Consider the following 72,089-nt stretch of genomic DNA (forward strand, 5'->3'; position numbering starts at 1 on the left):
TGGTTGGGGAAGTGTGGTAGGAGGGAATTCCGGAGGAGGAACTTCCTCTTGGGTTCCGGGGAGCCGGGAGAACTCCGCGTGTGTGGATCGGCAATCTTCCTGGGCGCCTATGGGGTATTGGCGGCAGTTTCAAAAAATAAAGTTTGTTCCTGCTTGAGTGGCTCGTGATTTTGTGACCAGCCAGACTGCGGCAAAAATATATATGGATTAGGAAAGTATGTTTTAGAGAAAGTAAGATATAAAAGATATAAGATCTAGAATCACATTTCAAATGACATTTATCTGCAGAGTTCATGCCCATTATTCATGGTCAAAGTTAATTTTTAATAAGAAGGAATAAATTGAATTAAGCGATAAATGAAAGCTATGATGTCTGTGGTGTTATTTTTGGCATTATCAGGGATGATACCAGGTAGTGTAGAAATTGCTTACTTCATTTATTTCCCAAACCTTTTATCTAGAAAGCAAGTCAATTTGGCTAACATTTTGTGAAAGTGGGCATTCATAACAGATGAAGTTGGTACTATTATTTTGGCAACTAAATATGAAAAACTTGAATTAAAATGTTATTTCATATAAACCTCCTCAGGCTCCTAGCTGGCAGTAATGTAGTATTGTGTTTTCACCCTAAATAATCTTCCTAGTTGAGGTACTCTGTGTTTGAGCTACATAGATAACTCAGCTTCAGGAATTATCTTAAGCTAAACAAAGCTGATTCACCCTCTCTTTGGGCAACCCACACTCAGACTTTGTAGGTGCATAAAGATCTAGCCTTCCTGCTTTAATTTTGATGGAGAGGACTTATCTCCAGAATGCTATGTTGAATCACCGGGAGCCTCAGTTACAAATGCATTATAGTCCAATTTAATGGTTTACTGGAGCCTGATGTAATTTGGAAACTAGAGAAAAAAATTGTTGGATATTTCAGGGAAAGTATTTTATCATTTTGCTTTATCAGTTTCATTGAATTTGAGGCAGACAATAAATATCAACGTTCCTGTTCTTACATTTTTGCATGACCTTGTGGCAGAATAGTTGTGAGAAATTAAAGTGCACAAATGGTATTTTATCAACTTTTTCCTCTTAAAATTTTGTCTTGAGATAGAGTTCCAAAGTTCATGTTTCCTGACATCTCAGCTGTTTTAAGATTGAACATAGCTCTCTAATGCAAAAGATTAAATTGGCTTTAACACAGAGAATAGGACTTGGTTTTCGTTCACAAATTGCCATGGGAACATGAGTGTTGCAAAGGTATTATACCTCTCATCAGAAACATATCACCTAATTTGGGATATCTCAAACAATGATATTCAAAACCTCCCAAGCATGATCATCCAGAGTGTTGAGGTCAGAAGACCAGTCATTTTCATAATTCAACACTATTCCAAGTATTACAGTGGTACCAATTTAATAAATTGTAACTTCATTTGGTATAGCATTAGAATCAGTAGAATTTTCTAACAGGCTAATTAGCTTAAACATGTATAGGTAAAATTAACAAGTCCAAATAGAAGACAACAAAAATTATAGGGAGATGGAAATGCTAACATTATAACAGGTAAAATGAACCCTGTAGTTTTTATTATGGTCACAACTTGTTTTACAAAAGAATCCCATTGAAAATAAGACATGATATTAATTTAAATGTGAAATATTAATCTTTGACATTTTGCTAATTTCTTGTGCTATCTACTTTACCAAAAAAACAAAAGAAAATTGTTTTCCTTTTTTCAGTAGATGTATGAAATTTGCATTTTATCCAGGCAGGTATGTTTATATTTATTTTTAAGTTTACTTCAATGTTGCTGAGAGCAATTTAATTTAAGATGTGTAGAAAGACAACTTTTCTATTCAGTTCCTTAGCCCATTTGTTGATTGGGTTATTATTATTTTTTTGTGTGTGTGTTAAGTTTTTTGAGTTCTTTATATATTCTGGAAATTAGTGCTCTATCTGATGTGCAGTAAAGATGTTCTCCCACTGTGTAGGTTCTCTGTTCATGGTTTTGATCGTTTCCTTTGCTGAGAAGAAACTTTTTAGTTTGAATCTATCCCATTTATTGATTCTTGATTTTATTTCTTCACTTTAGGAGTCTGTTTAAGGAAGGCAGGACCTAATCCAACTTTTTCTTCTATTAGGCACAGGGTCTCTGATCTAATTTCTAGGTCTTTGATCCACTTTGAGTTGAGTTTTGTGCATGGTGAGAGATAGTGATTTAACTTTATTTTGATGCATATGGATTTCCAGTTTTCCCAGCTTCATTTGTTAAAGAGGCTATCTTTTCTCCAATGTATGCTTTCAGTGCCTTTGTCTAGTATGAGATAACTAGAGATAAATAATTAATTAGCAAATATATGAGAAAATGTTCAACATCTCTAGTAATTAGAGAAATGCAAATTAAAACTACTCTAAGATTTCATCTCATTCCAATCAGAATGGTAATTATCAAGTATAAAAGCAACAACAAATGTTGGTGAGGATGTGGGGGAAAAGGCACACTCATATATTGCTGGTAGCACTACAAATTGGTGCAACCACTATGGAAAGCAGTATGGAGATTCCTTAGAAAACTTGGGATGGAACCACCATTTGATCCAGCTATCCAAATCCTCAGTCTATACCCAAAGAACTTAAAATCAGCATAGTATAGTGACACAGCCACATCAATGTTTATAGCAGGTCAATTCACAATAGCTAAACTGTGGACCCAAACTAGATGCCCTTCAATAGATGAATGGATAAATAAACTGTGGCATATATACACAATGGGATATTATTGAACATTAATTGAGAATAAAATTATAGCATATGCAGATATATAGATGGAGTTGGAGAATATCATGCTAAGAAAAATAAGCCAATCCCCCAAAATCAAAGTCCAAATGTTTTCACTGATAAGTGGATGCTGATTTATAATAGGGTTGGGGGGCATGGAAGGAGTGGAGGAACTTTAGATTGGCCAAAGGGAGAGGAGAGAGAATTGTGCGTATGGGGGTAGAAAAGATGGTGGAATGATATGGACATCATTACTCTAGAGCATGTATGATTGCACAAACGGTATAACTCTGTGTACAGAGAAATAAAAATTTTGTTCTATTTGTGTACAATGAAAGAGAATGTATTCTGCTGTCATGTATAACTAATTAGAACAGATTTTTAAAATTTAAATAAAAAAGACATCTTTTCTAACCAAAAAGAAAAAAAAAAGCTTTGCTCCTTTTATCCCTTACATTTAAACAAAAGGTTGCTCCTATATTGAATGTTTGTATTGCTCCAAAATTCATATGCTGAAACCCTACCTCGTAAAAGAATGGCATTACCAGGTGGAGTCTGTAGAAGACATTTAGGCTTATATGAGGTCCAAGAGAACTCCTTTGCCTCTCTTTGCTATTTGAGGGCATGGTAAAGACATCTCTTCCTCCCCAGGCACCACATATGCCAACTTGATCTTGGACTTTCCACCTCTAGACCTTTGCAGAAGCAACTTCTGTTGTTGAGGAGTCAGTTTTTTGTTACAGCAACCCAAACAGATTAAGGCAATGGCAATCTGAATATAACTCCATTTTCATGAGACAAATTATTCTTTCATGCAAACTTCATTTTTCTAATCATTAACCAATTAGTATTATTTTTTCTTCCCTCATTATTTTGTGAGCAATTGAAATTACCTTATTTCTAATGACTTAGTATAGACAAGTACATAGGTAACCTGTTTTCCTACACAACTATTACAAAATACATTGTTTTTCTAATGATTTTTTAAATGCTCTGATTTATCAAAGAAAACTATAGTTTCTCAGAAAATGTGAGTTAGCTATTTATTTTCCTTTTTTGAAAAATAAATATACATTTTTATTTGCTTGTATAAGACAAATATTTTGTTTTCATGAAAGAATTTCAGTTAAATTCCTTTTTACAATGATCTCTTTAATATTTTACATTCTCTATCTTACACATTAAGAAAATACATTTGAATTCTTAGTTGTTTATTCTTACTGTGCTGTTCTTAAACGTTCCTCATTATAGTATATATTTCTGAGAGAGACTAACTGAAACTATTTATAATATTGTAGATAGATTATAACTAACTGTTGAAAGAAAATCAGTGAGGAATAGAATGATAGAAAATACAATAGCATAGATTTATTTTATTCTGTTCCTAAACAGAAAATAAGTAAGTGAAGGTAATTTCAGTTTCAGCAATTAAGCAACAACAACAAAAAGGTTACATGAAAATAATTTTCACTTAATGGGAAATGCTTCAGAATAGATTTTCCATTTGATAGCATGACCCATTTCTGAGCTTCTTATCATAATCTAATTAATGTTAAAGAGAAAGTTGAAAATATTTTTATTATTTTTCTTCCTTCAATACCTAGAACAAAAAAATATGACTATAATTCTATTGCTACTGAGTCTTTCCTAAAAACAAACTGGCAGATGTTATTTGTAGGTTAATTGATTTAATAATGTTCCTTTGAATAAACTAGCATTTCTGATTTGAAATGCTTTCTCAATTGATTAGCACTCTATAATAGAATTCTATAAAGTGTATAGAAAGAACAAAAAGGAATTCGGTTCTAAATTTTTTAGCTAATTCGTTAACATTTAGAGGTCTAAGAAATTATTGCATTTTCAATTTGTTAAATACATGGCATTTGTTAGTAATAATTAGCTGCATGCATTGCTTTTTAAAAGGCTCTTTAAAGTACTTACAGTCTTTTAAAAAATGACAATAGAAAAAAGAAAGTGTGTTAATAGTCTAGAAGTGTGTGTGTTTTTTTTTTTTTAACTGCCAGCAAGTAGCCCCTTCCAGGGATTTCCTAAATGGAAGAAATCCAGATTACTTAAAATAGCTTTTAGAGCAGCCTCAGTCTTAGGAAAAGAGGGAGAAAATGGACTGCTATAGATAACCAGAAAGGCAGATATGACCAGTTAATCTAGAGATGTGAGGAGGACCATTGTGGCTCTAATTTTTTTTCCTGAAAAAACTAATGCTGAAGTTCTGTGGGAAAAAAACCTGCTATTTCTTTTAGAGAAGTATTGCATTCAATTCTGGTCAATTTGGTCAAAGGCCAAATGGTTCCATGTTGAAATCATTATCTGGTCAAAGTTCAACCAAAAACAAGGTTCAACATTACAGAAGAATTTCTGGTAGTCAGGGATTGATATAAAGTTTATCATAATACTTCATTATTATTAAAGTTACATTAAATATTTAAGAGAACTTGTAAAAATTTTTTGACATTGTTGCACAAAACTGGTAATTTCTCAGCTTTTCAACTTCTGTTGCAAAAAAACGATTGCATTTGTTTCTCTAACTTTCCTATAAATCTTTAAGCATTTTTCTACTTTTTATAATTTTATGTTATGTCTAAATGAATTATAGCATTATAATATTTTTCTGATTTTGAAGCATTCATTTCAGAAACTTTTGAGGGATGAAATTAAATGGCAATATTTCTTAAAAAATAATCATTACCTAAATAGAATTATACACACCAAATTATATAAAGCTAAAAATATTTATTTAGATTATTATAGAAGGGGAAGGTGGTGGATTAGAGTAAGGGAACATTTTTCAGTTACTTCATGTCTTGAGATTAAAGCATATAGATACTAGACATTTATGTTAGGGCCATATATTGGTTGTTACCATTATTGAAATTCTTTGCCCTCCTTTTTCAAGAGAGTCTGGAAAATTAGTACTCTATATGCTCAAACTCAAAGGGTTGGGATCCTGCTGCACACAACTCCATCAAAAGTGACAGTGAATTTCACACCATGCACAAATTAATCCCACTTGAACTCCAATAACACTTCAACACCTAGAAAAGGGGATATATAATCCCCAAATGAAGGTCAGACCCTAAGTAGGATCACTAGATGGAAACCACAGGACCCACTCCTGGATATCTACTCATACAACAAAATCAGAGAGAAGTGCCAAGACAATAGCTCAGAAAAACTCATAGTATTGCAGCAGTTGTCTAAGAGTGAATTAAATTAAAGAATAAAGTTCTACAATTGCAGACCGAGTAGAATTTGATATTGAAAGTAGCACATGGATTACATTGAGCCCAGATGATGAAACTAAAATACAGCAACACAGAACTCACTAAATAAAATAAAATAAAACATGCACACATTTAAAAAAAAAGGAAGTGTGAAGTGTAATTCACCTAAATGGATGTGCAAGTCCAAGACATCTGAAAAGTTGAGAAAAGAGGCAAATGAGTCTTCCGCTAAATTTACAGTTCCTCAAAAAACAGGAACTCATGGATACAGAAGTGGATGAAATTCCAGGAAAATACTATAAAAAAAACTAATTATAAAATGTTTGATTAGCTAAAAGAAGATCTCATGAATGAATTAAGTAAGCAAATACAGGAGATAAAAAATGATTCATTAAAGGAGAGAAACTGAAAAAAATCAGAACCCCTGAAAATTAAAGACACACTGAATCAATTTAAATATTCACTTGAAAGTATCATCAACAGATTATATTATACAGAAAGTATAATTTAAGGCCTCAAACACAGAACCTCAGGTGTTGAAGATGTGGTATATGATCTTGAATACCCAGTATTCAATAAAAAAATACAATAAAAGAAATGGATCAGAATATACAAGAACACTGAAACAACATCAAGAGATCAAATTTGAGAGTCATTGCTTAGAAGAGACCATGGAGATGCAGGATAATGTCACTGAAATACTTTCAGTGAAATAATAGCATACTATTTCCCTAACCTTAGAAATGAGATGGACATACCCATACAGAAGTCATATAGAACCTGAATTGGGCAAGAACAAAAAGGAATCTCAAGGAATTAAAAAATAAATCATGCAGGGCTGGGGATGTGGCTCAAGCCGTAGCGCTCTCGCCTGGCATGCGTGAGGCCCGGGTTCAATCCTCAGCACCACATACAAAAAAAGATGTTGTGTCCGCCAAATACTAAAAAATAAATATTAAAATTCTCTCTCTCTCTACCTCTCTCTCACTCTCTTTCACTCTCTCTAAAAAAAAATCATGCAAAGATAAGCTGGCTCAACTATGATAAATGCTTAAATACAGCATCTTTGATGGTATCCTTTAAGACTATAGTTGAGTCTAAGTGTCAGTACTTCTGGGATTGTCTTATGTCTGTCTCCTGGGGGCTCAGGTAATTACTGCAATCAGATCTCACCTTTCAGTGGAGGAGTTCACATCTTGTGTGCTCTTTTCCTTTTGTATAGTTAGGAATTATCTAAATTTATCTATTTTTGCCATTGTCATTGAGTGGACCTGGAGAATAAGGGCCAAAGGAATAATAGAGTTGTTATGGAGTCACCTGCATAACCTTTTGCCTCAATGTTGCTTTGTCCTGGCAATTATCCACATGTAGCAGGCAAAGGGACCCCAGTCCACCCCTTCCTCCCCCAAAATCTGAAGTTCTAGTTCTATGGCTGCCAGTTGCTTATAGAACCTGGCCTTTCTTGCCCCTTGAGGTGATATCATTCTGTTATTGAGTAGGAACACAGATCCTGTGCAGAGGTGACAGCAAGGTTATTTTAGTTTTATGTGAAATAATTTGAAAGTAGAAATAACCCAAATCTCTATTAAAGGGTGTGAAAAACATTCTGGTGCATCCATATTATGGAATTCTAGTGAGAATTAAAGTTACTGATATAAGAAATCACATGGATACATTTTTTAAATATTTATTTTTTGCAATTGTAGTTGGACACAATACCTTTATTTTATTTATTTACTTATTTATTTATTTTTTATGTGGTGTTGAGGATCGAACCCAGGGCCTTGCATGTGCAAGGCGAGCGCTCTACCCCTGAGCCATAACCCAGCCCCAACATGGAAGAATTTTAAAAGCATTAAGAAAATGAAGAAACCAGGTTCAAAAATTGAAATGCTTTAACATACTTATTGTATGAAATCCAGTGCAGACAGTGCCACAATGATAGGAAACTTAGGTTGAGTCCACAGGAGGAGACTGATGGCCCAAGAACGTGATGAAACATTTTGCAATGTTTATATAGTTTTGTAAATGGATTTTTGGTTGTGGTTTCTGAAATTCATTGAATTACTCAGTTAAAATTGGTGAATTTTGTTATATATGTATTATAATTGAATAAAATAATTCTTTTTAAAATGAAAAAAGAGGTGTATTGATAAAATACAAAAAAAAAAAAATTGTCCTTAGATGCCACATAAGTAAAATTGCCATGCACTATCTTGTCTTCAGTGTATATTTATGAAGCTAAAGTATATATTAATTCAAAAGCTTGAATAAATGTAAGGCTGTTACAAACAAAAATTTTCTTACATGATGAGAGAATAAATTTTGCATAAAATTTCCATTTTACCTATCAAGTATTTAAATAGAAATAAAAATATATAATTAGACCTTAAACAATGAGTGACTAGAATATATATTTCAGTTGAGGATGAGGGTATATCACTGAGAGAGAGGAAATAATATCACCCCCAAAATCCAAATTTCTTCAAAATTTTGCAATAGTTCCTACTTTATCTAGGATTCTGTGTACATACTGTCATTTAAATAAATTTAGAATTTAAAAGTTATTATTCTAGCCAAACAAAAATGTTTTTGCACTATAACTAACAAATTCTTCTCTTTCAACAGTCAACAAAAGCTATCTATTAATTATATAAAACACAATTTCTAATAAAAATGAATTATCAACCTTGCAAAGTATGTCACCTGTTCAATTTATGTTACTGTTTCATTTTTAATCAGAGCTTCCACTTAAATGGTTCTTTTTTTTTTCTTTTTCATGGTTACAGAATGAAGGAATTGTTAGTAATTGACCTTTGTAATTAGATTTCAAAGATTAAAAATTTTAGTCATGACAGGATGACAGACCTGAGTGATTAACAAAGGAAAAGCAAAGTTTCTATGAACTTAACACACTTGAAATGTTCTCATTTATAAGCATGTCAGTTTACTACTAAATAAGAGTTATTGTTGAGGAAAACAGAATGCTCTATGATTTTTTTTCTTCCTGTTAAACTGTGCATAATTGTATTTCCTGAAAATAGGGAATATTCGTGCATTTAAAACTGGGTCAAGGAGAAAGCAAACAGTGGTGATGCCAATAAGGAGAAAGATACAGATAAAAATTGTTACAAACACATAAAACAAGCAAAAATGGAAAAGACACATTTGCATATCAATTTAACTGAATATTATTTATTAAATATTTGGAATTTGTCATGTTTTGAAGAACACAGCAGATAAATTTAGTTACAATTTACAATCTATTACTCAAAATATGTATAATACCTTAAGACAAGTACTCCAGGCTGGTCTTGAGGATGAGCCATATGACATCATGCAGATTGACATTTTAGCCAACTATGATATCACAGGAATCCGAGTTTAACTCCAACTTTCCTGGAATGAAATAGTTGTCTTTACTTTCTCCAAGGAACCATTTCGATCTCTGCAGTCCTCACTGAGAAACATATACCTTTCTCTGTAGACTAAAAAGCCTAAGCTAGACTAAGCCCATCATGTGGTTGTGTGGATGAGTAGGTATTTTCTTGTTCAGTTTGTGTGATTGTCCATGTAGGAGGAAAAAGCAAAATTGGTAGATTAAAGGTGGACCACAGACTCTCTAGAAAAAGAGTTCCCCCTCAGAGCAAGAATCCTTCTTATCAGACCTGTTTTAGGTGTGAGGGTGGACCCACTGAGAATGACTTGGAACCTGAGTGGTACATAGAGAGAGAAAACCAAGCTGCTCTTTGAAAATGGGAAAAAGAACTTTGGGGACTGGAATGAGGATTACTAAGGGGATAAATGTAAGTAGGTTTGTAGAGAAATAGGGTCTACAAGAGTGTAAGAGACTAAAGTATGTGTGAAAGAAGATTCTGTGACAATTTCATATGGCAAGAATACCTAAAACACTATTAATAGCAGGGTATGTAGCAATAGTGCAAAACTCATTTATACCATCTTAGTCTCTGACATAAATGATAAAAGTGGACAGATAATGAGACTGAGGAATTTATGAAACTTAAATGCAACTCTTTATGTCTTTTCTCAATAGTTAGCTCCTACTTATGCTTCATCTTTTATTGAATGTTTAAATTCAGTAAACCAAACATACCAATTACTAGTAAAGGAATAGAGAAATGGAAATTCTCATTCATTGCTGGTGAGAATGCACAATAGAACCACCACTGTGAGGAAGATAGTTCAGCAGTTTTTTAAATAGTTATAAACAACTCTACTGTATGATATAACAATTACCCTCCTTGGTATTTGCTCAATATACTTCAGAATTTATGTTTGCACTTAATTTGATAAACTAATGATTATAAAATATTTTCCATAATTATCCTAATCCGGGGTCAATCAAGTTACCATTAGATAGGTGATGTATGAGTAAACTGTAATCCATCAAATAATGGACTGTTATGCAACTTTAAAAACAATAGATAACAATCCATGAGAAGACTTAAATGAATCTTAAATACACATTATTAAATAAAATAAGCCAGTATAAAAATGTTAAACTATATGATTCTGTTATGACATACTGGGAAGAAAAAGTGAATATATCAAGGAATGTATTTTAGAGATTTAGACTGGGGAAGGATTATGCAGGGGAAACACAGTAGAATTTTAGGGGGGTGAAAATATTCACAGCATGATAGTTGTGAATACATACCACTATTCAAGGATTTGTGTATACATAGAATTTGAGAGAGCATAGGGAATCCTAAAGTATGAAAATCTTTCAGAGGAGGTCGTGGAAGTTTAGGACATAATATCAAGATAAAAAAATTCCAAACGTAATTACAGATGTAAGAAACAAAGACACACTGTGCATTTGGGATGGGTGGAAGTGGCTGACCTAAGCAATTTTGGAAATTAATAGAATTTTAAGACCAAAAGCAACATGTTCGTAATACTGTACTTTTTGATAAACTTGTTTCACATGCAGTACAGGTGAAAAATTCTGAAACCAGTGTACATGTACCAGAAATTTAAGAATTAAGTTTGGATGGCAAATGATGGGAGCCATAAGAAACAAGGTTCCACTGCACCCTGTTACCCTTCCTCTTCAAGATTATACCAGAAATCTTAACTAATGCCATGAGAAGAGAAACAAAAATAAAAGGTATAGTGAAAGGAAGAAGTTAAACTATTTTTTTTTTGCAAGTGACATGTTTTTCTATGTAGAACACTCAAAAGAATCAATGAAAAGCAAGAACAGCAACAACAAAAACTCATGGAAACAAAAGCAATTATGTTTGATTTCCAAAATAAAAGGTTAATACAAAAGTCAATCACTTTTCCACATACCAAAAATGATAAATAACTGGACTTTAAAATTGATAACACATCCTCACCAACATTTATTGATTGCTTGGTCTGCAAATTTGTGCAACCACTGTGGAAAGCAGTAGGGAGACTCCTCAAAAAGCTAGAAATGGACTCACCATTTGACCCAGTTATACCACTCCTGGGTATCTCTCCAAGGAAGTTAAAATTACCATACTACAGAGACACAGTCACATCAATGTTTATAGCAGCTCAATTCACAGTAACTAAGCTGTGGAACTAACCTAGATGCCCTTCAACAGATAAAGAAAATGTGATATATATATATATATATATATATATTCACAATGGAATGAGTTTATGAACTTGGCTGTAAATAGATGGTTCTGGAGACTATTGTGTGAGTGAAATAATCCAATCTCCGAAAACCAAAGGTCAAATGTTCTTTATGATATGTGGATACTAACACACAACAAGGGTTCAGAGGATTTAGAGAAAAGGAAACGGAAGATAAGGGAGGGGTAAGAAAAGGAAAGTCAGTGAATTGAATTGGACATAACTTTTCTATGTTCATATATGAATATACCACAGTTAATCTCCACAACCATAAGAATGGGTCCTAATTAGAAAAAGATACACTGCATGTATGTATACTAAGTCAAAATATACTCTATTATCATGTTTATCTAAAAAGAACAAATAAAATAAGAAAGAACAATATAATTTACATTAGAACCCCCCCAATAAAATATTTTGGTCTACATAAGAAAAAAACCTATAGAAAAAAATATAAAACTCTTTTGAAAAAAAAAAAACTAAATTGAAGGTTAAAAATCCAGGTTCATGGAGAGACAGGCTTGATATTTTCAAAATGTAAGTTCTTTACAATTTGATCTGTCGATTCAAAGAAATTCCAATAAAAATACTAGGAAATAATTTTGTAGAGATAAATCAACCGATTCTAAATTTTAAATATAGAGAATCAAAAAGGTAGGTTAGCTAACACGATATTAAAAGAGAGAACTGAAACTGCCAGATTTCAAGACCTAGATAGTTGGTAATTACTCAAATGAGTGAAAGCTTTCTATTTTCATATGAATGCTTTGTAAATAATTAACAAAACTTGGACACAATTAAGATGTCCTCAGGTGATTGAAAGGATAAATCAGTGGCAGTATATCCTGACAACTGAATATTCTTAAGAGATAAAATGAAATGAGCAATCAAGCTATGGAAAGACATGGAGAAAACTATTAAGTGACAGAGGTCTAATATGAAAAGACGACATAATGAATGACTCCAGGTATATGCCATTTTGAAAGAAGAAAGTCTATGGAGCTTATATGTAGTCAAGTAAAATATCAAGGGTTTAGGTGGGAGAAAGAGATGATTAGGTGAGATGCTGTGAGCTTGCAGAGCTTTGAAATGACTTTCTATTAGGCTATAATGAGAGATACATGGTATTATACACTTTTCCAAACTCGAAGAAGGCACAACACTAAATGCAAATCCTAATGGTAATTATGAATGTAGGTTAATCAGCTATAACAAATAAACAACCCTGGTTGGGTCAGGCTATGCATTTGTTGGGGCAGGTGGTATGTGCGATTTCTCTGTACCTTTCTCTCAATGTTTCGTTAGTTTAAAACTCTGAAAAACAAAACCTTAAAAGAGAGCACATAAGCAATGATCATGACACGCTAAAGGGACACAGGCACCAAATGAAAGCTTTTCATTTGCAAAATCTGGAACATTTTACAACAAAGGAGAATTGGCTCATAACCGGAAGTACAGAAAATCTATCTATGAATTCATATTGATATGAATAAGTGAATGAAGAAACAAATAAATGGTAATAAATAAGCAAATCCCCCAGACAAAAAAACCCCAAATAATTCATGAACAACTTATGAAGACAATTGTACCCTCCAGGAGGGTAATTCTCATGCCTTAAGTCTCATGCACACTTTACCTGTGCATAATGACTACCTTCCAAATCACAGCGTCCCATACTTTACAGTTAAAACAAAACGAAGAAAGAGCAACTTTATAGTGGAGATAACTGATATGTTCTATCTCAGCTCAGGGGATCAAGTTTAACATCAACAGTGATGTCAGGTCGACAACATGTACTTTTAATATATAAGGAGAGTGACACTTTACCTATATGACCTTCTTTCCCCAAACCAAGAGCACTAGGTCTAATCATGAGAAAAACACCAGACAAAACTCCTAAAAAGGAGCATTTTACAAAAACACCTGAGTGATACTTTTTCAAATTATTAAGGTCATCACAAATAATGTAAGTCTGAGAAAGGATATGTCAAGAGGAGCCTAAAGAGACAGGATGAAAAAATATAAAATGGCACCTTAGCTAGTAGAACAGAATATACAGCAAAAAGTAAAATGATATGTCAATATTGATCCATCAGTTCTGACCAATACACCACAGTAATGTAAGATGTCGAATAGAGAGGAAAATGCGGGGGGGGGGGGCAGCGAAACTTTCTCTATCAGCTTTGTGGCTGCTTATTGCAAACTGCTCACAGCAAATTAAAAATTCATAAAACTAAGAAATATTTAGTCCTGAAACTCAAAAATTATCTTTCTTACAGCGCATTTCTCGATCTAGTAACTTGTAGGTAAATATATAGATGTCCCATAGAAACTGAACAATAACATTTTCCTTGACAAGAGGATTGACTGAAACAGACCCTACGAGGTTCTTCAGAGAAGATGTGGATGAGGTATAAAACTTCAATAAGACAAAACAGAAAGATAAGAAGTCATCTTGCTAAAATATATTCTGTTTAGTCCCCGTAGCCCAGTATCATTAAGGGAGAAATCCTATTATCTAACACCAATTAATCAACTTGGTAGGAAACACACAACATAAAACATTAGAGTGATGAGGATTTTCTTAAGTATTTTAGAAGTCATCTCGGTGAAATTAGTATTTAGTTGTCCTGCTTGGAGGAAATCACATTTAGCTTTCAATATCATTATCATCACAGGCAAGCCATATTTGATTTTGTTGACAATTTGTTTTGTAAGAATATTATTTGTTATTAGACTCCTAAAGAGAGAAAAAAAAAGATCTATCTTTAGAGAAAAGTCATTTGAGATAGAAATACATGAAATACCTTTATTTCTCAGGTGTAAAACATGTTCTTTTGATTTAAAAATATACATAAGAACTGTCTTATGAACTTCAAGCCTGTCAAATATCATTATCATTGATTCTTATACAGAGTGTTCCTTACATTTCCTTTTCGTCTCAAAATTTAGTTGGATTACTCACTTTGAAATACACATCTCATTAAATACATATGATATCTGTATAATTGTTAGCAACAGTTTCAGTCAGCTTTTGAGTCACTGTGACCAGAAAACCTGACAAGAACAATTAAAGTAGGAACATTTTATTTTGGCTTATGATTTTAGAGGTTCTATCTGCAATAGGCCAGCTCCATAGCTCTGACTCCAAGGAGAGGCAGAACATCATAGCAGATAGGTATGGTAGAGGAAAGCAGCTCAAAATGTGATAGCCAGGAAGTAGAGAGAGACAAAATATATCACCAGGGACAAAATATAAACCTAAAAGGTACACCCCCAGTGACCTAGTTCCTCTAGCCAATATCCTACCTGCCTATAGTCACCCCCCAGTTTAATCCATATTAGTCTATTAATCCACTGATTGGGTCACATCCCTCATAATCTAGTAATTTCACTTCTGAATTTTCTTGCATTGTCTCACACATGTGCTTTTGGAGACCCTCCAAAAATACTCTATTATTCAGTTTAGCAAAATGGAATTATTGGTGCCACCCTTCCAAAAATCCACCACATCCATACATCCAGCTGTCCAGAATGCAGCCTGAGTTTGTAATAAATAGCCTTTGTGAGATTTCTTATTACATTTTATGTTGAGAGAGAAAAACATCATTTCCTTCTACCATTATTGGTTCTTTGGTCTATGAGTCAAGTTCACATAAAACAGATTAATAGAAAAAAATATTATTATGCATACATGCACAGGAGTCCCATAGGTATATAAGAACCAATGAAGCATGCCTTTCTGTGCTACAGAAAGAAATAGAAGTTGGAATCTTCTAGGGATGATGTGAGGTGGTAAAAACAAATCATGAGACAGTGAGGGAAGGAAATGTATCGGGAGTTAGGTAAGGTTGCCTTCTCATGCAATAAATGCCTGAAAGTAGCTCTCTTTCAGGAACAGATACCTCTAGTCATAAAAATTTCCTTCGTAGATGTACATTTTCTTTACGAGAGTCAGTTTTAGGGCATATTTTAGGTAGCAAAGAAAAGATTTTTCTTGTGCTTTGGACAGTTTTCAAATTTTTTTTGAGCTCAAAATAAGCAATGTACCAAAGTGGTATATTTTGGGGTGACGTCTCCTGATCTCCTACAGTCATACTTCAGAGTGGCAAGTCCTGATTATCATCAAAGCTAACATCATTTTTGTCACAAGTGGCATTTTTAAGACGTCTTGCTCTATATCATGGTGTGAGGAATTGTTGACAGAAAAATATCATGTAGTGAGAAGCACATAAGTTTGGGAAAAAATCTACATCTTTAAAATAGCACCTCTTAAGGGAGAGACCCCATTTACAAAAATGCCTGTATTTTATTGCTTTTTTTCACATCAACACCAATGAATAGATATATATAATTTTAATGATCTAAAATAATATGACTTTCTAAGGCATTGTGATTATTTCTGTGATTACAACATGACAACTCAATCTATAAAACACATCTGTTGTTCCTAATTATACCTGTTCTTGAACATTTTCATCATGCTAATTTTGGTTGCTGAGTGGAAATAATTAAATTTGTCTTTCCTTTTATCTCATATTTGTTTAAGCAAACACCTGGGGGTTTCTCCATATAGGGAAAAATATAATGAGATAATTTAAAGATACAGCTTACAACCAAATCTTACTGCTTTCATTTTTTGCTGTTATTCACTGAAAGTTCAAATTTCTCATTTCTTTCTCTACAGTCAGAGCTCTTTTATCCTCTTTGGCTATATGCTATTGGTGTTGGAAAAAATGAACAGTGCAGCATAAAAGAGTTACCCAGAAAGTGACATCTGTTAAATTTTATAAGTAGAGGCTGAAAAACAACATATTTCTAACAGAGCAGTTTGCCTATTAGTTGTTACAGTTCAGGAAAACTCATTATTTCCATTTGGACAACTTACTTCAGTGCCTCAATCATATCAGTGAAGCAACTATGGAATTTCCTAGGTTATCTTTGTCATTCTAGGCACTTTACATTATATACATTTCATTCTCACTGAATCTATAACGTACTTGAGGAGACTTGTCAGGAGCAACCAATAAAAAAAAATAATTGAACATAGAAGATCTAATATGATTATAAATAATAATTAAAATATTTCACTTAATACGTATGATTGATTTTTAATTGAATATGCTGAATATTTGATGACTGATGCAAACTTTAAGAAAGGGATGAAATTTTACATGTGGATTTTATAGTGAATAAAATTAAGACAGTTTTCTGAGAAGTGAAAACTATATTTTAAAATATAAAAGAGGTGAAAAACAAAGAGCCATGACAAGCTATGACTAAAAGAGACTTGATACAGCTTCTCGTATCTTGATTTTAAATCCCAAATCAATGACAGTGATGGATTTTTAAAATGTTTTACACTATGTATGAGGAGGCCAAATTGCTAGGGATAATAGTGAAATAAAACATTAGGTAGATGTGATTACGAAAAAGGTTAACAAAATCACATTTATGCCTAGTACAACTTTCAACATTTCCTAAAGCAGGAGATTGGAAGAACTGCACATTAAATAAATAAAAGGGTCACAATCTTTTGCCCATTTCTCATATCCCTTCTTGGTTCCTCTTTCAAGTGCTACTTTCTTTTACTCCATGATTAATTGTCAGGGTGACTATGTAGCTCTTCCCTGAGCACTATAAATGTCAGTCACTCTATTTCAGCATAGGTTTCTCTTGAAACATGTTTGGCACATCTTTGAAGCAAAATCTCTCTGACTGCAATATTGTAGTTCTAAGAGAATGATAAACTATCTTCCAATAAAGTAACAGGGTTGTTGAGAATAGATTTCTAAAGTAAATTTATACATGGGAATAGGTGGGTTTTTTTTTTTTTAATAAATTGGCATAGCAGTGAAAAGCTGCCAGAATATTTTATAAATAGACTATTTTCATCCCATTCAAAATATCTTTTGATGAAATGAATCAGAAAAACAAAGAAGTATATTATAGTATCAACTCACCTCTAACACCAAAATAATTTTCTTAAGAAAATTATACCCTATTTGTCTTATTTACAGTGAAAGTTTTGGCGCTATAACACCAGTGCTCCCTTCCAGAATGAAGGATGTCTTCTCCCAGGTACTGGGAAACACTTCTCAGATGTCTTCCCACTTTGAAGATTACATCATCTGAAGAGCTATGTGAACCAAGGCCACACCTCCTTCCAGGGCCACCAGGGTCCAATGGCTGGTTGGTCAATGCAGAGGTAAAGGCTGCTATGATTCCATCTTTTGGTAACTCTAAAGGATAATTCCAGCTCTAGACCTCCGATTGTGGTCAGAAGAGGCTGTCACTGATATTGCACTGTAGCTCAACTTTTAGAGAAGGGCCAAAGTCAATGGAACAGTGAGTCAGGAAGAAGAATAATGTGTATTGAAAAGTAAAAGTGGTATTGGAAGTAAGATGGGATAGTCAATAGTAAAAAATGCTACTGAATGAACCAGAAAGGCAAGTAATTGAGCACTATTAGTGTTTTGAAGCAGCATATCAAAAGGCAGAGCATTAATAACAGATCCAAGGTTCATCCAGCTAACAAACTTTTACTTGTATAGTCACCTCTATTGCCTTCATTCTAATTAAAGATAATAAAGAAGGTCTAATATAAATTATTTGGCACTTACACCAATGTTTAAGTAGATAGTAAATTTTAGTGGTCATGAGTCATTTCAAGTAATATATATTTACTGTGCCTTAAGATAACAACAACAACAACAACAACAACAACAACAACAAAAGAGCTCTGTTATGGTTTGGATCTTAAATGTCCCCCAAAAGCTCATATGTTGAAGGCTTTGTCCACAATGCAGCAGTGTTCAGAGGTGGGGCTTTTGTGTAGAGATTGGATATTGACAGCACTGATCTCATGAATGGTGAATCCTTTTTATATATTTGTAACCTAATGGGTTTCAGGGGAGGAGTTTTGATATAAAACTAATTTCTTTCCCTCTCTCTCTCTCTTCCTTTCCTGGTCACCATGAGGTGAGAAACTATGATCTGCCATACCTCTCCACCTTGATGCACTGCCCTAACACACATCCAGAAACAATGGAGCCTCGTGACCACATACTGGAACATTTGAAATCATGAAATCTTGTCAACTTTAAGTTATCCCCACCTCCTACCCCAGGTATTTTGTCACAGTGATGGAAAGCTAACCAGTATATCTCTATGCTGATTGGTTTTATTTGCTCATTTAGATCCTTCTTTAATTCACAGATCATTTTAATTATGAACATTCTGAACTCCTTCTCTGACATTTCATCATTTGTGTTATCCATGGATTCTGTTATTGTAGTAGTCTTGTTTCTTTGGGATACTTTTTTCCCTTGTTTTTTCATGTTGTCTATGTGACTTCCCTTCTTGCAGTGTGGATCTGAGGTGTTACAGTTTCTACCCTATAATCTTATAGTATTCATGCAGATTATCTATACCTCATTTTAATGTTGGGCTTTCAGACCCTGCCGGTGACCTGCGATGGATGCTATTGCAACTATAGGTGGCGATGGCAATAGCCTAGGTAACTTGAGATAGCAGTGGGGGTGTCCCAAGGTGGATGCAGCATCTTTCAGAGATGGGGCTGAAAGGGTGGGCCTTACAATGACTTTGGGCTCTCTGTTCTGATATTCAGCTGCTTCTAGACCCTGTGTGTTGTTGCAAGTTGAAGGCTAATGCATGGGAGGGCTATGGTGATGGCTGCAGTGTCCCAAGATAAAGGTGACTTAGGCCTTGGCTCCCATGGGGTCTCATGCAGTTTGGCAGGGGAGGTCCTGGGCTGGGGCCTGAGCTCCAGCATGGCCTGCCGGTCGGCAGGACTGTCCAGGCCTCCCCTGTGCTGTGTACTTTATTTCCTTCCTTTTTGTGTTTCTTTTCTCACCTTAGAGAGAATAGTGTAGCATTGCAAATAGACAAGCAGAATTCCAAGCTTCTCTCAGCCACTTTTTCCCTCCTTAGTGCATTATAGTTATAATAGCAGCAGTTGAGTTCATTTTGACATAATCACACTTTCATGGAATTCGGTTTACTCCACTTGCATCCCAGTTTCCTTACTTCTCTTCCCCCCTTCCTCCCCTTATGTTATTTCCTCTGCTCTACTGATCTTTCTTTCCTCTTTATTTATTTATTTATTTTTGATAGATGTTTTCTAAATATACATAAAGGTGGAATTTCCTGTGGTATATTTATACATGCGCACAGTGTGATTTTATTAAATTCATTCTCTATTTCCTCCCCTTTCCAACTCTTCCTCCTTCCCTATCTCCTTTTACTCCATGAATTTTCCTTATATCTTTATGATACCTGAGCTCTCCTTTTCATCACCACCCCCTTATCTCTCTCTAGCTTCTACATATGAGAAAAAACAAGTGTAACCCTTGATTTTCTGAGTCTGGCTTATTTCACTTATCATGATGATTTCCAGTTCCATCCATTTACCAGCAAATATCATAATTCCATTCTTCCTCATGGCTGAGTAAAAGTTCATTGTGTAATACCCACATTTTCACTATCCATTCATCTATTGACAGGCATCTAGGCTGGTTCTGTAATTTAACTATTGTGAAATGTGCTCCTGTAAACATTAATGTTTCTGTATCTTTATAGTATGCAGATTTTAGTTATCTGGGATAAATACCAAAAAGAGTGTGAAAGCTAGGACATATGGGGGTTCCCCTCTTAGTTTTTGAGGAATCTCCATACTTCTTTCCAGAGTGGTTGTACTAATTTGCAGTCCTATCAGTAATGTGTGAGTGCACTTCTTTCCTCATATCCTCACCAGCATTTATTATCATTTTTATTCTTGAAAATTGTAGTTCTGACCAGAATAAGAGAAAATCTTAGTGTAGCTTTGATTTGCATTTCCCTGATTGCTAGAGAGATGTTGAACATCTTTTCATATTTTGGCCAATTGTGTTTCTTCTTTTGAAAACTATCTATTTAGTTCCTTTGTCCATTTATTTATTGGGTTATTTATAAGCTCTTTGAGTTCTTTATATACTCTGGATATCAATCCCTTTTCAAAGTAGTAAATGACAAATATTTTCTCTGATTTCTCTTTACACTCCAAATCCTTTCATTTGCTCTGAGGAAGCTCATTTTAGTTTGATGCCATCCCACTTATTGATTCTTCTTTTATTTCTTGAGCTTTAGGGATATTATTAAGGAAGTTATTGCCCACACCAATATCAAGAGGTGTTGACGCTATGCTTTCTTCCAGCAGTTGCAAAGTTTCTCGTGTAATTCCTAAGTCTTTGATCCACTTTGATTTGATATTTGCGCAGGTTAATGGCAGAATCTAGTTTGTTCTTCTGCATGGGATATCCAGTTTTCTCAGGACTATTTATTAAAAAGTCTCAGCCACGTTTGAGTTGCATGACTTGGGCCTCACTTCTCTGTGTCGTAGTTTCTTCACTGCAAATTAAAAAAAAAATAACAATGTCTATCTCATGGATTCTTAAAAGGGTTCATTTAATTAATATATGAAAAGCCCTTTAGATTGTTGCCTGGCTTATGGTTCTTGATATCTTTATACTATTGTCTAGGGAAATTCCTTCTCATTTTTTTCCCTACGATCTCTTTTGAGAACTCTTTTCTGGTAGACTTGGGCAGAATTAATCATTCTCTCTCTGGGTGATCATTGTGTTTTCACTTATACTTGCCTCTTTCTCTGCAGTACTTATTGCACAGATATCTTCTCTACTACAGAATAAACTACCAGGAGGCAAGATTATATTATATATCTTGTACTCCTGAAACAGCATGATATGTCCAGCACACACTACACCAATGAATATCATCCCTGGCTGCCTGACAGAAACACTGGAGAAATTGTCAAAAAATGCATATCCTGAAATTAGTATTCAATAGGAAATTTGGATAGTTTTAAGTTTTGTGATATTCATATTCTAGCAAGCTGATATTCTATGTAAAGACACATAATAAAGAGGCTAATAAATGAGTGAGATATGTATTGATTTTGCTTACTATTTATAGGAAAAGATAGTCTTAATTATTACTTATTCTAAACGCTTTGTTGACAAATTTTAACTCATTTAATCTTTTTTTTATGAATTTATGAATTAAAAAATGGTTTATATGTGATATATTTTATGTAATAATGTTTTTATATCTGAATTCTAATAGGAATCACAGTTTTTTTAAGTTGTCAAAAATAACTGTTGTATTTTTTTGAAAATAATCATTTTGTTACAGCGTTAGATTTGAATAGCAGAGTTTATACACACTGGAGACACATATCAGGACTTAGACATGGTTCCCTGAGGAAAGCAATTCACTGGATATTGGGGGCGGGGGAACTGACAGTCAGTATATGTTATTTTTGAGTCACAAAAACATTCCGTTGTGGTATATTCTGCTTTAATTCACACAGATGGAAAATGAGCTCTGACAAAGCTATTTATACAAAAGATAAACTCATCCTAAGAAGAGACACTTTCTTTTTTTTATATGGACCATAAACATTCTTTTTTTTTAAATTTTTATTGTTGGTTGTTCAAAACATTACATAGTTCTTGATATATCTATCATATTTCACACTTTGATACAAGTGGGTTATGAACTCCCATTTTTACCCCATATACAGATTGCAGAATCACATCAGTTACACATCCATTGATTTACATATTGCCATACTAGTGTCTGTTGTATTCTGCTGCCTTTCCTATCCTCTACTATCCCCCCTCCCCTCCCCTCCCTCCCACCTTCTCTCTCTACCCCCTCTACTGTCATTCATTTCTCCCCCTTGTATTATTTTTCCCTTTCCCCTCACTTCCTCTTGAATGTAATTTTATATAACCCTGAGGGTCTCCTTCCATTACCATGCAATTTCCCTTCTCTTTCCCTTTCCCTCCCACCTCTCATCCCTGTTTAATGTTAATCTTCTTCTCATGCTCTTCGTCCCTACTCTGTCCTTAGTTACTCTCCTTATATCAAAGAAGACATTTGGCATTTGTTTTTTAGGGATTGGCTAGGTTCACTTAGCATAATCTGCTCTAATGCCATCCATTTCCCTGCAAATTCTATGATTTTGTCATTTTTTAATGCAGAGTAATACTCCATTGTGTATAAATGCCACATTTTTTTTATCCATTCGTCTATTGAAGGGCATCTAGGTTGGTTCCACAGTCTTGCTATTGTGAATTGTGCTGCTATGAACATCGATGTAGCAGTGTCCCTGTAGCATGCTCTTTTTAGGTCTTTAGGGAATAGACCGAGAAGGGGAATAGCTGGGTCAAATGGTGGCTCCATTCCCAGCTTTCCAAGAAATCTCCATACTGCTTTCCAAATTGGCTGCACCAATTTGCAGTCCCACCAGCAATGTACAAGTGTACCCTTTTCCCCACATCCTCGCCAGCACTTGTTGTTGTTTGACTTCATAATGGCTGCCAATCTTACTGGAGTGAGATGGTATCTTAGGGTGGTTTTGATTTGCATTTCTCTGACTGCTAGAGATGGTGAGCATTTTTTCATGTACTTGTTGATTGATTGTATGTCCTCCTCTGAGAAGTGTCTGTTCAGGTCCTTGGCCCATTTGTTGATTGGGTTGTTTGTTCTCTTATTGTCTAATTTTTTGAGTTCTTTGTATACTCTGGATATTAGGGCTCTATCTGAAGTGTGAGGAGTAAAGATTTGTTCCCAGGATGTAGGCTCCCTATTTACCTCTCTTATTGTTTCTTTTGCTGAGAAAAAACTTTTTAGTTTGAGTAAGTCCCATTTGTTGATTCTAGTTATTAACTTTTGTGCTATGGGTGTCCTATTGAGGAATTTGGAGCCCGACCCCACAGTATGTAGATCGTAGCCAACTTTTTCTTCTATCAGACGGCGTGTCTCTGATTTGATATCAAGCTCCTTGATCCATTTTGAATTAACTTTTGTGCATGGCGAGAGAAAGGGATTCAGTTTCATTTTGTTGCATATGGATTTCCAGTTTTCCCAGCACCATTTGTTGAAGATGCTATCCTTCCTCCATTGCATGCTTTTAGCCCCTTTATCAAATATAAGATAGTTGTAGTTTTGTGGATTGGTTTCTGTGTCCTCTATTCTGTACCATTGGTCCACCCGCCTGTTTTGGTACCAGTACCATGCTGTTTTTGTTACTATTGCTCTGTAGTATAGTTTGAAGTCTGGTATCGCTATACCGCCTGATTCACACTTCCTGCTTAGCATTGTTTTTGCTATTCTGGGTCTTTTATTTTTCCATATGAATTTCATGATTGCTTTCTCTATTTCTACAAGAAATGCCGTTGGGATTTTGATTGGCATTGCATTAAACCTATAGAGAACTTTTGGTAATATCGCCATTTTGATGATGTTAGTTCTGCCTATCCATGAACAGGGTATATTTTTCCATCTTCTAAGATCTTCTTCTATTTCTCTCTTTAGGGTTCTGTAGTTTTCATTGTATAAGTCTTTCACCTCTTTTGTTAGGTTGATTCCCAAGTATTTTATTTTTTTTGAAGATATTGTGAATGGAGTGGTTGTCCTCATTTCCATTTCAGAGGATTTGTCGCTGATATACAGGAATGCCTTTGATTTATGCGTGTTGATTTTATATCCTGCCACTTTGCTGAATTCATTTATTAGCTCTAATAGTTTCTTTGTAGAGCCTTTTGGGTCTGCTAGGTATAGAATCATATCATCTGCAAATAGTGATAATTTAAGTTCTTCTTTTCCTATTTTGATGCCTTTAATTTCTTTCGTCTGTCTAATTGCTCTGGCCAGTGTTTCGAGAACTATGTTGAACAGAAGTGGAGAGAGAGGGCATCCCTGTCTTGTTCCAGATTTTAGAGGGAATGCCTTCAGTTTTTCTCCATTCAGAATGATGCTAGCCTGAGGCTTAGCATAGATTGCTTTTACAATATTGAGGTATGTTCCTGTTATCCCTAGTTTTTCTAGAGTTTTGAACATAAAGGGATGCTGTACTTTGTCGAATGCTTTTTCCGCATCTATCGAGATGATCATATGGTTCTTATTTTTAAGTCTATTGATGTGGTGAATAACATTTATTGATTTCCGTATATTGAACCAGCCTTGCATCCCAGGGATGAATCCTACTTGATCATGGTGCACAATTTTTTTGATATGTTTTTGTATCCGATTCGCCAGAATTTTATTGAGGATTTTTGCATCTAGGTTCATTAGAGATATTGGTCTGTAGTTTTCTTTCTTTGAAGTGTCTTTGTCTGGTTTAGGTATCAGGGTGATGTTGGCCTCATAGAATGAATTTGGAAGTTCTCCCTCTTTTTCTATTTCCTGAAGTAGCTTGAAAAGTATTGGTATTAGTTCTTCTTTAAAGGTTTTGTAAAATTCTGCTGTATACCCATCCGGTCCTGGGCTTTTCTTAGTTGGTAGTCTTTTGATGGTTTCTTCTATTTCCTCAATTGATATTGGTCTGTTTAGGTTGTCTATATCCTCCTGACTCAATCTGGGCAGATCATATGACTTAAGAAATTTATCTATGCCTTCACTATCTTCTAATTTATTGGAGTATAAGGATTCAAAATAGTTTTTGATTATCTTCTGTATTTCTGAAGTGTCTGTTGTGATATTGCCTTTTTCATCCCGTATGCTAGTAATTTGAGTTCTCTCTCTTCTTCTCTTCGCTAGCATGGCTAAGGGTCTGTCGATTTTGTTTATTTTTTCAAAGAACCAACTTTTAGTTTTGTCAATTTTTTCAATTGTTTCTTTTGTTTCGATTTCATTAATTTCAGCTCTGATTTTAATTATTTCTTGCCTTCTACTTCTTTTGCTGTTGTTTTGCTCTTCTTTTTCTAGGATTTTGAGATGAAGTATGAGATCATTTATTTGTTGGTTTTTTCTTTTTTTAAGGAATGAACTCCAAGCAATGAATTTTCCTCTTAGAACTGCTTTCAATGTGTCCCATAGATTCCGATATGTTGTGTCTGTGTTTTCATTTATCTCTAAGAATTTTTTAATTTCCTCCTTGATGTCTTCTATAACCCATTGATCATTCAGTAACCTATTGTTCATTCTCCAAGTGATGTATGCTTTTTCCTTCCTTCTTTTATCGTTGATTTTCAGTTTCATTCCATTATGATCAGATAAGATGCATGGTATTATCTCTACTCCTTTATATTGTCTAAGAGTTGCCCTGTGACATAATATATGATCTATTTTTGAGAAGGATCCATGTGCTGCTGAGAAAAAAGTGTAACTGCTTGATGTTGGGTGGTATACTCTATATATGTCAATTAGGTCTAGGTTATTAATAGTGTTATTGAGTTCTATAGTTTCCTTATTCAACTTTTGTTTGGAAGATCTGTCCAGTGGCGAGAGAGGTGTGTTGAAGTCTCCCATGATTATGGTATGGTGGTCTATTAGACTCTTGAACTTGAGAAGAGTTTGTTTGACGAACATAGCTGCACCATTGTTTGGGGCATAAATATTTATGATTGTTATGTCTTGTTGGTGTATGGTTCCCTTAAGCAGTATGTAGTGTCCCTCTTTATCCCTTTTGATTAACTTTGGCTTGAAATCTATTTTATTTGATATGAGTATGGACACTCCTGCTTGTTTCCGAAGTCCATATGAGTGATATGATTTTTCCCAACCTTTCACCTTCAGCCTATGTATGTCTTTTCCTATCAAATGCGTCTCCTGTAGGCAGCATATTGTTGGGTCTTGTTTTGTGATCCATTCTACTAGCCTGTGTCTCTTAATTGGTGAGTTTAAGCCATTAACATTTAGGGTTATTATTGAGATATGGGTTGTTCTTCCAGCCATATTTGTTTATTTCTGTTACTAAACATGGTTTGTTTTCCTCTTTGATTATTTCCCCCCCCTTTACTGTCCTACCTCCCACTGTTGGTTTTCATTGTTATTTTCCATTTCCTCTTCCTGTAATGTTTTGCCGAGGATGTTTTGAAGAGATGGTTTTCTAGCTGCAAATTCTTTTAACTTTTGTTTATCGTGGAAGGTTTTAATTTCATCTTCCATCCTGAAGCTTAATTTCGCTGGATACACAATTCTTGGTTGGAACCCATTTTCTTTCAGTGTTTGAAATATGTTATTCCAGGATCTTCTAGCTTTCAGAGTCTGTGTTGAAAGATCAGCTGTTATCCTGATTGGCTTACCCCTAAATGTAATCTGCTTCCTTTCTCTTGTAGCTTTTAAAATTCTCTCCTTATTCTGTATGTTGGGCATCTTCATTATAATGTGTCTAGGTGTGGATCTCTTATGATTTTGCACATTCGGCGACCTGTAGGCTTCTAGGATTTGGGATTCTGTCTCATTCTTCAAGTCTGGGAAGTTTTCTCTTTTTATTTCATTGAATAGATTGCTCATTCCTTTGGTTTGGACCTCTATACCTTCCTGTATCCCAATGACTCTTAAGTTTGGTCTCTTGATGTTATCCCATATTCCTTGGATGTTCTGCTCATGGTTTCTTAACAGTCTTGCTGAGCTGTCTATGTTCTTTTCCAGTTGAAATACTTTGTCTTCATTGTCTGATGTTCTATCTTCTAAGTGTTCTACTCTGCTGGTAGTATTCTCAATTGAGTTTTTAAGTTGTTTTATTGCTTCCTGCATTTCTAGGATTTCTGTTTGTTTTTTATAACCTCTATCTCCCTGTATAGTTGATCTTTTGCTTCCTGGATTTGTTTATGTAATTCATTGTCGAAGTGATCTTTCATTGTCTGATTTTGCTGTCTAATGTATTCCTTGAGACTCCAGATCATCTGAAGAATGTATATCCTGAATTCTTTATCTGACATTCCATCTGCTGCAGCTATTACCTCTTCTAAAGTTGAGTTGACCTACATTGCTTGTGGTCCTTTCTTTCCTTGTCTTTTCATACTGCTCGCGTTTCTTTCTGCTTGGTGAAACTGTTGTGTTTTTTAAATTTTCCCCCTATATATTTATATTGCTCTTGTATTAGTTGAAAAGTCTCCCTTGCAGGGGCTGGCGGCAGCTGTGCTCCTCCTCCAATTGGGGTGATCCATCTACCACGCTGACGGCCCGCTGGGCCTGTGCTGCCAGTCGGTCACAGGTCTGCCTACTTTGCAGGCGCGGGTGGCAGCTCTGCTCTGCCCCTCCTCCAATTGGTGTGACGTGTCTACCAGGCCTGTGGACCCCTGGGCCTGTTCTGCTGGTCGGTCGCAGGTTGCCTACCTTGCAGGCGCAGGCAGCAGCTCTGCTCTGCCCCTCCTCCAATTGGTGTGACATGTCTACCACACCCGCGGACCGCTGGGCCTGTCCTGCCGGTTGGTCACAGGTCTGCCTACCTTGCGGGCGCGGGTGGCGGCTCTGCTCTGCCCCTACTCCAATTGGGGTGACGTGACTACCACGCCGGCGGGTCGCTGGGCCTGTTCCGGGCGCGGGCGGGGGCTCTGCTCTCCCCCTCCTCCAATTGGTGTGACGTGTCTACCAGGCCCGCTGACCCATGGGCCTGTTCTGCTGGTCGGTCGCAGGTCTGCCTACCTTGCAGGCGCGGGCGGCGGCTCTTCTCTGCCCCTCTGGCTTGATGACAAAGTGAGAGAGACTTGGGTGTTTGTTACTCACTTTCTTTACCAGGAGACCAATTGTTTCTGTCGCTGCTGGTATCCATGAAGTTCTCTCCTCCGCCGCTTTCTGATGACATCAGATCTCTGCCTTGTTGGTATCCCATGCGAATGGCAGCATTTCGTTCCCTTTGCTGGTTGACCAAAGCAAGGGGTGAGTCCTGACCGGCCCTCACAAGCCCTGTCTCAATCCTGTTGCCACTGCCTATGAAGGCTCTGTTGGTATTTACCTCCACAGTATTCAGCAGGACCCGGACCGAGAAGTAGTTTCCGCGGGTTCTTTAGCCCTGGGCCAGAGCAGTTCCGGGAGCCGGAATTCGGCCGCTCCGGGCTCGGTGTATGTTCTGATAGGAGCAGGCTCCAAGAAGCTGTTTCCGCAGGTTCTTTAGTACTGAGCCTGAGTAATTTGTCTGCGAGATGCAGGCGAATGGCAGCCTGAAATTACCTGTTCTATGGCTGAATGAGCTGCGATCAGTAGAAAACAGCGATGGTGACGTCAGCTCTCCAAGATGGTGGCCACTGGCTTCCTGTGTGGTCTGACCGGTGTGGAGAACCGAATTGGACCGCTTCCTTCCCCCGTCTCAAACCCAGAATTCAGCCCTGAGCACGGTGATTGCACAGCTGTCATAAGCCTGCAGAATCCGCAGCACTGTATCTTTGCGTTGCTATCTCGTCGTTTCCCAGCGCGCGCCACAGACTCTAGCCGCTGGGCGATTTGCTGAATAAGCAGCGTGACCCTCCGTGTGGACAAATCTCTCGCGTTTGAGCCCCCGTAGCTGATTCTCGTGCGATGGAATTCCTTCCTCTAGGTTTTGGAGCACCCCAATTTTGCTGGAAATTCCTAACAAGATAGCTTTTAGCCGTTCTAACTCGTCATTCTCCCACACAGTGACGCGGTACACGGGGCTGCTGCACTCCCTTCGCCGCCATCTTCCCTGAGGAATAATTGTTGAATTGTCTTTGGTGATGTCTAAATAAGTATATATAAGATATTTGAATTTATTAATGAGGATCTTTGAGTCTTCCCGTCTTCTGCCAAAAAGGAGTCTATCTGGAAAGAGAAAAAATTCAAATGTACAGAAAAATAACACCCAGGTTTTGAATATAGTTCTACTTCTAGGAGTTCTTCAAACATAACTGATTATGCCTATCTAATATCCAAGGGCCAGTATAGTTAAAAACACAGTATCTTTCATCATTTTTAAATGTACAAAAACTAAAAAGTATGAAAGTACATAAAAAAAGAAACTTCTTTGTCAAGTGAGTAGGCAGGCATTAAAATAAGACAATAACAAAACCAAATCTCTCATTGAAACTGTCTGGCCAAGTTGTGTGTCATGAGCTATAACCCTCATAGCATGAGTTCACATTATTTTTGAAGATAGAATACATTGTTTATAGAAATTTTCTGACACTGTTATCATTTTTTAAAAAATCCTAACATTATTACATCAACCACTATATTTTTGTTGTTATTATCAGAATTTAAATATCCCATTGTAGTTTTAACAAGTTTTGTGATGGAAAACACACACACACACACACACACACGTTCCTTTGTTTATTTTGCTTTCAAATTTATGAACAGTGCAGGAAGAGTTAATTAGCAAAATGTCCTTTGAGGACCAGATTCAGGCAAATGGATTGACTACAAAGCAAGTGGATGCTAGTGGCCTTGGAATTGAAAGATAAAGTGAACACTTGTGTCTGTAATTCTGGAACAAGTGTACTTACCCCATGACAGATAGTTATTTAGCAATATATCACCTACCTGAAAACCATGAGGGCTAACTTTCCTTTTCAGAAGTATATTTCACTATTCATGTGTTCATTTTCTCTTTCTCTCTTTAACTGAAATTTCCATTTACCTTCACAATACAATTGCATTTTTAAAGACATCCTTTGTTTTGTGTTATATATTCAAAATCTCAAGTATTTTCAATAAATCTTTTAAATATTTAGTAACCACAAATAACATTTTTTTAGTTGTTGATAGACCTTTATTTTATTTTATTTATTTGTATATGGCGCTGAGAATCAAACCCAAACCCAGTACCTCAGGCATGCTAGGCAAGCACACAACCACTGATCCACAACCCCAGCCCCCACAAATAACTTTTTAAAGAAAAGACACATATAGTAACGTGATTCTTCATTTGAAAATCATTTGTTGCCTCATGTTTAAATACTCCATTTCTCTCAACAATTTAAGACAATTATAAACATATAAGATTTCTTCAAAATAGTTCTAAGTTATTCAGTTCTGTGTTTTGATTTTTCCTCAGGTACTATTATAAAAGTGTTTAAAGTTTCTTTTGTAACAAGTACCTAATATATATTGATGACCTTTAGCTTTTTTCTAAAGGTTTTGTATTAGGAAAGTCACTGAGATATGGGGGACACAATAATGACTACCATTGAGTTATATTGAAATTTTCCACAGCAATGGTGGAAAATTCATATCTCCCTTGTAGTGAGGAAGGCAAATTTCTTAGATTTGAACATTTACCTGAGAGATTCACCTTCTCTTTTGATACTAGAGATAATTTTTTTAAAAAATGTTGACCTAAAATGACTGTTCTACATACTTCAAGATTATGTACATACAAACTTTGTTCTAAGCCAGGAATATATCTTCTTTCACCTTGCTGTTTATTATTGACTAAAGGCCCAGATTTGTTCAACAGAATTTCAAGTGATTTCTGCCCAATGGAAAATAATCCCAAATGTTATAGGTTTATTACTTTGTAGGCATTAATGAGGTTTGTATCTTGCCTAGTGTCCTACTAATTTCCCAAATAGCCTGTTTTTTAAAATGCTCTTTGAGTCAGTTTTGTCATTTTTTGTTTTCCTCTTTAATAAACCAAATAGAATTTTGGCATACATCACCTGTGTTTGAGGTAAAAAAAATGTTAGAAATATATTACTAACCTTTGCACCTCTCATATGAGTGCATTGCACTTTGTTTCTTTCACAGGACACTTTGATGTGACTGGACTAAATTAGAACAAGTGATACAACTAAACCCTTAGCTGTGTATTCTAAGACCAATCTTTTTTTTTTTTTTTTGGTTGTTCAAAACATTACAAAGCTCATGATATATCATCTTTCATACATTTGACTCAATAAGACCAATCTTAATAGTGAAATTTTGAGTGGGATTCTCCTTTGAACATCATTTTCAGTTAAGAAGTGCAATAAGATGTTGTTCATTTCACTGTTATTCCCAGGGTACTCTGGAAATTCCAACTCATTTGTGGATAATGGACTTTAATTTTGTTACCAAAGGTTGGAATTCTACACCAAAGTTGGTGTTGGAATTCTACACCAAAGTGTAGAGTGACACTGAAGAACATGGACTACATTACCTTATCTCACAAATAAACACCAAACTCAAGTCTCACCCCATTTCATGGCCTCTATGTAATTTTATCAATATTTTCAGAGAGCTTATATATTTGAATTTGATGCTGAGCTGATAGTGAGTCAAGCAGTAATAAATAATTAATTAGTATATTTCTTCTATGTTATTATTATTATAAATTTGTGAGTTTTTTGGAAGATGAAAAGCCATGTAATTTTGAATTAAATAACTGGTTTTCTTAAATCACATAGTTGAACAAGAATATATGCTTATTTTCTTGAGTGCCTGCATATTACTTAGATGCCCTTGGAAGAAAGGGAGCTAAGTTGAGAACAGAATAAACCCCTAAGATAAATTTTCAGTCACCTAGAAAGAATAAAATAAATCCTTAGTTATTTTTCAGAGGAACAAAACAACTGGGTTCCAGTGCTTTTTGAAATAGATTTTAAATCACTATATCTTGGTTTTTCCTTTTATACCATTTCCCATGTTTGAGTTATGCATCATTGGTAGTGTTTTAAACTGTAGAATCTACAAGTAGTCTTTATGGCATGCTTTATTGCATACTTGAATGGCATATTTCAAAGTCTAGAGATTTTTCATAGTTATTTTACTGAGACTTATGCAACTGAATTTGTAAAATCAGAAAAAAGGGCATCAAGTAAAATAAATAAGAGTTGATGACTTTTTAATGTAAACTTTGATTGCTGTAAGTCAACTCACACTTAATAAAAATATCAAGTGTCTAATTTAAATCAATGACCCTTTTAATATTCTGGTTTTTTTTTAATTCTCTATTGAAGTTTAAATTTCACCAGCCCTCACAAGTGTCTATTTATGATGTCAGACTGCCTCCTAGTCTCTCTTTCTATCTTAATATCAAGTATACCCTACTCATGGAAATATGTCTGTGACAGTTATAGAATGCCCTAAAGTGTGTTTATTGAATGCAAGGACAATGTGAAAACCTTCTTAGTAACCCTCAGGATGTAAGAGAAGTTTCAGCAATGGGAAGATGCCCTCCAGTATCTCAGGTAACTGATAAACTAAAATTGTGTCCATATTTCACAATCCTTGTGATACAATGTGAAATACAAAGGTATTAAAACCAGTCAGGCATGGGTTTTTATCCCATGTCTGTGCCTATGGGCAAGTTACTTTGCCAACTGGATTTTGGTTTCCTCTTATGAAAAAAGAAAATGAGATCTTGGCATTTTGCTCATAGATTAGAAATAATGAAAACAAAGCACCTGGAATATAATATTCATTCTATAATAACTCACCCCCTCACCCCCCTGGAGAAAGAAATGTCTGTTTAGTTGCCGTTGACTAGCTTAACTGATGATGTTTTTTAAGCCCCCACAATGTAAGCTTGCTATTTAAGACTTTCTTCCTTTCTGTACAGGGTTTATATCATGTTCTTCAAGGACCTGGGACAGGAGCTATTTTTCTTCAAGGTTTTATACTAAGCTCAGAACTGCCCTCCACTGATCTCTTCAATTTTCCAGCATGAAAGTTTTGGACTTCAAGTCCATGTCTAATAAGTTGTAAGGAGCTGGAAATACAACACTGAACAAGATGTGATCCCTGCACATGTGATCGTATAGCCTTCTAAGTCATTAGTTGCAAATATCTTTCAGAATGCTTGGAACAGGCATCTTTTTGCCCAGAGACCCTAAATATCAATAGAATCTATAACTGAGCCAATTCACAAAAAAATTGTGATTAACTTAATTTCACTGCTTTTCAGATTATTAGACTTTTAGAATAAAATCCTCCTACCATTCAAATGACAGTTGAGAACTTATTTTAAATTTTAAAACCAAAATACCATGCTTCCTCCATCTCCCAATAAATCTATCCTTTAAAGCATTATTGCAAATGAATGCTAGACTGATTCTTACACAAATGTTTCCTGTGTAGCTACTTGAGTTCTAGGGACACAGCCATAATTAGAATAACACTCGCTCATGGATGACACATAAAAGTCTCAGTCTTTCATAGAGTGTGCTTTGTGCCATACTTGGGTGTTATGGATTATTTTTTTTTTGGAGGCATTTTTGTTTCTCCTCTGCAATTACTTTCTTTGAAAATTGTCACCAATCTTCTAAGTATGAATCATGACAGATAAATAATCATTCAGTAGAAATTTCAGATACCTGTCTCAAGGCACAGGCAATACCCAAAGTCCTAGTAAGGCCACAATGACTACTTTCAGTTAGAATTTTATCTACAACACTTATTATTCATTTATTTTTTTTAATTTTTATAGCTTTATTTTGTTTATTTATTTTTATGTGGTGCTGAGAAATAATCCCTGTGCCTCACACATGCTAGGCAAGTGCTCTACCACTGAGCCACAGCCCCAGTACTTAAGTATATTTTGACAAAGAGAGAGTTGGATTTTAATTTCATACTGGAAGCCAGATACAAGCTTTTCTTTCCTGTTGGAAGGCACTTACTTGTTACTTTTAATAACTAACCCCTCCAGAAGAAGCAAAAAAAAAAAAAAAACAAAAAGTTTCAAAAGAGAAGACATGAGTTGTTTCATCAGACAGTTAATAATTTGGCCAGAGGAGATGCATCCTCTATAGAGTTACAGTTACAAAGCCTAGTTTCATTATAGAAAGCAAGCTCCAGAGCAAACCAGATGTGATTTAAATCCTTGGTTTGACCCCAGTGTCTGTTGCATAGGCCTGAGTTATCTGCAGAAATCTGAAATATTCACTTTAAATTCAAAGTAATACTCTCTGCTGTACAGATAGTTGGCAAATGTATGCCGTAAGCACCCATTGCAAAGTGTAAAAGATAGTAATTTTCAGTGAGTGGTAATTGTTCTCATTATTATCTCAGAACTATTTCAGGAGCAGAAAGATAAGCATTTTTAAAAAAGTAAATGTAAACATCATTGTGGAAATTTAGTCAGATGTCATTTTTGTGATAGACTTGAAAATGTGGGTCTATAAGGGATCTTCAAGATTTTTCTACTTACTAGAATTTTCTTTTCTCCAAATCTGAGAAAGTTGAGGACATGTTTGGTGAACTCCTTTTTATGACATTCTCCACTTTTAATATTTATACCAAAATTTATCATTCAAATTCATAAAACCCTCAATGACTAACAATGTTTATATGTAAAAATAGTATAGATGAGAAAAGTTTATATATATGTATTTATATAAATTTATATGTATATAAATTCATACAAAATATTCCCCAAATTTATTATCTCATGGATAATTTTCATTAATCTCTTGCAAAATGTCATAAAGTTTGCAAAATGCTAAATATGTGCCTTTAGAATTAAATGTGATTTTTGACTAATACTGTGTAAAAATAACATAATATGAATTGACATCTTCATCTAATGAGAAAATAATATAGAGTTTAGCTCTGAAACCAGAATGTCTTGAAACCTACCTGTCCTCATTTTCTGTTCTGCCAACTCAGCTTCAAAATATCCAATGCATCATCTATAATTGGGAATAAATGATATTTTATGACATTACATGATAACTGGATGAAAAAATTCCATATACCTAGTATTGTTTAAGGACAATCCTAATGATGGTTCCTATGAACAAGGGCCAAGAGGAGGAAGAAAAGATGTGCTTACCACCTTACTTTCTTACATCTGCTTTCTAAAGACTGGGCACTGCTCATGTAAGACAAGCTTTGCTGAAATTGTACTTCTCTCATCATCATTTACTATTGCAAGTCATTTAATAGACTCATAAAGATGAGATGAAATATAATACCTTGAGGGTTAGATAAGAAATGTTTTTGCTAGTGTAATCCTGTTTTCTTTTCTCATCCAGTAGGAAACTAAGTATTGCCTTTACCTTTGGGCATCCGGGAGCTGAACTACGCCTCGGGAGTTTAAAGCATTTTGTTGGTTTCTATCTGTGAAAATATTACCAACTATAAATGCTAAAGCCAGGAGGTAGAAAATGTTTTATTAAAATTCTTGTAGAAGAGCCTATGGCCAAATGAACCTTTCTTTTTATCTACTCAAACTTAACATAAGAACCTAGGGAATCCAGGTATGGAAAATCTGTATTACTCTGACCAGCATTGCAAGACAAGGACCAAAACATCTTTTGCATTACAATGACCTCATGAGGTCCCTATTAACCTATTATTACTGCTAATTTGATATTAAAAGTTTAGGTAAATTAACAAGGTCACATAACTGACAAGTGGTGACAGAGTCTCACTTTCACCCGACATCAGTAGGGCTTCTCTGAGCCCTCTTGTTGACTTGGGTTTGACCTTGACCCCTGTTTGTGCTGTGCCTATATAGTACAACTTTGCTAGACTCTTGCTACGGCAGTTTAGAGAAAATTCCCCATCATCAATATCTGATTAAATTTCTTATTTCCTAACTTTGATATAAGTCCTAGGCCTGCCTTCAACAAGAATCCTGTTCAGCAATTTTAGCATGAATTCCCCACACTTTTGTTGTCTCTTCTTATTACCTTTCCTGACCATTACTAGCTACAACTTGCTCCTGGGCTATAAATCCCCACTTTTCAATAGTAGGAAACACTCTCATTTTCAGAATCACTATGTAGAGTGATTATTATAAGCCCAAATTTCAATTTGAAGAGTTTAATTTATTTCTCTGAATTCTAATAAACAGTAAATAATAACATTTAGACCAGGCCTTTTCATCATTAATTTCCTGCATTTTCTATTTTTATTTACAAATGCACATTTCAAGTAGTATTTAGTATTATGCTTTCTTAGGGTTGTTTGTATCTGTGAATCTATTTTTCCACACGTCAGAAAAGTGCTCATTGTACCTTGAAGAATATTGAAAGTGAAGCTCTAGTGTTTTAACAGAAAATCCCAAAGATACCTGGGTTTTATTTCAGGACACCTGCTTTATGATATATTTTCATCATAGAAAAATATTATATTTTAAAGTATGTTTATGCAGCTTCAGCAAGACCTAATCTGAAATCAGAAATCGCTAGCACATGTATATTCTCTTAAAGTATGCAATTCCCATTAATTATTTTGAATATTTCCCATTTTATTTTACTTATTAACGTTCTCAGATGCACACGGTATCTTTAAAATAAATCTTAAAAGCTCTAAGCCTACAATATGTTAATTTGGCCTGCTAAAAATTCTTCCAGCCCACCCCTGTTTATCAATAGCTCTCTTTAATCCATACCTCCTACTGTTCCTTGTTCCAATAAGCTAAGACAACTTAGCATCTGCCTGCAGCAAATATGCTCAGAATTCACTAACAGATTCTGATGAAATCCAAACAAGCAGAGAATAGAATGTGGAGATAGAAGTAGTTTGAATTTCTCTTTTGCCTTGCTTCTTCATTCTTGTTAGGATCCTGCCTGACTCCCTTCAAAATTAGCTCGATTTCATTTAAGCCTATGGCATATAGACTGAATTTGTCCTCACAGTTGATAAAGGCAGTATTTATGATTAAAATGATTTTTGCAACCTTACAAATAAATTCAATTTGAAGTCCCATCTATTATAAAATGTAAAATATGAAAAAGAATACGGTCTCAAAATACAAAGTTATACCACCTGTATTATCCATGTTGAGTAAGAATAAGTTCTCTTCCATCTTCAACTGAATAAGAGTCGGTGCAAAAAGTTCACAGAGTATTTACCACAGATTGGGCCTTGTCTGTGCTCAGTACTGAATTTAGGGCTGAATTTTCCATTCTAGCCTAAAGGCAGACTTACCTGTGTTTTCTGATTGCATTTTAAAGTTTCACTGTAAGCATCCTCTAGTTTTAAAGAGTAATATTCCTGAAGACATTCAAGGCAGATTGCTTCAGAAAATGTTTCTTCTCACCCAAAGTTGTATGGAGAACAAATAAGGCACACGCAGATTTCAAAATAAATGAGGAAGATGCCTTGTCTCAAGAGTACACCATATGGATTGACCCACTGTATAACACAAACATTGATCCTCCATCAAGTGATAAAGCAGCTGGGCTTTTTCTTTTTTTAATTAATGGTACAAGGCTGTATAGAGAGCAAGGTGGTAAAAAAATATATTAGAGACTACATTGTGGGTAAAAGGGTAGAAAAAAGAAAAGAAAATATTAAATGTGTAATATAAAAAGGAAAAAATGTGAAAAATTAAGAAAATATTACTGTTCTTGTGTCAAATCTTTGATATAAGACTTCTTACCTTATCTATTTAACCACAGATTTTTAAAATTGTGTTTTCCTAGGATACATTTTTGAGATAGTAGGTATTTTTCCTCAACAATTAGAATTAATTTTGTAAAAAAATGAAGATAATTAAAATCAAATTATCTATCAAAATTTTAAATATTATAAATATAATCATACTAATACTTAATACTTGCTTGTTATAATTGTGAGGCTTGAATTCAAACTATTATAGTGCCCAAATTTAAAAAAAAAAAAAAACTTGAGGAATGCTGTTGAAATCATTTGTGATTTCTCTTTTTCTTCATTTTAATTTGCATATCTAAAAAGACTTAAAAAATTGTTAGGGATCATACTTTGAATGTGTCATGATATTAAGCAGTGAACGCTAGAAACAATGGTATCAGAAGATTACATATAAACTGAAAGATTATTTCCTTTTTTTGCCTTCTCTCTTTTCTCAATATGATTTCTTTCTTCCTTCCATCCTTCCTTCCTTCTTCTCTTTCCAGTTCTTAAAAATTAGAATATAAACAATGGCTCAATTAATAGAAAATTGTGCTGTTCAATGTAAGTTGCATTGATAATAATCCCAAAGGACATAAATAATTAACAATAGCAGTTCTTTCAGCTATGAAGTTTTGTTATCCTGTAAAATAATATATAAATAAATACAGATATATTATTCATATGCATAATGTATGGTTTTTAAAAATAAATACTGATTCATAAACATGTTCTTTTAAAAGAAGAATTTTGTACTATATAGATATATGTAGATAAGACTTGAGAAAAACTGCAAATTGAATAAGGTTTTCTTAGAGAAGCCATGCTATTTTATTATATCTGCTTCATTTTCAGTTCTGGTATTGTTACCATCTAAGACCTGGCTTCTTTTGTCTTACAGGGATTTTTTTTTTTTTGCTATAGGATGTTCTGAACCTCAGCTTGAACTTCAGCTATCATATTTTAACAATTCTTAAGATCATAATGTGATAATAGTTGATATATTATTGGTGTAAGGATGAAAAGTGAAATAATTGAAATGCTAATTTCACCTGTTAATGTAGTCCCTCTCCCTTTGGTAAAATAATGTCTTCAGGATCCATGTTTTCTCCTCCTGAGGTCTCCAGAAGGCTCTCTATCATGACATTGCCTGCTTTTCCATCAAGATACTCTTCCTTATGCTCAACTGAATACATCATTTCATATTTTTTTTAGTTTGTTCTTCTGAAGAGAGGCCATTAAATAGTAGTTCCTTAAAGACTGCTAAAGAAAGTCTTTTTCTTTTTTGAAAATTGATAAAAATTAGGCAAATTCCCTTAGAAGAAAGAATTTGAATCATAGGCTCAGGAATGAATATCATCAAATGGAGGGGTCCCAAGCATTAAAAGGTAAACTTGATTTTAGCACACAGATGTCTTTTCTTATACAAAACCAGACAATTGCAGGTTTCAGCAGCTTATTATATAGTCATTGCTGCCTCTTCAATAACTCATTTTGATATTTTGTAATTTGCCAAAATGTGCCTTTGTGATCCCACAGGCTCTTAACTACTTTGTAATGAGTGTATGTGAACAGATGGAAAATGTTTTCAATTTCAGAGAAAACCACTAATGGATGTCACCAGCTATTAGAAAGCTCAGGTGGCTCCATTTTCCAAGGAAAGGTATTGTCATAAAACTCTTCATTTTTTAATGAAATGTTTGCTCATTTATACCTAGATGGTAATTTAAGACTTCACAAGTCTAAACAGATTAGAACTAGAGTTGGAAATTATTCAGTGCTAAATAGCCTGGAAATCCAATCTCAAGAATCTCACCTGAAAACAGTAATGCCAATCCAGGTCATTTTATTAGAACAACACAAACTACTATAAAAACAATTTCTCCAAGGAAGTATATAAAGGATTTAACTAAAAAGTTAAATGTGTGTTTGAGCTTTTGTGATGATCCCTTTTTTAAAGTAAAAAGGAATATGTCTTTTGTTCTCAAGTGGCACCCCAAGCAAATACATCTTCTCAAAGAAAAACACATCAAAAGAATGATTATAACAGAGGTTGTTCACAAAGCATAGTCTGTCCCATATTCAAAAAAATATTTACGAATTCTTCAAAATGTAGAGAGCATTAGTCTGTTAACCATTTTTATGTCTAATACCAGCTTCTTCTTTACAATGCTCTTAGTCTAATATTCAGTGAAAGAAACCAATGTGTCTGGTATAATTAGTTGATCTTAGATGATTGTTACCTTTTTTTTAACCTAATAAAAACTTGGTTCAATAAATGCAACACCATCTGTGAAAAGATTGACCTAGCATATGTTTATTTAGGGATCCATCAATAGGAATTATTTATATGTGTTGAGAAAGAACATTTATTTTCCAATTCAAATTCTTATTGATTTTAGAGTGACTGCATGGTTCCATATCTTCCTTAAATGTATATACATATTTAATATATTTTTTGAATAAACTCTTTTCTCTTATCATATAAAATATGTGGCTAACCACCATCTAAAATGTTGACACTATATACATCACTTTTAATGTCATGAACTTCATGTAACTGTAATTACATCAAAACCAAAATTACTGACAAATACAGATCTATTTTACTAAAGTGTTTTAAAGCAGAAATAAATCTTAAAATCAATGTGTTTCAGGGAAATTTCAAAGCACACTGGAGATTCATTATGTATTATTTCTCATTGGAAGAAACCATCAGGCAGTGGCATTTCTGGTGTCACACTATAGTCCTAGAAATGTGGCAAAGTTGTGGTAGCAGTGTGTTTGAAAAGAATCCCTGCTTTGAAAAATAAAACTATTCTTAGGGCATTGGTTTTGTTCTCAATTATGTTTATGTCGTTTATTGAGTATAATTCTCTAAACAAGACAAATGACATTCACCTCATTTAGTTTCCTAATTTTTCTTTCTAATAGACACCAGATAGCTCTTATTCAAGGTTGCATTCCTAATCCAGGTATCATGGATCTAATTTTTATTTAATCATCTCCCTCTACCTTTTATAAATTGTTTTTAATAGTCTTTATTTTGTACTAATAAATTTCAAATCACATTTCAATAATTTGTTTCTATGGATATCATTTTAAGTATAAATGAATTTATTGTTTGTGATAATGTGACTTTATTCTTCTCATAGTATTTTAAATCCAGCTTTAAATAGTATATAAAATAGAAAATATAGCTATAGAGACTACCCAAAATAAAATCTAGAAAAATGTGGGCCACTTGTAAGTTGCCCAATGTATATTCAACTGGCGTCCTTGAAAAGTTTGGGGACAGAGGAACAAAACTATTTGAAATAATAATCCCTGAAATATTTCCAAATGAATTTTTTTTTAAATTCATAGATTTAAGAATATCAAAAAACTACAAGCAAAGAAACATGAAGAAAACTACCATAAGTCACATCCTAATCATATTGTTCTAACATGTCAGGTAAAGAGAAGCCAGCACAAGAATGGCAGCAGATCTCTTATCCAAAACAATGTAAGTGAGAAGTCATTGGGGCAGAATTCCATATCCTTTTTTAATTATTACCCTTGGTTGGGGGGATAATAGGCTTTGTTGAGGACAACAAGCTATTGTAATGTCATTTTTGCCCTTTTCCTTTTTTCAAAAAGAATGTTCACTCCATTAAAGGTGATATTGCTTTCAATGAGAAGGCATGCAGTAGCATCTTAATTATAAATAAGGGGTGCTATCACTTGGATCCTGTACACAGAAAAAAACTATGTTGGAAAGATATTATCACTAACAGAGTTATCCTATAAGAAATATTAAAGGAATAAAAGAAATAAGATAATATCAGATCAAAATGTGGATCTACACAAAGGAATGAAACATGGAAAAAATGGCAATTACATGAAAAAATTCCTTATTGTTCACATTTCTTTGAAAGATAGTTAACTGTTTAAGAAAAATAAATAACAATATTTATGAAATTTATAACACTTCAATAGAAAGAGATGAAAAATAAACATTAAAGGAACACAAAATAATGTCCATAAAAATGACATAATGGTTTAATAGTGGACCCCAGTGGGTGAAGGCATGCACTGTGTTGAAATAAGGAAGCCCTTCCTGGGGAACTGCAGAAGTTACCACCAGAAAATTCTGAGCTCAGAGCATCCAGGCAAAAGAAATAGCTAGCACAAAGGCCCATAACTTAAAGAGTCTAATAGAGTCATATCATAGTGTAGTGGAGTAATAACATTGGAGTTAAAAATATAAGCAGAAGTCTACATATCTTGTAGCCATAAGAAGGTATTTGGGTTTTATTTTAACTGCAGTGGTCAGTAATTACAGGATTCTAGTCAGAATAATTATGTGGTCTAGTTTATATAATTAAAATTGACCAGCACTTCCATGCATTAGATTCTGAAAACACTGAAATGTGCCAAGATTTCTTCTCCTCATTGTTGAAGTCCTCTTAAGGCCCCTGTACCTAAGAAGAGAGAAAGACAGGATTGTGTACTGAATTCCATCATGTTTTCAGGCACTGCTCCTAGGAGACAGTGCTGACAAGGTCTGAACTCTCCCTTGGGAGAACATGATGATTTTTCAGAAAACATAGTAATTGAACAAAAACCAGAATACTGATTCAGTATCAACTATAGAGAAAGAATAGAGGTTGTGGGGACTTTCAAACAAGCATGATAATGTACATGAAGTCTCTGGGGTGAGAAGGACCTTTATGTTGGAGACAGAAAAAGAAAAAAAAAGAAGGAGGTGCAAGATAGGTAAGGATTATAACCTGAGAATATAATATTTACATATTTCATATCTATGTAAGATATGATGCTCTTGACAGAAAGGTGTCATAATAGCATGGTTTAAGTCTTCATTAGAACATCTAAAAAGTGCATTCTCTTATTTTCCTGTTGATTATCATACATGTTAATCACCTGGTTGAGTGTGATTGTTGAATATGACTGTCACCTTTCATCACTTTGACTCTAGTATTTGGTTATATATAAATTCAAATAGCCCATAGGACACTATGCCACAGTCTTACGATATGATCAAAGTTGACCACTTTGATTCTGTTTAAACAGCTTGTCAGTTGAACACAGCTAGTTATGTAGCATGAACACACAATTTTAGCTATCCATGCATAGCACAAGCATGCTTTAGTAATTATCTAATAGACATAGCAAAGATAATCTAATATGCTTATTTGTATTTTTGTTCAGGTCTTTATACCTCCTTAGTTAAAATCAGCATAATCTCATGTCACACATTTTTCTTCCATGTGCCTTATTCATTATTTTCTATCTGCATGTACTTCTCTGCTCTTATACCTTTTGCCCAAAAAAACTTAGCCTCTGAAGTTTATTTAAGAAGATTTCACAATGAAAAGATTTATTCATCAGAGAAATCTGGTATTGCTTAAAGTTTACTTGAAAATAATTTATTAAATTGTGATGTATGTTGTGATCACATGGCAAGACACAATTTCAAAATAATAATCCATTCATATTTTCTCCCTGTGATTTTATATGGCCTGATTACTTGTGTTAAAGAAAGGTTAACACAGATAAGAGAATTCTGTGGTTAAACACTGCCTTTTGTGTTTCAAAAACCTTAATAATTGGAGGAAAATAGAAAGAATTCACATCATGGAATAAATATATGTATGTTGGTAGTATAAAAGCCATTGGTGACCTGTCATCAGTCAATATCAACAACGGAAAAAAAAGGCATTAGAGTAGAAACAGGCAGAGCTCAGATGTGGGAAAGCCTTTTTGAAAAATGCTTTAAGCCCCAGATAGAGTGTATCTCCATTGGAGTGTGTAATGCAAGAGAAAAAAAAAATGTGTGTTTCAGATTCTTCATAGACTTTGGGAAGTTAGCAAGATTTCATATGTGAATTGTGCATAAACAAGCTTCCTTGTCTCTTCCTTGCATCAGTTTATCATGGGTATAGCTGAATGATCATGAAAACTAAAGAGTGGGCATTAAAACTAGATGTCATCTGACAATGTCAGATATCCTCATGTAATATATGTATGGACACAGTAAAATGAATGCACACAAGAAATGCTGCTAAGATTAAGGCAACTATTCAAACATTAACATGGGATAACACAGAGGCATTGAAATGGACCAAAAAGAGGATCAGAGAGAATGATGAACAGATCAGTGGATGTCAACAGGGATTAAGGTATTAAATGTGACCTAATTATTACACATCATTTAAGGGCAAGAACAGATATTATAATTGATTACAATTAAGTTTTGCCCTCTCTACTGATTGGGTGCTTGAAATGGAAATAGTACTGAATTAAACAAGTAAAGAAAACCACATTTCTTCATATCTTATGTTTGTGGAGTGAGAATTGTTTTTGCTTCTAATATGTTCAAATTTCCCTTCGAGGCACATCTTGCACTGCTTTGGAATAATCACCCTCAGGTGTGTCTGTGTTTGCTTTTCCTCATATTCTTTTAAAAAGGCAACAAAACTCAAACATTTTTCCTAGCTTGGTTTTTCTTTATACTTTTCAGCTATCCGATATATTATGTAAGTTTTCACAAAGAACAATAAACATCTTATTTCTTGATAAAAGACACATTTTTCTAAAATTTTAACAATAGTTTGTTTAATAGATAGTTTTTTCACTTTTTACCTTCATCTCAAGGAACATGATCATTTTGAGGGATCCTGACGTGGCTCCCCATGTCTTCAGACTATATGCCAAAATGTTATTTCTATATGCCTATACCTATTTCTTTACTTAAATGAGCAGTTCTTAGTAGACATTCTGTCTAAATAGAGTATTCACAAAAACACTAAATTGAAAACTTAATAGGATAAATGCTGGGTGGTAACATGCTTTTATAATTTATGTTTAGATTTTTATCATTTTATATCAAGTTATTTAAATTTGCTTAGGTTACTATATCTGATCCATGTCTCAATTTTCAGGATCAAAGACACCTCTCTCTGACTATATTCTAATCTTCCAGTTTATTCCTTAAACAACTTTTCTTATGGTGATTCCTTTTTTACTTTCTTTGGTACCAGAGATTGAACTCAGGAGCACTAGACCACTGAGCCATATCCCCAGCCCTTTTTTATATTTCTTATTTAGATAAGTGGTCTTACTGAGTTGCTTAGTGCCTCACCATTGCTGAGGCTGGCTTTAAACCCGCAATTCTCCTGTCTCAGCCCCCCAGGCTGCTTGGGATTACAGGTGTGAGTACTGTACCTGGCTCTTATGGTAATTCTTTGATTTCAAGACCTCTAATCTGCTGCTCTTATTATTAGTTATTTAGTGTTCATTTTTCTTCAGCCTACAATTCATAATCCATCATATACCTATTTCTCTGCAAATCCTACGAAATAAATTACTTTTATTTCACATTTAAAATACTTACCTCCTAAATATTAAAGTGTCTCAAACCCCAATATTCATTCACTTTTCTTGAGTTTTATTATAGAATTAACTGCTCTCTAGACCTGAGTTATTTGATACTCCACATTTTCAACACTTCCTCATAACTACCTACTCCTCTTTGGTGCTCTTTTGTTGAGATCATTTACTCATGGTACAAGGTATGCTTTTTTCCTCTCTTATAACCTAGTTTTCTTTTAATCTGAGCTGAATATTCACCTCTAAAGTCAATGGAAAAGTAGAAGCCACTGGAAGTGACTTTCCTTAGCATCCATGTTAGTCTACATTCTATCACTGACAAAATACCTGAGCTTAACAATTTAAAAAGAAAAGAGCTTTAATTTGGCTCCCATTCGCCAAGGTTTCATCTCATAGCCATGTGGCTCCCTTGTTTCTGGGGCTGTGGTGAGACAGAACCTCATGGCATGTAGTGTGTAGTGGAACAGAGATGTTCACCTCATGTTCATGTCTAGGCACTGCACATTACTTCAGGTACGATTACATTTGTCTGCTTTTCTGATAGATTTATTAAATGGTTTGTTTGCATAAGGAGCTTCCAGTTCCTCATATCCAGATCTCACCTTTTTGCCTTGAAGTCTGACTCCATCCTTCGTCATCCCACTGAATCTTCTCTTGTCAGAGTTATTGTTTTGGTTGGCTTTTTTCACTGCTGTGACTAAAAATCCTGACAAGAACAATTTTAGAGGAGGAAAAGTTTATTTTGGAGCTCATAGTCTCAGAGGTCTCAGTCCATAGTCAGCAGGCTACATTCCTCAGGGCTAGAGGTGAGGCAGAGCATCATGTCAGAAGAAAGTGATAGAGGGAAGTGGCCCACATGACGAGCAGAGAGAGACACTTTGCTGGCCAGATAAAAAATATATATCCCAAAGCCACGCCCCGAAAAACCACCTCCTTCAGTCATACCCTACTAACTACAGTCACGACTCAGTTAATCTCATCAGAGGATTAAACTCACTGATTGGGTTAAGTCTCTCATAACTCAATCATTTCTTCTCTAAATGTTTGTGTTGTCTCACACATGAGCATTTTGGGGACACTTAATATCTAAATCATGACTGTTATCAATGGTATTTTTGCTACAGGACTCAATGAATGCCATTTTTCTTCCTAAAATATTCTTTTTTTGACTTCTACAAAAAATAAATTGTCTTCAGTGTTTTCTTTTATTACTTATCTAAACTTCTTTACAGATAAACCTCCTGAGCAAAATCATTTTTTTTTTTTTGGTTGGGGGATGGCATAGCAGCGATTGAACCAAGGTGTGCTTAACCACTAAACTACATCACCATCCCTTTCTTTTTCTATTTTTTTTATTTTGAGACAGAGTCTTGCAGAGTTGCTTAGGGCCTTGTTAAATTGCTGAGATTGGCTTTGAACTTGCAATCACTCTGCCTCAGCCTTCTGAGTCACAGGGATTACAGGCATTCACCACCAAATTTGGCTGGTAAAGTAAATCTTTGTTGACATACTCAGGTTTCCATCTTGTGCCACTCACTTATTTGTCTCTCTTTGTTTCTACTTAGTAATTTCATTTATTTCAGTGTGATCTTTATGCTGATGACTCAGAATTTCTACGTATTTTCTCTGCACAAGTTTCTCTTTTGATTACCCATTTGTTTCTAATTGCATATCTCACAGATAACTAACTCCTTCTTTTAAAAAAAATCTCAAATTGTTATTATTTTGCTTCCATTCATTTTTTATTTTCCTCATTTCAATAAAGGTCATCACTATCCATCTGAAACCAATAATTCAGGAGCAATCTCTTATTTATTATTAGCCATAGTAAGTAATCTCTATTAGCAACTGTATTATTAATCCCCAGCTTCCGCAAACAATGTCTCCCCTCCCATCCTTTCACTAGTAAATGCCATTGATCATATATCTCAAATATATTGAGTGCATCTTTGAATTGTATGTTGATGATGTCTCAGAAATATCTGCCAATTTCTAGATCCTATTGCGATACAAGTGCTTTACCTTGGATTGCTGTCAAGGATTATCCAAATAATTATAGTTATCTCTTGACAATTTGCTGCAATTTCTTCTCTATGTGGCAGGAAAGACCTTTTAAAATGTCAGTTAGACCACATAGTTTTTCTAATTAAAAGTTTGAGTGGGGTTCACAAGCTCTTAGACTAAACTGTAATATTCTACTCTGGAATGGTTGGGAACAATCCACTCCTGTTTAGGCACTTAATTCACTTCACATTTACATCCCTCCCTCCTTCCCCAAGCACAATGGTCTTTGCCCAGATGGTAGACTATATACATATTTTAATTTCAGTAGAAAAACATATGTTGGATCTCTGTCCCCACTAAACATGTGCCTTTTATTTATCTCCTTTCCACTACTGTTGTCCCTTATATATGCTGCTTAAAATGCTTCTTCCTGACTTTCTAAAGTAGCCTCCTCATCATGATGCTTAATCTCATTTATTTACTAGTACTTATTCACCATAAAAGTATTTCTCTTTTCACTTGATCTTTTGTCTTCCTCCTCTTCTTGAATGTATATTCCATGATGTCCTGGGATTCTTCTCCTGGTTTATCATTTTTTTCTCCACCACACTGTATTGTGTCTGGCATAGTATAAGGTGCCTTGTGAATATACTTGCTGATAAAATGACTTCTCATCAAAAGCATTTTAGATAAGCAGCTAATAGATATAGAGCTTGACAAGGCATTTTCAAGTTAGTTATCTCTGGTAACCACCCCACCCAAAGAGAGAATGGCTAGATTCCTAAGGATCTTTCAGTATTCCTATTTGTTGTGAGTTTTTCTAATTTGACAATATTTTCCAAATAATGTCCCTGGAATTGTGGTGTAATCACAAATTTAGGATGCATTGGCAATTGAGATATACCTTCTTCCACTTTGCAGAGAGGGTGAAATTAGTAAGAGAATATCTAAAATAGATGCATGATTTTCACTAGTACCTGATTTCGAATATCATCACGGCCCATGCTCTGGGTCTCTGTTGTAGCACAACATATTATTGTCAAGTTTAGTGCTTATAGCAATACCTATTTTTAAAACTAACTTTCATATTTTTCTGTGTCTGGAATTTAGGCAGAGCACACAATAAAAGACACAATAGTTTATAGGGCCTCAGCCAGAAGAGCCAGAATATCTCAACTAATTGGAGGACTAAAAGATCTGAGAAATGGCCAGGAATCTCTTTTTTCTGTAGTTTCAGGGTTTCTCCTTAGTCTTTTTAAAATGATATCCTAACATAGTAGCCTTGGGACTATGAGGCTTTTTTTTCCATGTTTTATTTATTATTTTTGTTGATGTTTTTCTAATTAGTTAAAGGTGACTACAGGGCTTTTTACTTTGCAGCTCAGAATTCCAAGAGCAATTGTTCTGAGAGGAAGATGAGAGCATCATCCTTGCAAGGCCTGTCTCTGCAAGCAGGTACAGCCCCACTTCCACTCTGCTCTTTGTTGAAGCCCTTGCAGACTCTGTCAAGGTTCAAGAGGACCTGGGGAGGAGTACCAACCAATTTGCATTCACTTGCACTCAACAACAAAACATGAGGCTCTTTAATGATGAGTGGAGGGATATTATTTGCAAATAAACAAGAGCAGGGTGAATCCTTCTTCTAATAATAGTATTAAAATCCTGTAGAAATTTCTACTGAAATGTGATTTACAGTTTTATTTCTTTACAGAGATGAAGTATATGTATATTGCCTCATATTCTTTACTCAGTGTTTATTCATCTCAGCATTCAGTATTTCAAAACGTTGGCAGTTACTTATATGCCTTGTTTTTTTTTTAATCATCCAATTTTAAATAATGATGAGGCTGATGCAAAGAATACCTCTATGCTTTTTGTATGTTTTCCTTCACTTCATCTTTATAGCAAATCTATTTCCTTCTCCATATATAATTGAGAAAAATGTTTAGTAGAGTTAATGAAATTGTACATTAGATTAAGAAAATGCCCTTAGTGAAGCCAGAACACAATCCCTCATGTTTGTACTGACATCCTTAGATTCAGTCCTGATCCTGATCTAGGGGTAAAGAAGCTGTGGACCCATAGACAGAAGTTAAATCAGCTGATCTACAAATTTCCTTTTGGTTATAAAAGCACATGAGGGCTCATATCCTTGAAAGAGAAAAAAAATAGCTTTTGAAGATTAGGAGAATATTTTGATGTTAGCGAATTCAAACTTTTAAATACATGGCAACTAGAAAGCAGGACTTATATTGGCAGTTCCTTACCATACCTGGAAATGACTATTCAGGATTCTTGAATCCACTCTCTGGCTCTTGATTCACATTCTGAAGTGTACTTCCTCTACTCAGAATTAGTTGTGGCTGAATAGTTTCCCCAGCCTACATCTTTGCAGTTGAATCTTGAGGGTGCAAGAGAATCTTCATTTCATACTCTGCTTCTTTGGATTCATGATGGCAGATTGCTGAGTGGAAATTTTTAGAACTTTATGGGTACTCTATGAATCATGTTCATGCCCACCCCTTTAGAAAAGAAAGCTAACAATATACTTTTTTGAAATAAAATGTTTTCTAATTTATATTTTTGTGGAACAAGCCTTCATGCTTCTTAGAAAATAGTCCCCTCTTTTTGGAGAGTTCATCTGTGACTCAGACTCTCTAAAATCAATAAAGGATCTTTTGTTTGACTGAACAGTACTTTTGGAGACTACTTTTGAACTTCCTAAGATCTTAACACAAAATTTTGTGGTGATATCGTAAGTTTCATGTTTCGACCATGCAGCTATATTTCTTACCAATTATTTCATAGTGATTTGAAAATTTAGCCACTTAAAGCAGTAATTATTTGTTATGTCACAACATTGATAAGAGGTGGAAATACAGATGTGGCTTAGCTGGGTGGCTAAGCTCAGGACCTCTCATGGGATTAGTCAAACTATAGGGTGGTGGTTCTGTGAGGAAACTGAAAGATCCACATCCAAGCTCAGAACCATGGACTCTGGCAGAGAGTTTGGCTCCTTGCTGTAGAGTCTACTCTATACAGCTGGCTTCCCTCAAATGAATAAAAAGAACCTTTTGTGCTGGCATGGAGGCCTGTAGTCCCAGCTGCTCAGGAGGCTGAGACAGGAGGATCAAATATTCAAAACCAGCCTCAGCAACAGTGAGGGGGTAGGCAACTCAGTAAGACTCTGTCTCTAAATAAAATACAAAATAGGGCTGGGGATGTAGCTCAGTGTTCAAGTGTCCCTGAGTTTAATTCCTGGTACCAAAAAAAACCCAACCAAACAAACAAAAAAGAAACCCTTTTGTGTCTTTTTTTTTATTATTGATTGCTCAAAACATTACAATGCTCTTGACATATCATATTTCATACATTTGATTCAAGTGGGTCATGAACTCCCATTTTTACCACGTGTACAGATTGCAGGATCACATTGGTTACACATCCACGTTTATACATACTGCCATACTAGTGTCTGTTGTAAGGCAGCAGAATACAACAATCTTTTGTGTCTTAATCTCAAGAGTTGAAATTATCACTTCTATTGGTTAGAAGGAAGTTGTAAGACTAGCTGACATTCCATGTAACAACATGGACATCAGGAGTTGGGGAACACTGAAAGTTATCTGTGAGACAAGCTACCACAGTGATTTTCATTCTTGTAAAATTCTTGCAAAATATCTCAGTATGACTTTTGTTTGATTATTTCCCTTCTCTCTTGCTACAACTCCAATTACAGTTATTTTATATCTTTTCATTATGACCATCCACCCTTTTTTCTTTACTTTTGCCTTCTTTTTCACTTTTTGCTTCAATCTGTATTAATTTTACTGCCCTATATTCAAGTTTTATAGTTTCTTTTCCTGCTTTGTCTAATGAGATGTTAAGCCCATCTATTAAAGTGTATCTTTATTGAATTTTTACTTTTAGTATATACCTTTTGTCTTTTTCTTTACTCCTGTTCATTGTGAAAATCGTCCTTTTTTATTTCTTTGATGAACTTGTTATGCTGAGAATTTTAAGTTTAATGACTATAATTGTCCCTCTATCCACCTATCTTGATTTTTTAATATTTTGAGCACATGTCATTGTATAATAGGTAACTTTTACTTTACATGCTGGACATTTATGTAAAAATAATACAGAATCTGGATTATGGTATCTTCCTCCAGAAAGAATTTAATTTCCTTCCAGTAGATAAGAGTGTGGATATCTGACCTTGATCCAGGCAGTGCTGGTCAATTTCTAATTTGCCTTTTCTCCCAGGACATAGAACTTTTAAGCTTCAACTGAGAAGCTGGAGTGTTTACTTGGCCCCTTCATATTTGGGAGACCCTAAATTCCAACTTTCACCACTGATAAGATAAGTTGCAAAAGTTTCTATTTGCCTACTAGAAGCTGATGCAGATTTGCTTTCTACAAATATTGCCCTAAGTGTGTTCAGTTTTTGGAGTCAATAAATAAAAAGAGGTTGGATTCAAAATTTTGAATTTGCTTCTCTGATACTCATTCTATTACTCTGTTCACAGAGTCATTCCTTGTTGGTAAGACTTCATTGCCAGTTTCTGTGTCCCCACAAGCTCTAAATCACTGCTGTGTGTTTCTTCTTTTTGTTCCTGTATAGTAAGTCATCAGATGCCATGACAGGAAACACATACAAATTTAGCCTTTATATTCAGCATATTTCACTTTCTTCAGAATTTTTTACCTCTCTAATACAAGCTACTGTGTTTAATTTCTGATGCCTTAAATATTTATTTTGTATTTTAAAAATATTTCACAGTTTTAATTATTGGGAGATTCCACCTGATAATAATTATTTTATTTTGGCCATAAGCATAAATAACTTTGCTCAATTCATTGCATTTTTTGTGTATTTAATACTGAACCATGTTTTCAATTTTTCCCAAACCCACAATGAGTTCTTTGAAATGTTAAGAGTGTAGAAGCCCTATATGGTCATAATTCTACAGAATACTGGTAAACAAAGAATACAATCTGGATAAAGAAAGAAGAAATCTCTTTCAAATAGTAGAAAATTAGCTCCTTTGGCTCCTGCCACACTACTTGACCTCAAGCCAAAACTTTACAATAAAGCTAAAAAAGAAAAGATCCAATTTTGTTGCTTTTTAAAAGAAGATTCTGCTTGGAACTACCAAAACACAGAGCAAAAATATATTTCTTTGGGATTAATGGATAATTTCTATTGAATGCAAAAAGTTAAAATTACATTATCTATGGTTGCAAACACTTTAGCCAAGAGGGCATGTGATTTATTTATGGATTCTTGTTTTGAACTGTGCCCAATGCTCAAAAGTCTCTTTGGGCAAAGAAACTTTCAGTGATTATCTAGAAGTAATTTTATTTTTGGCTCTGACTTTCTATAAGTAGAAGAAAACTAATAAGAAAGTCATACCATTGCATATTTCTTATATAACTAAGAACTAATGTGATAATATAATGAGGCTTAAAGAAGTAAAGATAGAATAAGAAAATGGAAAGTACATTTAAGAAAACAACATTTACAGTTATTGCACTCAAGGTCTGTTTTTTCTTTGAAATGATTATTGTACCAATTCATTTTTAAAACTGATTATTAAATTTGGAATTCATTGTCACACTTTACTGAAGATTTAGTTCTTTTCCACCACACCTTGCAAGAGCTGATACATTTCAATATCCTGCAAAAACCATGCATGATCTGAGTTTTATTATATAGCTGACCCAACCAAGCAACCAATTATTCTCATCTTCTCCATCTACCTATTGCTCACTTCCCCTCAGGTGCTGGACTTATGTTGTCCCTTCTAATCATTAAGTTATTCTATCTAATTGGTCATCATATATGTCCTATCCAATTATAATGTTCTTAAATATTTGTGAATCTTTCTCATTTAACCTAAATCTCCTTCAACTTTTATATTTTCAGAGTTGTCTTCCCTCATCATCAGCCTAATGAAACATTATTTCTGATTCTCCATCATTTAAAAAAAAAGTTTCTTTAGTTGTAGATGGACACAATACCTTTATTTTTATTTGTTTTATTTTTATGTGGTGCCGGGGATCAAACCCAGTGCCTCACACATGGTAGACAAGTGCTCTACCACTGAGCCACAATCCCAGCCACCTCCCCCATCATTTTTTATTCCCTTTCCCAGTTTGTTTTTTTAGTCTCCTCTAATAGTATAATGATTATTTTACTTTAACATCTGATTCTCTGACTTGAATGTAAGATCTGTGAACAGTTTAGTGAAATTAGTGCCTAAAATATATTATGGAGTTGATATTTATTTAGGAATAAAGGAGTCTAGGTCTCCCCCAATACATATATTTCAAATTCAGTAAAAAAACAAACAAAAAACCTGACTCATTGGCTCACATAGGAAAAGACACAAACACAATAAATATATCATTGAGTATATGAGTATATATATATATATATATATATATATATGGTTCTGTTGATTTTTTCTCATACTTTCCTTGAGAAGCAAACTGATATGTTGATGCCATCTGTAGAGATGGATAAATCTCTGGAAGAGATTTCTTTTTAACTAATAACATGAGAGAATTGTTTTTAACTGATATTCAATGTATGTGGTTCGTAGTGATTCAAAATACTAATGGTCAAATGTGTGTTTCCTAGAAGGAAAGAGACCTAAATTCAAACTTTGGATTTACCTCTTATTAATTTGTGCTATTGGACAAATTTTCTCCACACCACACCTCATTTTCTTTTCTATTTCATCAAAATGCTGATAATTGTACAAACTTCATGTGGTGCAATAAACCATGACCGTGACCTGAAACAGCATAACTAAACAATAAAGTCCAAATATGTTTCTGCTTTCAGTTCTTGACTCAGGAGATGCAGCCTATGAATGATTACTTCAGTCTCTTAGAATTACTTTCTTCATCCTCCAAAGAAAAACATATAAAATTTCCATTTTTTAAAAAATATAGTAATACAGAATAGTTAGTGATTACTCTCACCATGTAGAATCTGGAAAATACAGAAAAACAGTCATTAGAAGTTTATTCTATCTTCCCCTTGCCAAAGTAAGTAAACAAGCTCAAGACTTTTAGTAACCTCAGGGCTAGCATTTTTCATTTTATTCTCAGAGACTGGGCTCCTGAACAAGACAAGACCTGATTCTGCTGGTATTAATGAACACTGTCAAACATACAACTCCCTGATTACTGTCTTTCCCTTGTCATGTGCATAGGCCACAGGAATGGGGACAGACTTGTGTTTAATTGGTCTTGTGCTGCCTAGGGCATGTGGCCTCAACAAAGTTGGTAACTCTGAATTTTCACCATATTATCTAGGTTCTTAGGTCAGACTACATTTATAATTGTAATAGAAAGTTTTTCAAATTCAGTAAAAAAACAAAAAACCTGATTCTAGCTTAAATAAAGAAGGAACCTCATTGGCTCACTTATTTAAAAAGTTCCCAGAGCAGACAGTATTGGATCTAATAATTCACACTCTCCCCTGGGACATTTTGTTTCACCACTATGCTTTTACCAGTTTCAGTTTCCATAGATTTCCAGATTCTTCTATTAGGATAGAAAAATAACTACAGCAGATTCAGACTACAAATTTTTACACTTTACAATATAAGAGAAATAGATTTTGTCTTCTGCTATCTCTTCAAATCTTAAGAGTTTATTCTTTTCCTTTGACTTGCATTAGTTTTCACTGGTCAAGAAGTTTTTCTTCAGGCAACCCTCCCACTCAAGCCATGTAGTTGTGAATGAGTGTGGGATGTGCATTTTTATAGAAGATCCAAAAAAGATCAATGTAAGAAAGAGAATTTGAATCCAAGAAGCAATTAAGACATATTTTCCATACCCTTTTAAATTACACACTCCTATTTAGAAAATTTGATTAATATCATGAGGAATAGACTTATAGTAAATAAAAGTTAGGTTAGTTTACTTTCTGCTGTACAAAAGAACATACTCCAGAAAAATTGGAGACAGATAACTAAAAAAAGAACAGACTTGTGTCTGTGCCTTGAGGAACTTGAACGAGCAAGAACCAGCTCTGGATTATCACAGTAGTATTATTCAAAAGGCAGGAAACCTAGAAGGACTGAGTGAATTCTTGATAAGGAAGCAATAAATGCTCAAAAAATTTGGTTTGGGCTATGTCTACTTGAAGCATTCATTAAGTTTCTGTTAGAAATGCCACAGACTGATCACCAGCAGCCCTGAAAATCAGAATTGGGGTTCTTTATCATTAGCAACTACAAAGTTAACTATGAAAGAGAAAAGATACAACTCTTACCTAAGAAACTAAGTTAAAAATGGAGACACTTCGGTAAGTCAGAGCTACTCAAATTGATCAGATTTTTGAGAGAAAGGCAAAATGTTCCAATCTTACAGGTGATAAAAATACTCGAGTTCCTCATAGCCTAGAGTTTCACTCAACAGTTTTCTTCAGTTCTGTCTTAAGCATTAATTAATAAACAGAGTTTTAACATAAGCAACATACTTAGAAGCTACACTTTTAACTTGGATTTTATTTTAGTTTATTCCAAAATAAATGACTGCATTATTATTACTAGTAGTATTACTATTTCTATTATAAAGAACAAGGGGAAAATCACATCAAAGTTAAGAAACAATGATGCTTAACAACTGATCATTGAGGACTTTTTTCTCTAAAAATACCCATGAATACCCTCTAAAAATTTCTTGAATATTTGTAGTAAAAGTGGTTTGTTATTTGTGTTCTGTTTTATTTTGTTCTTAATTTGAAATGTTTCCCCATAAATATTTAGATCTCAAATCAACTTTAAGGAACTTTTTCTTTTCTCTCCTAATTATTTTGCAGATGAAAACCAGAAAATGCACATTGATGAAGAAACTTGTTCATATTCATACGCTACCTCATGCCATCACTAGGAGTAGAACACAAATGCTCTGCTCTTTCCGCTGTATTGCACTACCATCAAATACGTAAGTGGCAGCCATTAGCAAAGGCCCATGCAGAGAGGTGCAGGTTACATTGTTACTAGTTGTGAGAACCTACCCAAAGTGGGTCCCTTCCTTTAAAGATTCCATTTAATAATGCAGTGAAACAAATGCTCCTTGTCTTACATAATCCATCCTTTTCTTTCTTGTTTTTATTGTTGGTGTATTGTTCATCCAAACAGTGCAGTTATTCGTAAATCATCTTAAATACTGTTAGAAAATGCATTCTTTTATGATTTCAGTAGGAAAATATTTGCTTTCGATTTTTGCCTTCTGACAATTCTAAAGCTCCTTATTTAATATGGACTGGAAAATGGGGGTTCATTAAATTTGTAGTTAAGAAAATTCTGTAGTGTTTGAATTTTAAGGAATAAGTTTTGGTAAATGAAAAGTGTTAAGAAGTCAATTTTATTGCACAGGTTTAGAATACATGCATGAGTGAGTTTGTATATGTAAAACATACGGATTGTATACCTAAATTAAACTTCTGTATATAATAGGATTGCATTTATTTTAAAACCATATCTTAGTATGAAATAATATCAGTATTGAATTATACAAAGTATTGCATTTTTAGTAAATCATATTAGTTGTCATAGTGACAATTCAGAAATGAATAAAGATTTAATTTTAAGCGTTAGAGTCTCTTGCTGGGAATTTTCTTGATCTTGAGCATTATCATTGATTTTCCTTTCAAAAGTTGGCATTTTTTTGTTTTGTTTGACTTCAAGTGATTGGTGGACATTTCCATCTCTCTAATAGGGAACATGAAATGTTTAGGACTTCAAAGTTTTGTTTTTTAAGACTTAAAAAAAAGTTCTCTCATTCCATAAGATTGGTTTGCTTTTTAGAAATAATTTTGTACATTGATTCAGAGTGTCATTGGTATAAAGAAAATTTAAAAAAAAGCCTCTTTCTCCATGGGTGTGAGATTTGCCTTTATTATTTTAAAAAAATAATAAAATAGTTTAAATTGGGAAATAAACATATTAATTTGTGGCTAGTGTTTAGGACCCTTGCCCTTCCACCCAGTCATCCTGGAATACTCCTGATATTTTGTTAAAGAATTTTAAGAATTCTTTCAACAGTATCTCCTTTGACAATGTTGACTGCTCTCTTTTATTTAATTTATTTTTTAAATGCTTTGGTACCAGGGATTAAACCCAGGGATACATAATCATTTAGCTGCATTCCCACACCTTTTATTTAACTTCTTTTGAAACAGAATCTCACTAACTTGCTTAGGTCCATGATAAGTTGGTAAGGCTGGCCTTGAAGTTGAGATCCTCCTCCCGAAGCCTCTTGAGTCACTGGATATTACAGGCATGGACCACCACACCTGGCACATAATAATGAATGGTCTCTTAAAAGAAGTCTTTCTTTAAGGAAATGAATGTTCACCTGAAATAGAGCAGAAGTAGAACATAATTGAGACTTTAATCATATTAAGGGAAAAATTTGCCATTAACCTCCATGAGTTGACATTTATATTTTGGCCCTTAAATTAGGCAACTATGGGGTTGGATATTTAATTAGAGTACAGAAAATTGTAAAGGAAAGAATAAAATCCCTGTTATCAAGGAAGAAATTTTGAAGTATTATCATCTTATATTTGATGATCTGGAAAATAAATTCTCATATGGGAAAGAAATGAAAACAAAAGCAATTTGCTTAGCCAGCCAGCAATCATTTTGCACTGTGTATAGTCCCTCTCAAAGAATCTACTTTCTTTATTCAAAGACAATTTTGTGTTGTGTCACACAACATAACCAGTCAGGGTCTTCCAAGTGAATTTAAGCTAAATAAAGACACGGACACAGAAAGTACATTTTCTTTGGGTTCAGTGACTGCTCCTCAGCCTTAGCTACCCAAAAGGGGGCAAGAAGGCAAAAAGAGAGTGAGAAGCACATAAGGGACCTTTTTATTGGGGAGAAGCTATTCAAATGAGGCAAGAGGTCAGGTTTACAAAGGAATAGATGAGTGTTACACAACACCCTTTGGGTGCTGCCTACTCCTAGGGCCACGCCTTATTATCTAGGAAGGGAAGAGCCCAAGTCATGAGTCATGGCACTACCACCAAACTATAGTGATCTTTCAGATCTCAGTGATGCATGAGGACTTATCAGTGTGTGCATTTGTAATGGCTCTGCATTTTGAGCATTTCGAGCATCAAGTCTCTGTCAAACACTATTTTAGACACTAGAGATCTGTAATATCAATAATATAAGTAAAACAACTTCTCAGCTTTAGGAACCTTAGGAGAAATGAAGAAATCTATGACATTTTGAATAAAATCAGAAAGGGAGTTGGAAACACTCCTTCCACATATTTGTATCACATTTACTAGGTGCTATATCAATGCTTGGAAATGTAAAGAAGATAGAAGAGGGGAAGGAAACTTGCCTTTTGCACTCTCAAGTTTTGGTAAATAGTACACTAAAATTAAAGGGCAATGGAGAGATCAAGAGGAGAAAAGGCTCATAATTATGTTAGAAGAACAGGGCATCAGAACAGAGAACACTATACACAATGAGATTTAGAAACATATATACCCTCTTCATGAGAGAGTGAGCAAGCAGTGGGAGATGTGTAATAACTTCAGAGAGAGAGAGAGAGAGAGTAAAGCAATTTTAGAAGATACAAATAGAGTGAAAGAATTGATGATAACCTGGGACAAAGTTCAGCTGGTCTTTGAGGTGGCATAAATTCTGTTTTAATTTCCTTTTTGTCAGTCTTCCCCAGTGGAGTGAGATAGAAAAGGACCCAAGCAATTGCACTTCTTCTGGAGGAACTTCATTTAGTCAGCTAAGAGAACTGCAGAGACAGCCCCTCCAAGTGCTTTCAGAGACAAAGTGGTCACAGGGTAGAAGTCAGAGAGACCTTTAGGCAGCTCCTATAGAATTCTTAGCATGCAAAGCACCATACTTTGGGGTATCAGTTCCAAAGTTCCCATAAGATATAAGAAAGTGTTCCACTCTTGGGATTTTACAGTAGGAAACAAACAAATTGGCAAGGTCAGAAACAAAGCAAACCAAAGCAAGTTTTATATAGGAGTAGGGAAATAGAGTAGGAATTTATTTAACCTTTCCTAGGGTTAGGGTAATTGGGCAAAAGACAGGAGAGTAAGCCAGCTAGGATTTTACCCTCAGAGCTGGGGTTCTATTGAATATCTGGACAGCTGGGAGCACATTCTCACCTCTCATTGCTGAATTTAGATGTATTTTGACTATGTCAAGGAAATTAGTGAATAAAAGTGCTATGGGTATTCTTATAGGGAAAACGTCCAACAGGAATGTAATATGAGCCACAAATAAAATTTAAAAATTTCCAGTTGCCTGATCAAAAGTGAAATGTATTTTAATAATATGTGTTATTTAACTCAGTAGATCTAAGAAAGTATCATGTCAACATTTAATTACAGCAAAAATTACTTGTGAAATTTACATAGTATTTTTTTCATACTAAGTCTTCAAAATCCTCCTTAAATACAACTCATTTTGGAGCAGTGCTATTTTAATTATGCCATAACTCATCATGATTGCCACATTACATTGAACATTGACAGATATTTTCTTCTTCATTTCTTCTGCCCATCCTCTCAGATTTCTATCTTAGAGAACAATTATGTATAGGGATTTTAATATAGAATTTGAATTGTCTAGCTTATTTTTATTACTGTGACTGGCATTTTTAGTGGCTTTTATGTTTGCTGTATTAAATAGTTAATATCGTCCATTAAGTTACAAGGTAATAGACATATTGATGTGGAAAAAAATATCGAGTCATATCTGATTTCACATAAGGAAAACTTCTGAGTATCTGAGCATCCTTTATCCTTACTGAATTCTTATAGAATTGTGAATTTATTTAATCCTTGACTCCCCTAAATTTCTTTCTTTCTCTCTCCTTCTATCTCCCCTACCTCCCTCTTTCTTCTTTCCTTTCATTGTTCTTTTCTGCCTTCTCTCTCTCCCTTTCTTCACCTCCCCCACCCCAGATATTCTTTCTTTCTCTTTAATCCATTCTTCCTCTTTTTGTTCCTGTAACAATGACAGTATGAAGATCAGGTTCAAGTGTTCCAAGATTTTCTGAAATTATAAAATATAATGTAACAAACCAGAAACTGCATCTCTAGGTTTCTCATTGAATTACATAGTCACTAAAACCACCAACTTGCTGACTCTATATATTTTTAAATCCAAACAGAAAAAGTTGAGTATTCACCACTGACCTGCTTGTCAAAAACGCTGAATATTTTTTCTAGTTACTGACAGTTTATATGGCTTTTCTCATTTGTCCGTAAGGTTCTCTCTCAGATGTTTTCTGTCTGTACCTTTCTAGAGCATTTGCTCAATTGATGCAGGAATTTACAACTAAGAAAATGGTAAGATTTAATTAGTCAATCCAGAACCAAAAACCTATAATCTGGAAAGGAAGATTGTAGGTGTTACAGTACTTTCAAACAAAATAAAAATATAATCTCCATTTACCTTCTATTAAAGGATTATTGGTAATTAGAATTCACTGTACATATGAAACTACTAAGAACAAAAGGGCCTCCAAATCTAACACATTGTCATAACTAAAGGATTCCAATTAAAAAATTATCATTTGACCAGTTAAATGAAAACAAATTAATTGTGTGATTCTTTGTAGCAATAATTGCAGTTAACTTCTATTTTTAACTCTAAGTGAATATTTAGTTGAGAGAAATATCAGGACGTTTTCATGTCACCAGGCTATGTGCCTGTCTTTGTTTCAGGTCAATCAATATTAAAGCATTGATCTTAACTAAGTTGAACTAAGTTATAACTTTCTCCTCATTAACACAATTGGAAGACGATGCTATGTGTGCCTAACAAACAAACTAAAAATACAGTCATTAAATACAATAGAATGTATCTTAAATCTTTGACTTTTGTTTTTAATGATTTACTAGGTGAATATTCAAACCCTTCAAGTGCTTTTAATATTTTCTGAATATATTCCCTTCTTTTTGCATTATGTTTGTATACTTTGCTTGAAATATTAACTTGAGAAACAAAGACTTATCAAACTGATCTAGATTCCCTCATTTTCTGGCATAAAATATGCATTTTAAAAGTTTTTTTTATTCTAAATACATTTTTCATTTTGGTCATTATTTTAAATTGAATGATAAACCAATTAAATTTACAAACAATATTTTATATTTGAGTTTAAAGTTGCTTAAACATATTTGTGAGTATAATTTTTTTTTCCGAGACTACAGAATCTTATATCTACATTCTATAATATTAAGTTTTATCTCTCTTTTGGTTTATCAGTTAATTTTCCTTTAATGTACATACTTCTTTTGATTTCCCTTGGTATCATTGTCAATGGGTTTTTACCATGTTGGTATTTGTTGCTATTTGGTTTAGACTTTAAATATTCCGTTAGATATTTGTTAGCAGGAAATTACTTAGTTTATCTGTAGTGTGAAAATTCGAGTGGGGGTGTTCTTCCAAATGACACTTTGAACTCAGTTGACCCCTGGGTCACTGCCATCAATAAGATTAAAAGTAAGGGACTACATTGCACTATCTCACAGCTGCACAGGAGGGTAGAAGTTTAGCTTTTCATTGGGCCCCACTGATAACCAGGAGGTAGGAGTTGAGTACAGACTAATGCAACAACTCACCATCTTCTCCTCTCTGTTAATGTGGGTGAGAGTTGAAGCTCAGTTCTCTGTTGGGTCCTACTGACAACAGGTAGGAAGTTGAGTCCAGATGAACCTTATCTCACACCACCTCACCTATTGTTGTGGCTTCTGGGTAGGGATGTAGCTCAATTTGTACCAGGAAAGATAAGTGGGGTGTTGACTAGCTCAATTCCTAACACCTTGCTGCCAAGCAGTCAGAAGCTCAGTTTCTGCTGGATCACCTCCCCAAGACACTATCCTTGTAGATAATTAAAGCACTGCTTGCTTTTGTTTGGCAGAACATAGAAAATCCATTCTGTTTGAGTACAATGACATTACCTCAGTAGCAGAATTAGAAAACTGTCTCTTTATGCCAAGTAAGGGATGAGAGAGCAACTACTATGGTAGGCCATTTTGAAAATTGCCTCCGTGCCTGATTTTCCTTCTTACTCTCTGCTGCTGTGATATAATGAGACATATTGCCCATGCTTATGTTATGTTACATGGCAAAATGGATTTTGCAGTTATAATTAAGGATGCTAATTGGTTGACATTAAGTTAATCAAAAGAGAAATTATCTTAGTAGACCTAATTTAATTACTTGAGCCCTTTAAAAGCAGAGAGCTCTTTACTGGCAGGTAGCTGAATGGAAGGACAATGATCATGAACAAGCAGCCTCTAGAAGCTGAATGAACCCCAAACCAGTAGCCAACAAGAAAATGGGAACCTCATGCCCACACACCTACAGAAATGAATTCTGCCAAAAGAAAGTGGACTGTTTTACAAAATCCACCTGGGAACTAGCTCCAGCCAAAACCTTGATTTCCAGCCCTGAGCTTCATGTGAGTCACTAGACTTCTGTGCTCCTGAATGGAGTTAATAAAAGCATATTGTATAACCTACTAAATTTGGGTCAGGTTGTTATGTAGAAATAAGAAATGGAAGTGGGTGCTGTTATAACAAATATATAAAAATATAGAATATCCCTCCACACTCAATAACACTGGCAACACCCCTCAAGGAGAATCCAACTGCTGCTAGCTTTCACTGAATGACACATAGAAGGCCGGCTCCCCTCTAGCTGTCCTCTGCAGAAATGCTACCTCCTAATTCTGAGAGGTTGGACTGAGATGGAAGATCCTTTCTCTGTTAAATCTCAATGAAACAAATAAAAGGGTACATTTCAGTTTGTGTATGATTTTCTATTCTCTTCTATTTTCTGGTTGTTTTGTTTTGTTTTTACCACAAGGAATAGTCTTATATTGGTGTGTGTTTCTGTGCTTTTGGATGGCTCCGGATTACAGGATCCTCCAGCATCCCTTTCAGAATGTATAAAGGAATGAAAGAAAATCAGGAAAAACTCACCCTCCTGATATTAATCAAGTCTTGAGGTCTCTGAGTAGTCTATCTTGTTTCCATCCTGTTTTGATTAAATTTGTGTGGCAATTTAATTGGGCCACTGAGTGTCCAGGTATTTGATTAAATACTATTTGACTACGTCTTTGAAGGTGCTTCTGCAGGAAATTAACATTTGAATCAGTAAACTGAGTAAAGCAGGTTGCCCTTCCCCAGTGTGGGACGTTTTGTGCTTTGTTTTGCTTGTTGGGCACAGCAGGCCTTATCCAGAGACAGGACCATAGTGGTCAGGAAGTACATTGCATGCTGTTTTTCACCACACATTCAGAAAAGTATTTCTTTTGAAAAAAATCAAGCTAACATAGATAATAAAGGCAACTTTAAAAGGGACAAGAATTCCTAAGAGATGGTAATAAATGAGAGAATGGGTAATGATCCAATGTCAATAATAAAAAGTTGAATAAGGGCACCTGATTATATGAATAGAAGGCTCAGTGATTTTTCTAAGACAAGTTTATTAAGGTACATGATTATGTCCCTTGAGTAGCATTCCTGGGTCACTACCCAAGACATCTAGAGAATAGCACCTTGCAACATGTAAATTTCAAAATGCTGACCTTGATTTAATAACCTAAGGATGACCCAGGTAATTACATCATTACTAGAAGTTAAAGTAGAGCAGACCACGATTTCTAATTTATCCCAATACTGAATGTTATCTTGAATATAAAATCACAGGGTCTTCTTTTTTATTCTAATTGAGTACTATGATAATAGAATATAAGTGAACAATCTGAAAAATGGATCATCTGGGTATAAAAAAACATGAATTTAAATAATTTGTTATTTTATTCCTCGAATCTCTGTATTTTTGTATGATTTGCTATTCTGTTTGCTATGATTAGGATATGAAGGTTCCTCCCAAACTACAGTGTTAATGCAGCAGGTGAAATTACTACATCACAAGAGCTGTCATCTAAGCAATCGATTAATCCAAATTTGAAAGGACTAATGAAACCAGAGTTTGAGTGGAAACTTGTGTCTCCATTTTAGTTGGCAGGTGGGGGTCTGCAAAAGTTGAGGCCTCTGCAGCCTAGAAGGCCATTTTAGTGCCAGCAGCTAATCACAGAAGGGGATGCCTGCTGGGGTCAACTCCAAGGGTCACAGCCAACAAAGCCAGATTCTTCTCCACTACTATTGAGTGGTTTGCAGTTGTTAATTGCAGACTATGCCCTCCAGGGTTGCAACAGATCCCAGCAACTCACTGCCAACTTCTTTCTGGGTTCTTGTCCCATAAATTCAATGAATAAAGTCCACAGACAATAATATAAGGCAAGAGCAAAAGGTGTACGATTTATTTAAGGGAGAAGAAAAGAGACAGAACTCCCGCAGGATGAAAGGGCAGTAGGTAGCTGGTTGACACTTAAACAGAGTAGTCTAGGCATTTCTATAGCTACTGGGTAGGGGCAATAGCCAATATCTATGCTAATCAGGTCTTAGAAAAGTACCCATGCTATTGGTTAAAATCTATGCTAATGAGAGCTTGGGAAAGTACTAACACTATTGTTTTACACTGTGACCTTCTAATTAGCTGTGCCTTTTTAGTCCTTGAATTTGAACTTTCCTGAATGTTGGAAGCTGTGTATGAACTATGAGTTTACTTGAGCCATCATAAGGCAGGGAGGCTACTTTTCAGGGTACTCCTGGGTGTAATTCCCTGGTTCAAGAAAGCGCAGACTATGCTTGCACCCTGCCTTAGCTCACAGCCCTAGGTTCAAAGAAGGTGCCCAGAATGGGCGTAACCTGCCAAACACCCCAAAACTTGTTTTTCCCACTTATCGTATTTTCCTGAAGAAGCTCCTCACTGATTCCCTTTGGTGTGCTTCTCTATACTCACAGGCTTGTCTCTTTGTTAGGCTCAGACCCATCAGGCCTCTTTCACCTGTAAAGCCCCTGCTTCAAATAATTTCCTGTGTCTTTTGTGTTTATTTCTTAATATTATTTCCAGCGGGCCCACACCTCTGACGGTTACCTATGCTCTCCCTAAGCAGGTCATGAGCAAGTCCTGTAACCTTCATTTGGGTCTACCTTCACTTCCATATTTCCGCTGCTTTGGGACAAAGGCTTGAATTCATTACTGGGTGGTAACTGTAGGCAGGTAGGGTGTGGCTAGATGAAGTAGGTCACTGGGTGAGTTTATTGGGGGGATTGTATGTTGTACCCCTGGCCTCTCCCTGTCTATTTGCTTCTTGGGCACCATGAGTGAGCAGCACTATTCTACAAGGCCCTATTGTAATGATGGTTTGCCTCACCTTTGTCCGAGAGCCATGGAATTGGAAACCATGGACTGAGACACTGAAACCATGAGCCCAAATAAACTTCCTCCTGTAAGTTGTTCTTATCAGGTATTTTGGTCACAGCAATGAGAATCTGACTAACACGTTGTTACTGTGTGAATTTTGCAGATATCAGTCTTACAAGGACTCTATAATGAAGCTGACGAGAAAATGCAAAAGGAAACTCCAATGGATTTGCCTGCCTCCAAATCTTTGATAGTGAGGGTAGTGAGCAATAGTACTAATATCACAGAGGTCAGGAAAAAGAGAGAGAGCTTTCATTTAAAGGGTTCTTAAAGAAGTTTCATTGCAAAGTTGATTTCATGGAAATGCAAGGAATGCCTATAGGAATAGTTAGAATTTCAGGGCTGCTTATCAAAAGTTTTTAAACCTATTATAGTATAAAAATGAAATAGAGACTTTAGTGGAAAAAGCAATAATTTCCTGACTGTTAAAGGCAAACACTTAACAGATATATAAAACTAGAAGTAAACTTTGTTTACAAATGCAGCAATATTGTTCTCAAATTCAGTATCAGAATCAATCAAGACTGAAAAGCTCAAGTGTCATTTACGAGCTATTCCCTCATGGTTCTTTCTTACCCAAATCACATTTGGAGCCTGAGCTGTGTTCTGTGATAGAAAGTAACATTTGCTGAATGTACTGAGTGGCATTTGCAATATGCCCTTATTGAAATCCCCAATCATATTTATAAAGAAAGGTTCAATCAGAAAACATTTTCAGCCTGTGCACTGATACATGCCATATAATCTTCATTACTTTTCTTATTTTCCAATATATGAGATTTTTGCAACCTGACTATGGTAAAAAGGAAAGGAAAATAATAATTTTTATATAGTAAGAACACAAGATTTCAGGTGGTTTTTACGTTACTGGAAATGTATTATTAGGTTCGCTTGCTGTAAGCATTCCTTGAACTCAAACTGACTTTCAGGCATCAGATGAAAAAGCATATGTAAGAAGACAGCCTATATTTGTATTTCCAATGAAGCTCATTTCCTATCTAGATATATTATAAATGTAAAAATAAACCTAAAAATGAGATTGAAAAAAAAGATATTTCCTGAGTTCCTACAAAATTTATTATGAGTCTATCATTTCCTTTCCATCATTAGATGTTTATGCATTGCCATCAGAACTATTTATACACAGTGAAGTGTTTCAAAGTGCAGGAAGATACAGTGATAAGGAAATGGAAGTATGCTTTGAATACAGTGATGTGCAACTAAATGTTTTTCAAAATAGTCTCAGTTTTTGCTGTTGTTGTTGTTGTGTTGTTAAAATGGCTTAAAATTTGCAACAAGCTACAAAATAAAAGAAAAACAATAGTGCAATTATGTCTAAACTGTTAAAATCAGGATTTGGGTTATAAATGCTACATTTTTAGTTTATAAAGAAAGCTTTTGTATTAATTGGGAAAATGATGTCTTATAAAATCCATATTGTCAGGATAATTGGCTAACCAGTTAACATAATGGGAAATAAAATTAAGCTGGAAAAAATTCCAGATAAATCAAAATTTTAAATGAAACAGAGGCGAATACTAAACAAATCATGGATGAATATTCAGATTGTGAAAGAATGGCAAAGATTCTGAAATTTATAGTCTTATATTGACATAAAAATATCATAAATAAATTGAGGAAGATAATACCACAGTTAAGTATGAATAAAATATACAAAAATGCAAATTATTTATTATGAAAGGAACATTAAAAATCATTAGTAAAAGAGGAATATTATAAATATAACGAAAACAAAAAAAAGTGAATTCTGTAAAAGGATCGAATTCACTTATAAGGTGATTTAAAATGCATTTTCTATGTATATATGTCTATATACATTTTTTTGTACATAGCAACAGATAAATATCTACATATTACACAACAATAATTAAAATTGCTGTTGGCATGGAGATAAAAGGACTTTTTCAAATGCTGCTGATAAAATAGGAACTGAATTGCTCCATCATTTTTCAGTAGTATTTATTACTAGCCAAACATTTCTAGTTGCTCCTTGCTACATGCTCAACCTTTGGATTAACCTTCCAGTCACATGAGTGGGATCACTTAGGTATCTATGATCTTTTGGATTGTTGTGCTCTTCCTTCTCTGCAGATTGGTAAATAAACATGATGCACATATGTGACTATTTCTGTGCCAGGAGTAAGGAAAATTTTAAAATAAGAATTTAGAATTTAGTATGAGACTTCAAAACAAGTTATAAAATATTAAGCATATCATTCCATATTTACTAACCTTATAAGAATAAATGATTTATTATTTTGAAACATTTGAGACACACATTAAAATGAATTAACCATGCATATAACTTATTGCATTAATATTTTGAAAATGTACTCTGTAACACACATGAGGGAGGTCCTTTCTCTTTTTCACTATGTAACTAATATGCAATAATTATTCATTATTATGTAATACTTGGTATTGCAATAGTTGGTACACATACACATAGTTAAATACACAATAAAATTAACACCCCAAAATCTAGAACCCCACTTAACTTGTACTTTACCAATAGCCTGTATAATCTTCTGTGCTTCTTAATATTATCATCTGAAGTCTCCATTAAAGTTTATAATTGCAAAATTCGTGTTTATGATTCCTTGCTTTTTATTTGAATATCATATTGAAGTATAATATTCATCCAGAAAAATAATAATTTTAAATGGTTCATTTATTCTTATTGTCTGATAGCATTTCATGAGACATATATCTAGCAATTTATTTCTCACACTGAAGATATTAAATACAGTTACTGTTTACATTATTATGTATACATATATATATATTTGGTTAATACATATATGTACTTTTATTTGGTATATACACGGCATAGAATTATTGGGTTTAAAAATATAACTTGGTTTGGCTTTTATAGATACTATCAAATTGTCATCCAAAGTGGCTACACCTATTTATACTTCCATCATCATTGTTAAAGTTCAAGAGAATTCAAATTCTTGTTAATATCTGATATTTCCATCACTGCTATAGGTTACATTAATAAAAAAATCACTCATATTTCCCTCATTTTAATAAATATAATTCCTCATATTTAGATTTTCTCTGGGCAGAAGAATAGCTTTGCTCAAAGAAATGTGAACTGCCGCAGTCTGGCTGGGCACAAATCACGAGCCACTCAAGCAGGAACAAACTTCATTTCCGAACTCCACCAGCACACTCCCCGGGGAACTCTCCCGAATGCCACGCGGCTCCTCCAGGAACACCACACACCAACCGGAACTCCCTCTCCTGGAACTTCACCAACCAACGCGAACTCTTCAGGAATCCCGCGAGAGCTCAACCGGAACTCAACGGGAACTCTGCGAGAACTCAAAAGTCATCATCTTAATGGCTCGCTGGCGTCACCTCTCAACCACTACTTCTGGCAAAAATGCCATGCGTCATCGGGACTCGGCTGTGGCCCTCAACAGTGAACTTCAGATTGTACATAAAGTCATGAGAAGAATTTCCTGGTTGGGTTTGCTCTATTGTGGTTTAGTGCTTTCCTAAGAAGAACATGGCCAGGTTCAGCTTGTGATCTCAGGAGAATTAGAAACATGTGGATCACACAGAGCTCTCTATTTAAGAGAGCCTATTTAAACTAGCTAATCTGAAGCCTGGTGACATAAATAAATGCCCATGGTTGCACAATACTGACAGTAAGAGGTTGCTTCTTACAAAGCATTATTATGAGCATAGTTAAATGATATGTTAACCAATCTTTTTGGTGAGAAATGGTATTATGTGTTGTATGTGTTTGTGTGTGTGTGTGTGTGTGTGTGTTTCATTTGCATTCCTCAATGGCTAATGAAGTTGAATACATTCTCTTGTCTTCATCAGGCATTTGGATATCCTGTTTTATTATTTTATTTCATTTTTGGCACCAGGGACACTAAACTACTGAACCACATCCCCAGCCCTTTTCTTTGTGTTTTATTTATTTTATTGCTGAGTTGCTTAGGGCCTTGCTAAGTTGCTAAGGCTGGTTTTGAACTCACTGTCTTCCTACCTCTGCCTCCTGAGCTGTGGGGATTAGAACTTCTGTGCCATCACACCCGGCTGACATCCTGTTTTATGAGATGTCAATAAGTCATATGTGTTTTTGTAGGAATTTTATATATGTACATATACTATATATTTGTGATAATACATATGCATGAACATGTGCAATATAGACAGATTATATGTATACACTTATATGTATATATATTCATATTCTGGAAATGAATCATTAATTTGTATTTCAGGTATCCTACTATGTAGATTACTTAATAATGTCTTTTTACATTAATAGGTGCAATATTTTTTGCATATTTATTGGCTAAAGCATGATAATAGAATATACGTATAGAATATGTAATGGTTAAATCAAGTTAGTTAGCATTTTTATCTCCTGAAGCATTTTTCATTTCTACTTGTTAGGAACCTCTGTCCTCTTCTAGTTATATTGAAATATATAATAAATTGTTGTAGACTATAGTTTCTCTACTGTGTAAAAGAACACTAGAACTAAATTCTTCCATCTATCTGTATTATGGTATACATTATCCACCCCCCTCCCAATATTCTTAGCCTCTAGTGAATACCATTCTACTCTGTACTTCTATGAGTTAGTTAATATTTTTTAGCTTCCACAAATGAGAACATGCTTAATAATATTTTGATAGTTAGTAGTCATAATACGGTTTATGTAATTGCTTTTTCTAATTTATCATTAGTGATTTTGTATTTTATTTTTGAAATATTTTATACACTGTGGGTATAAAAATAGCATGTATTTAAATTTTCAATTGTTTAGAATTAAATTTAAATTAATTCATGTAGAATATTTTTTTATGTATGCTATGAGTTAGGGTGACCAGTCTCATCTTTTCCATATGGATCTCTATACTGAATAGTCCATGTTTTTTTCCCATATTAAAATCTATACTTTAATCACTGTGCTCTGCTGTCAATTTTAAGCAACATTAATTTACACAGTTGCAGATCTGCTATGACTATATAATGTCAATGCAGCTCCTACAACTGAATGTTGTGTTTGTGGAAGAATTTAAAATATTGATTGGGTTATTTAGTACCCATAAAACAGCATGTACTACTTCTGTACTAGGTTTAGTAAGTTATTTTTCTAGAATGTTGAATACTTTGTTGTCAAGTTTATAGTATAATATTTATGTTTTTATAGAATCATAAAATGATTATTTCTAGAAGTCTTTATTTCTAATATTATTTATTCATACGTTTACTTATTCCTTGAACTATGTTTTCACTTTTATTAGCCTTGTCAATAAGACAATCTTTCAGTCCACATTTAATATTTCATTGTTTTTCCTTTTTCTTATTTATTTCTCGATTACCTAGTTTATTATTCTTATTCATCTAGCTTCTGATTTTAACACTAGCTTAATTTTTTCAAAAATTTCAGTGTCTTTATAGTTGAATTTAATGTCATTATTTTCTCTCCAAGTATTATTTAGCTGGAATTTACAGTCTTGAGATAATATAACAGACTTTCTAAATAATATATAATTTATATTGATTACTATTTTATCATCAGATATTTATAAAGGTGAGTTGAAGAACTTCTTTAAATGTACATGTCATTTACATATTTAAAACTAATTATTAAGTACTAACTATATTGGTTTATTATCAAGTGAATATAACTAAATCATTATTTTAAAAGTTTCAGGACTTACATAAATAATATGGAGTTCAATTACTTGTGAAATTGCTATCAGAAGTGATTTAGTTTTTTCCATTTAATGTCCCTTGCATCTTATCCATCTTATCTTCTTTCAACCTTTCATCCTCTTTTCCCTTTACCCTGGATCCTACATAAATATTAAAAATCATTCTTTCTTCTGTGGAATCTCACCAACTGTCATTGATCCTAATACATAACCTTTAATTTCAACAGTTTCCATTTTATTTCCAGAATTTCCATCTGGCTGTATTTCTATTTTATTCTTTATTATATGACCTCTGTCATTTTTGTGTGGCTTCAGTTCCTGACTCTTAACCCTTTAAGCATATCTAATAATGGATGCTATGTACTTTTTGGATTACTTTTCCCCCCCCAAATACTTAAATTTTGAATTTTAGATTTACTTTCCATGGATATTTATCAGTAGAAATTCTGTGGGACCTTGAAAGAGCTACTTGCTCTGTCAAAATATTATTTTCATGGGGCCAATTTAATAGTGTTGACATAAGCTGACATTCTGCAAAAACACATTTCAACAAGTCAAGGTGAATACCACAGAATCGATGTGAAGCTGGGGCAAGGTTGGCATTGCACAATTCTAGGTCACTATCTTTGTAGTGGTGATAAAGTAAATGGAAGGAAAGAAGATGAAACAGGGTAATTTATAAAAGTAATTTGTTAGAACAGAGGAAAGTGGACCAACAGATATATGTTCTAGAAACATCTGCTAGAGAGACATGAGCTTACTGCCCATTATATTCCTACTGAGTTTTATGAAAACCATGGGTGGTGTAAGCTGAAAAATCAGTTTTCTGTAACACAATGACCTCAAAGTGCTAACTTCTCAATGGTAACAAGTCTTACTACTATCAAAAAATTTTATTTCAATTGGC

The sequence above is a fragment of the Marmota marmota genome, unplaced genomic scaffold (genome assembly GCF_001458135.2).
Source record: "Marmota marmota marmota unplaced genomic scaffold, marMar, whole genome shotgun sequence".
Classification (NCBI taxonomy): domain Eukaryota; kingdom Metazoa; phylum Chordata; class Mammalia; order Rodentia; family Sciuridae; genus Marmota; species Marmota marmota.